The following is a 70,322-nucleotide window of genomic DNA, read 5'->3' on the forward strand; positions in this document are numbered from 1 at the left end:
AATGCTAGCAGTCCCCTCCGAGCCCCAGGAACCCTGCATCTACCTAATTGCACTTCATAATGGATTCAGCAAACCATTAATTATCAGATTACATTTTAGGAAAGTGCAGATAAAAATGCTTTATGAAATTTAGTCTTAAAGGGGCCATTGTGCTGCGATGAAGCTGTTGCACTGCGCCGGCACCGGGGAAGGGAGCTTTGCCCGAGGGATCCGGACGGGCCTTACAAAGCCGGGTATTGTTCGCCACGGGGAAGGGCTCCGTGCGGCGCGGCGGTCATTATGTGCTCAGACAAAAATACCTTCGTTAATGCCAATCCACGGAGAATAGTATTAAGTGCACTTGCAATGAAGGACCTGGCACACAGAAATAGCCGCTTCTGTCCTCTCAGACACGGGAGATTTGGCATCCAGGTGGATCGGATGAAGGGTTGGGAGCTCCGAGCTGGTGGCTGCTCGAAGGGACGCGGTTGTCCAGCCCTGGCTCTCACCCTTCCCAAAGGACAGTCACGCAATAGTCACAGCATGAGCGTGGATGGGATTAAACCTGCAGTGCACAGGGCATCGCCAGGCTGCTGGGGAGGGAACAGAGGCAGCAGAGCACACGAGGGGCTGCCCAATATCAGCAGTGGGAGCTAACTCCATCCGTGAGCAGGGTACAGCACAGATGGGAGGGAAAAGAGACTAAAGCAGAGCCTGCACCAGCGCTGACGGGAGGACGGCGGAGCAGGCGCTTTCCAGGACAGCCATCTGCTGACAGACACGACTCCAGAGCCCGGCACCACGAGGACTGGCTCTACCTGCTCGCTCTATAGCTGCTGGCAGCCCAGCACCTCGTTCCTCTGCCTCTGCTAAACCTCAGGCCTCTTGGCAGCCTGGCGGAGCCATTTAACACAACTCCCAAGAAGGGAGCAGAGGCCCAAATGACAGCCCTGTTCAGGAAAACTTCTCTAGCTTTGGCAAGTATAAGGGGAGAGACAGGAGAGACAAAGCAGTCCTGGCACACGCTGCAGAATAGCAGATATCTGCACGAGCACTGCTGATTCAGCCATAAGAGTCTCCACCTCCACCCCCAGATCCTCAGGATAACTTTTGAATTTGCTTTCCAAGGCTATTTCATCTTCCCACCCTTGCCCCAGCTTGCACCAGCCTCCTCCCCTTCCACTCTGCTCGTGGTAGCATTGAGGCACACGACAGCACACTCCATCTTCTGGTTTTTGCTCCTGCTTTTTTATTTTTCTTGAGCTGGGAAGGGCGAGTGGTCCAGCTCACCAGAGCCAGCAGCTGCTGACTGCAGGGGAAGGAAGACTTTTCCAGGCCCACATGAACATCTACAAACCCCTCCTGTCCTTGGCCAAACTGTTTGCTGCATGTCGTGTCTTTTTGTCCGTGTTGCACATCTTGGGATTGCTTTTCCAAGGAAACCCTGAGTCTCACTGCCGAAGCAGTGGACGGATTCTGTACTAACCCAGTGCATTCCTGAGGCCACACACGAGTACCTGCCCCTCACTCTCATTTGGTTTCTTCACAGATCAGAGTGACCTTGTCATCAAACAAGTCTTCCATAGCCACCGCCACCAGCTCCGAGCCGGCTTGGCTCCCTTGGGAATCGGGCAACGTCACAAAGACTTGGGAGCCGGCAAAGGGGGCCTCGTCGAAGGAGATGATGTGCTCAGCTGCCCCTTGCTCTGACGTCTGGATCACCTGCATGGAAGACAACCTAAGGATCAGGAAGAGCCTTACAGCACTGCCTGCCCTGCAAGCACTTTGCTTTCCACGTCTTTCCTTGCCCGAGCTCCAGTATTAACGTTCAGCTTCATGCTGGAGACCGGCAATTACGACAGGCATGAACCTAGTGGGAAACTCCAAGCCACACACACACAGAACTCAGATGATGCAAAAGAGAAGACAGGAGAGCAATTTAAATATTTCTCTCCACAAAATTGCTATAATTTAGCTCCATAAGCAGTCGTAGGCAATAACGACTCTATGATTACACACTAGTGAAATGCCAGCCCTGGGAGTCTTGGCTTATCCAAAAAGCTATTCTCCACTGATGGCTGAGAAATTAAAGAGAAGTTCTGGGGCTTCAGGCCTAGCTTTTGGCCTCTGACAAAACAGTTATCATCTCATGAGAGATGTCACTGGGGTCTGAGCGCTACAGCATTTGCATGGAGCTGCTTCCCTTCCTGCAGGCCAATCTCGCTGGCACAGGCAGCACACACATCCCACAGCATTCCAGGTTCAAGGGGCCCAAAGTGGCAATGTCAGGGGACCAAAGCAGTAGTAAGAGCCACACAGTGCACCTGGGGAAGAACAGGAGGCTTGGAAATGGGAGAAAGGATGAAAACCCAAATGCCAGCACCTTCTCCGCGCAGCCGGAGGCTGCAGCTCATCTGTGTGAGCGGATGGAGCGGTCTTTACCTGCACAATCTGGGCTGTGGTGGCTTGGGCTTCTGTGACAACCACCTGGGGATGCTCAGTGCTGCAGTGACCCTCCAGGTCCCTCTGCGAGGCGAGGAGCTCCCCGCAGAGCCCGCAGGGGAAGGCGCTCTCCGGGCGCCCGCCCAGCTCCGCGGCGGCCGGCGGCCCTGCGGGAGGAAGAGGCTGAGCTCCACGGGCAGCAGAAGGGCTGGGAGGCAGCGTGGGACACACGGGGTCAGGGCTGGGAAAGAGCCAGGGCAGCCCAAGAAGGCTGAGAGCAGGTAAGGAAGGGCAGAGGCCGGCAGCGGCCAGGACGTGCACGGGGTGCAGGGCTGCAGCCTGCCCAGGGCTCAGGGCAGGTGTGTGACGATCCCCCGCGAGGCCGTCCTGTCAAACACACCACACAGTTCATGGCTGTTCAGACCCATTTCAGCTCTCGGCCCTTCCAGCTCAGGTGTTCAGCGACCAGGTTCGTGTATGTGACCGTAGCTAACGCTGACCCTTCTTGCAGATGCTTTTTCCCCTATTCCCTCACTCCCTCTCCATGTTGGCTGCCCTCTCTCATCTTCCTAACAAGGTCCTAGTCTCTCTGGGCTGATGTCTCCTCCTTGCTGCAGCCACCTTTGCTGTGCTGCTTTCAGCTTGGATGTCTCCTCATTGACAGGAGCAGTCTGTATGGGTAGCTGGGTTCTCCTAGGCCATGGGATAAAACAAGTAACAGCAAATTAACTGACCTGAGTGCCTGCACTTCAGGTGGACCTGCAGGAGAGCCAGTGTGGGGAAGACTTCCTTGCACATCTCACACTCGTGGAACTTCACACCTGCAAGTAAGACCACAACAAGGTGAACACCCAAGGCATTTGATAAGGGACAGCACTTCTGGATCACCTCTGCCCATAATCCAGCACCACCACCTCTGCTCGGACACTGGGAGCACCTTAGGAGGTGAAGCAGCAAAAAGAGGCACCACAAAGGATCAATTGCAAGACACTGAGATAAGACTTGTCAAAAGAGACTGTGTGACAAAGACACAAGGAACTAACTCTGCTCATAACAGGCCACAGAGCCTGTCCCGTCAGAGTCACCACTACGTCTCTCCCAGCACTTGCCACGTGTTTTCGTTGTTAACGAATGTGCCATTACCTGCATGCTCTTGCTTGACATGTTTTCGGTGAGCAGCAGTGCTAGAAAAGGTTTTGTCACAGGAGCTGCATTGCAGGGAGGAGAACTTGGAGGAGCGGTGATTCTGAGCTGCAAAGACATCGGGGTGATGGGTCCGGTTGTGATACCACAACCCCGACAGCTGCTGCAATGATAAGGATCAAAGCAAGGTTAGAATCCAAAGCTATTCCGGAGGCATTATGACAGCAAGAAGTCTGCATGGAAAGCAGTGGGAATGGTGGGGCTGTGCTCAGTAGATACGAGACACCAGCCAACCCCAGCCAGAGCAGCTCATCCCCCCACAGGGCAAGAGCCAACACCTCAGCTACAGAAACAGAACTCACTTCTATCAGAAACCCAGCACTTTAGATGCAGTCTGCAGAGGAAATTTATTCCTTTATCCCTGAAGAGTTCAGCACTGCTAAGTCCCTCATCCTTATCTCACTCACCACTGGTCCTCTTCCAGCCTTAATTTCTGTGCCCTTGAGGAATTTATTCCCAAACACTCCTGCTGAAGAGCGCCATTTGCAATGCGAACAGTTTTATTTCTGTAGATCCTGGCAGCTAGAAACTTCTATGAGAGACCCCTGCAGACCCAGAAGGGCCGGTAACGCAACCCTCTGCGATCAGGGTCCGTTTCTCTCGTACAGCAGGGCCCAGAACTCTCCCTCCTTGGAACAATGTCCCCCTCTGTGGAACACAAACCGCCCTGCTCACCTGGTAAGCCTTGTCACAGATGTCACAGCTGAAGGGCTTTCCTCCGACGTGGGTCACCATGTGCCGCTCCAGGAGGGACGGGGCGCTGAAGACTTTGGCGCAGCTCGGGCAGGGGTGGTATTCCCGGGAATGGGCCTCGAGGACGTGCTGGCGGTGCTCCTGCAGGGTGCCAAAGCTCATCCGACACTTCTTGGAGTCATAGGGATCCTCAATATCTGCCCCCCGAGCCGCAGTAAAAGCAAGGGATAAAGAAATGGAGAGGGAAAAGAGTGAAGAGGACATTTCACGGCGGGAGGAAATAAATGGGAAGAGAGGTGTTACTTCTCAGGCAGAAATCAGCACTTGAGTTCCAGTTTGCATGCAGCTATTCCTATTCCTGCTTGCCTACAGCTGCTGGCAGTGGATTCCCACATGAAACACTCCGGCTGCATCTTTAGGACAATCCCACCCCCAGGATCGACCCGTGGAGCAGCCTCGTTTTGAGGGGCGGGAAGGAAACGGCTCCAGGCGCAGCGGGCGCCGGTCCCACTCACCGTGGAAGGTGCGGAGGTGCACGGAGAGCCCGTTGGCCTGGCGGAAGCCCTTCCCGCACTCCCTGCAGACGTAGGGCTTGTCCCCCGTGTGCGTGCGCACGTGGCGCGACAGCTCGATGGACTGGGCGAACACGGCGTCGCAGTACTGGCACGCAAACATCTTCCCTGCAGCGAGAGCCACGCTCAGAGCCCGGCTCGGCCTGCACCGAGCCCACATTGGGAGGGAAAGAAGAAAAAAAAAGGGACAGAGCCTGCAAGCTGTAGAGGCTTTCCTGGGGCAGCTGCATCAAGCATTGGCATGGACTTAAAGGCAAAGGGAAAAGCCTTGCTAGCGCAAATACATGGAGGTAATGCTGGTCAAAACAAGTTTTCCTACTGCTTCTCACCTGTGCAATGCTCTGAAGCCTCCCTGGATTTCTTATAAACATAGCAAGGCATCCTCTGTTCCCAGCCTAAGCCTTGGCTGCAAACAGAGCAGGTGGCAGGGACGGGAAGAGAAGCAGGGATATGGAAAGCTACATGCAATTCGATCACATATTTCAGGGTATTTTGCAAAACACACTGAATTCTGGCAACGGCTTTCAAAATACAAGAAAAAGGCATTTAAAAAAAGAACAACTTAATTGTTTGCAACCTTTAAATCAAGACTCATTTTGGCAGGTTAGGGCAGAACGAGCATCAGGTGGGCAAGGGCACTTCCAGGTGTGAAAGGCATCGGGTAGGACAGGGATGATGGCTACGTGGGGCTGGGGAAGGGCAGAGCACGGGGGGAAGGCAGGAGGAGGTGCAGGCTGCACGAGCGCTTGGCCTTTCTGCTAAGGAAGCAGGAGGCAGCAGAGACTCAAGTCGGGAACAGCAGGCTGGAGGGCAAAGTGCTTAGCAGAGCCAAGGGAGGCAAAGGAGCAGGCAGGGAGAAGTTATCCCCAGAGGAAGGGAGCGGAGGAAGCAGGACAAGCACGGAGCAGCACATGGATGGCGGAGCAGGGGTGCAGAGGAGAGGGGCAGCTCCACTGAACAGAGCAAAACACTGGCTGGGGGCTAATGGGAGAACCTGGGAAGCTGAGACAGGGCAGCAGAGCAGGGACTGAGCTGGGAGAGCAGCCAAAACACACACGGGTGAAGAGGGTCTGTGAGCAGACTGGTGCCAGGGGCTCCCACCAAGGATGAGGGCTGGCAGAGCAACCAGGTGTCAGAAAGATGCCAAAAAGCAGTGGAGAAAGGGGCAGATGGAGCAGCCCGCCCCGCAGCCCCAGGGACACGCTCACCCTCCGAGTGCTTCTTCTTGGTGTGGTAGGCGAGGGCCGAGGCCTGCGAGAAGGTGAGCAGGCAGTGCTTGCACGCGAAGGGCCGGTCCCCGCTGTGCAGCCGCGCGTGGTTCTTGAGCGTGGAGTTGGCCGCGAACCTGGCGCCGCACTCGGCGCAGGAGAAGGGCTTCTCGTCGAAGTGCTCCGTCAGCTTGTGGTACTGCATCCCTGCAGCACGGAGGCGACATCAGGCCCTGCATGGGGACCCAGTCCTGGCCCCTCACTGCGAGGGGACAGATTTAGGCCAGCAGGGAAGGCCCTGGCCCCCTCGGGTAGCGCTGTGCTATGGCACTGAGCACCAGCCACAGCAGGGACGGCAGCCCCGGCTCCTGTCACTGGTACTGCTAAAGCAGCCGAGGAGCTGAGCAGCACCATTACCCTTGGAGGCGTTTAAATTTGCCAGGAGCCCCAGTCTTCCTTGATGAGCCATGTGGAAAAGCAATTACGGAGGAACTAATCAGGCAGCGGCTGCGCTCAGCGGGGCAGGAGGAATGAGCGGAGCGTCGCTTCCCACGCTCAGAGCCGCGGGAGCGCGGCGGGACCGCGAGGAACGGGGCAGGACCACGGGCAGGATGGCAAAGAGGGGGGCAGGACCACGGGCAGGGCAGGGAGCGTGGGGACCTCGGCTGGACCACAGGGACCTCGGCGGGACCGCAAGGAGTGGGGCAGGACCACGGGCAGGGCAGGGACCTCGGGGGACAGCGTGGACCTCAGTGGGACTGCAAGGAGCGGGGCAGGACCACGGGCAGGACGGGGACCTCGGCTGGACTGCGTGGACCTCAGTGGGACTGCAAGGAGCGGGGCAGGACCACGGGCAGGACGAGGACCTTGGCTGGACCACGGGGACCTCAGCGGGACCACAGGCTGCCACCCTGTCCTGGCCCCCCCCGCCTCCCATCCGCAGGCTCCCGGCACAACCTCCCGTCCTGCCCCTACCCGAGGCGTGAGCGAACTCCCGGCCGCAGATGTCGCACGTCACGGGCAGCCGCTTCTTCTTCCTGGCTGGCGCCACGGCCCCGTGGGCCTCCAGCTGGTGCTTCTCCAGCTCCTTCTTGGTGGCCCTGAGCTGGCCGCACTCCTTGCACTGCACCTGCTTCCCTCGGGCCACCCGGCAGCGCTTCGCGTGCACCTTCAGGCGGCAGTAGAAGTGGAAGCTCTTGTCACAGGCTTTGCACACAAAACTCTTCTTGGAAGAAGCCTTCTCCTGGGGATCCTTTGCTTCCTTGGCCACGGCACCTCCCATCTTGTCCTCCTCTTTGTCCAGGGCTTCCACCTGGGATTCACTGTTCACCTTCCACTTCCTGATCCCAGGTTTCTCCTCGCTTCCCTCAGTCAGGATTCCTGTGCAAAAAGAACCTCTTTTTTCAGTGCCCACCAGGAATGGGGGTCACCAGCATCCCCGGGCTCCCATCTCCCTAATGCTCCCACAGGGAGCCCTCCCGCTGCGCTGCCGGCCCCGCGAGGACGGACACGCTCCGGGCACGCTGTCCCATCAGGATGGTGGCACATGGCTCCCTCCGTGCAGGAATGGCCACAGGAACACCCGCTACAGGGCATGGAGAAAGCAAGCCTGGAGTTTTCCCAACAAAAGCACTCACACGCATCAAGAGATGGATTATACAGCCCAAGCCAGGACTGGATTTTCCAAAGACCTCACCTAGGTGATGAGAACTTGTCCTCACTGGAAGGAACAGCTGATGCTTTCCCGTGTCTGCCTCCTGCTCAGACACACGAACCTACGACCACGCTCAAAATGTTTGAAGATCTGGACCCCAGGTGCCTGCTGTTGAGAGGGGATCTCCATCCATTCATTACAAGAAACCTCCTTTCAAACGGCAGCTCTTTCAAAGCAAACACACAATCTTGCTACAGCCCTTCCGCGTCTTCTGGGCAGGGCCCTGAGGTATTTTCAGTTGCTCATTCCCTTCCCTTCCTGCAGAGTCTCAAGCTTTCCCGAGTCCCTGTAACTCCATCGTCTCCAAACACACAAGCTGGAAAATTCACCTAGGAGCTCGAGAGCCCCACTGGGAACACATGGATGGACAAAAACCAAAATCCAAACTGATATTTTCAACTGCTTTGCTCTGCTGCAAACCATGCGATTGTGTGGCCATGGAAAGCGGGGCAGACTTCTCCTTTTGCCAAGGCACAGGAAAATTGAGCCGGCGCTTGCAAAACTGCATCTCTCCCTGCTTGGCTCTGGGAAGGGCTCAGGAAAGCAGCCTCCCTCCCGCAGAGTGAAAGTGCCCTGAATTTCCAAACAACTAGGAACCAGCTGATGCGTTTTTAACAGACTACTGACTCTGAAGCATTACGAGATCCAGAGGTGGCCCAACATGTCAAGAGAGAAAAAATAATGAAACTGCTTTTCCCATTCACCATCTGTCAAACAGCAGTTTGCATCTTTCACCCCTGCACCTAAACCCGACAGGGCAAGTCCTTGTGATCTAGGAGAGCCACCTCCTAGAAACACTGAGCTTTGACAGAGACTCGTCTTGCTCGGCAGGAAGAGCGTGGAGGAGGATAGGACCACGGAGGAAACTGGGAAAGGAAATGCCAGGACCCCCCGGCATGGCAACGTGGGAGCTGCCAAACCTCAGCATTGCACACGTTGCTCGCTGCCAAAATCGAAGTGCTCTGACTGCAGGAGCAACACGAGGGAGACCCAATCGACTTGATTTTGTATCGTCCACCAAGATCCAACACTTCAGTTCAGCGCCGCTGGGCACGGACGGGGCGGAGGCAGAGAGCTTCCCCAGGAAGGGCTCTGCTGATCCCGGTCACCTGCAACAGGTGCTGGAGAATTTTCTTTTTTTGCCATTACAGTGATGTAAAACACTGGAAATACAAATACTGTGACCCTCCCCATTGCACATGGATCCTTCAGAAACATAAGAGCCTGTCTGTTTAAAGGGGAGCCTCACATACCTTAAATTAGAGGCTCTCAGTTATCACTGGTATTTCATGGCAAGAGCCACCCAACTGCTGATCCACGAAGCAGCCCTGCAACGTTCAGGGCTGGTAAGTGGCGAGTTCAGAGCTGACGCTCACCTGGAAATCAAGGTACAGATCCGCAGGATGGCAAAGATGGTCCATCACTGGCAACCTTCCTTTGGGCACGTCATACAAAAATATATTTTGAGCAGGTAAAACGCAGCTTTTGCGGGGCTCATGGTTTTGATGTTTTCCTCCTTGGTTTTGTCCACCTCCTTTTTGGCTGGAAACCCTGCCAAGACCCTTAGCAACAGCAGCCTCTCTGATAGCAGTGCCAGAGCAGTTCAGACAGGTCCCCAGCCCCTCGCTGGTGCCCAGGAATGAAGGGGTGCCTTGAGGAGCAATTTTGCTGCCTTCCTTCTGCGGGAGCCCCCGTGGCACCAGCCACTTCTGTGTCACAATCCCTGGCACATCCCGTGCTCGGACGGGGCCAAGGGGAGAGACGCCGGCAGCTGCGGGTCCCTCAAGGGGCAGGAAAGGAAGGGCAGAAAGCAAGAAACCACCTTCTGTCTGAAGAGCCTCCGTGGGTCATGGGCAGCCAAGGGAGACATTTGGGGGACTGGCAGCTCTTCTCCAGGCAGAAGCAGGGATCTGGATCCAAACTGGGTGTGAATATTGGCTTTGTAGAGTAGCACATCTCTCAGGGGGACTGCTAGGGACATATAAAACCCATGAGGGAGTTAAAGGAAGATGAGCAGAGCACGTGCTATTCCCTCAAAGCTCTACAGATAGAACAAGTCCGATTCTCAGTTTCTTCTGCACACGCAGTGTTCTGAGCAACCTGACCCCTTCTCCCTCTCTCCTTGCCACCTTCTCAGGACACAGGGAATATTTCCTTGGCTTGTCTACTCACGGACATGAAACAACAGCAAGCAGCAAGCCAGAAGGCTCATGTTCATTCATAAAAACTGACCGTGGTCCAGGCCTAAATTTTCTGAAGAAAACGCAAACTTTCTTCCCCTACAGAAGACAGATGTTAATAAGCTGCTTACTCAGACTACCTAAAAATCTGCTACTATTTCCACGCTCTGCCACGAGATCACAGAACCCCAGAATGGTTGAGGCTGGAAGGGATCTCTAGGGATCACCCAGTGCAGCCCCTGCCCCAGCAGGGACACCCAGGGCACAGAGCAGCATCTAGGTGGGCTGGAGATCTCCAGAGAAGGAGCCTCCACAGCCTCTCTGGGCAGCCTGTGCCAGGGCTCTGGCACCCTCACAGCAAAGCAGCTCTTCCTCCGATGCAGATGGAACTGCCTGGGTTTTAATTTATACCCATTACTCCTTGTCCTGTCACTGGCCACCACCTAGAAGAGTTTGGCCCCATCCTCTTTACATCCTCCCCTCAGATGTTTGTTCATATTGACCAGATCCCCCTCAATCTTCCCTTCTCCAGGTGGAACAGGCCCCGCATGCTTAGCCTTTCCCTATACAGGATAAGCAGCTCTGGCACCATGAGCAAGTAGGGATGGACTGAGCTGAACCCAGATCTCTTCTTGGGTGAGAAAAGCAAGACCACGGTGGGCTCGAAAGAACCTGCAACGGATGCATTGGGAAGCAGGATGCCTTGAGAATGCACATGTGCAAACGTATGCAGACATCCTCTTTGAAAAGGATGCCAACCCTCCATCAGTTTCCCAGCTCTCTTATCTTTTTCGTTGAAGTACCACATTCTGCTAAGCATCCTTCCTCCAAATGAGAAAGCAGAGCTACAATTTAGCTCAGCTGGAGAGCATCCCCCAGCTCAGGGCAGTGCCTTGCACATGGGGAGACACACAGCTGTGCTCTTGTTTCTAGAGTTCACCAAACTGCTGTCTGCATTTCCCTCGCTCATACCTTTGCCAAGAGGGTATCGCATGTAACGTTCCCCCCACTGCTGTGGGACCCTCCCAGGGGAGCGTTTGCCCTGTAAAGTATAGATAAAGCAGGGCCAAATCAGGGCACAGTGGGAGAAGTAACTCCAAGACAGTGTGGGACTTCAGGCAGCACCGTTGCTGCTTGGGGATGGTCACCTGTCCCCAAGAGGAGCCTGCTCAGCCTGTGACACATCCACACACACACAGACAGGGCCAACAGATTGTAACGTACAGGTATAAATCGATGCAGATCCAAAAGTACGTAAAATACAAGGAGACGAAGAAACCCCACCTGATAAGTAACTAAATTCTGAAAGAAATAAGTCAAAATGCATATAAATCATGCGACTAAGCTGCTAAAATATATCCAGAGCAAAGCTGGAAAATCAGGAAAATAGCTAAAGAATACCAGAACGTGGCCATTCTTGGTCTCCATGACCTTTGTAACACAGAAACTTTTAAGCCGAGCATTACAGCAGCAGGAAAAATCTTGGACCCAGAGACCGTCCTTGTGAATCCCCTTGTAAGCACAACCGAGACATCCAAAAAACAGGGGAGCATTTCTGTGACATTATCTCAGACCTCCAGGACACCAGGATCCTCCTCAGCTCGAATTGCCCATAAATGAATGTAAAAGCTGAGGCAGGAATCAAAACCTGTGCGTTTCTTACCCACGTGTCCCAGCTCCTGCATCACTGGCTGGAGGTCCGGGAAGGACTCGTGAACACTGCACAGCAGCTGGCAGATCTTGATGGCTGGGACAGACCTCCCCTGCACTGTGCTCAGAGCCGCTCTCAGCGAGGCCTCGGAGCTCTCCTTTTGAGCAGAAATACTCAGCAGCTAAAGAAGTAAAAAGAAAGAAGTGGCACATGATAGAGAACTTGTGCTCTGAAGGGTGAGGAAGGCTTGGGGGTGATGGTGTTTCCTCTAGTGCTGGCAACCTGCTTTGAGAAACCAGAAAAGAAACCACATTCTACATGGGTCCATGCCCTTCTATTTGTATATGTGGTAACTTATAACTGCATGAACTGAGAGTATTTCAGGATTTTTAAAAGTTGCAACAAATGCATCTCCTGAACTTTCTGTGCTGGTATTGGCTCACCTACAACCACCTCTCCACGGAAAGAGAGTTTTCTCAATGCCCTACAGCAAAAATGATCCCACTAACTTGTAAACCTGTCCTTCATGTACAACCCCCTTCAGGCTCTTCTCTCCAAGCCCAACCCTCCAGTCACTGCAAATAAATTTAGGGTGAAAAATCTGTGCACACTCACCTGCAAGAGCAGCTAGGCACAGCAGGGATGAGCAACTGTGTGCTGAGCCTCTTCCACCCTACAGTTAGGAGCCAACACGTCCCAGTGTCAAGGAGCGAATGCTACTGCACACTCCAACATCACAGGACGAGCAGCAGTGACACCCTCACTGCATTTTCCAGCAATACCTCATTCTTGTATTGGATAGACTCTCCAGGCAATTGACTCCAAGGAAAAACCCACTCCCTGCCAAGGCTCCGGGGCTCCGGATGATGCCGGTTGTCCGCGCTGAGCCCGGGCACAGCCGGAGACACCCGCTGCATCCCCCCCTCCTACCTCCCTCACTGCCTCTGCAAGTCCTGCTTCCCCCGGAGCCAAGTCCTGCCGGGCTGCTCGCTGCTCCATGGCCTCTGCGACGAGCTTGCTGTGCCGCACGATGATCTCCAGGGCTCTGCTCTCACTGCTGGCCACTAGCGAGGGGGAAAGCAAAAGGGTCTTAAAAACACGGCCCTGCCCCCCGGCACACAGCAGGACCAACAGGGTTAGCACGTGTGTGTAACAGGATTCTGCACAGTCTCCATCCCTGTTACTGCAGTGTCCCTCCATGCAAGCAACCCGCTTGCTTTGGGGAGTTTTCTACAGTTAAGGGAGGGAAAAGGATGGTTTGGGTTTCAAAATAGGAAAATGTTGATTATAGGACATTCAAAGCTGGCAGGGAAATCCACAGCCACAGGTCAAGGCTCTGGAGAGGGCAGGGTAAAAGCTGTGCACATAGACCTCTCATTTAAGCCATGCTTTTAGCCTGATGGGCTTTTGGTCCTGCTGGATTTTAGCACAAAAAAAACCAGGATGGCAGCTACAGAGGAAAAAGGGTTAAGGAGCAGCCAGGTGTCCTCCCAGCTCTCAGAAGATTTGCTCCTTGTAAAGCCTTAGGGAGCCCTGTAAAACACAGGGTCCCAAGAAGAGCTCTTAGGCAGCCACTTTTGTGGATGAAGGTGCCTGATCAACTGTTCATCTCCCAGGGGATGCAGGTTTTGACATAGACTGCAGAGAAGGAAAATAATAATAATAATAAAAATTTAAAAACAGGAGCACCAGATAGTCTGTGGGGAAAGTAATTCCAGCAAAGGGAGCGCGAAAGGATCTAAGAGATCAACAGCTGGAGGAGGAAGGAGTTTGAGCAACCCTGCTTTTGATGGGTCTTGGAGACAGGAGAGGGCTCAGAAAGGGGCCATAAACAGAGTGTGGCCCTGAGACAGGGACCGTTACCTGCTTGGAAGAAGAGGTCTGCGCCCGCTTCCTTCTGGATGTCCTGCAGGAGCACGTGCAGGGGAAGCTCGGCCTCTCGCACGGCCAGGAGGAGCTGCCAAACGGCAGCCACAGGCAGGGCCTGCTCGTCGAGCGCCGCGGCCACCAGCGAGACGAGGCCGCCGCAGCCCGCGTCGCGCCTCACGATCCGCTCCATCACCTGCAAAAAACCAGCAGGCAGCTGCTAACGAGGGGCCTCTGTCCAGCCACGCGCCAGCCGAGGCTCCTCAGCTCACCCCACACCCAACCCCTCCTAAATCCTGGCCCTGCTGGAGACCTGGCTCAAGACGTCATTTAAGGGAAGACAACGTCAAGATGCAGCCCATCGTAGTGGCCACCTCCTTGGCTCACTCCAGCATGTGAAAATCTCTCTTGCCATCCTGAAATCGGTCAAGATCACTTGCTGATTTTCAGCTTCACACATGTTATTTTATTTTGCTGCAGGATGCTAAAAAATCATTAACTCGAGTCCTGCAGGAGAGGATTGCCCCCAAACACTGCCACGATAGCTGGTAAACCAAGTCCCTAGGACATCGTGCTCACAGATGGGAGATAAAAGCTCAGTATTTTGCACACACACAGAACTGCTTACCTCTCTCTCACCAGGAGCGAGGCTCTGTGCAGCAGAGATCCCTTGCAGCAGCGTTTGGGGATCTGTGAGAAGCTCTGCAAAGTTTCCTCGATATCGCCTCAAAAGTTGGGCTCCGTAATCCTCCGGGTTCCACTGCCCTGGAAGCAAACGGAAGGAAGGATTCAGCATGCAGGATCTTCCCCAAAGGTTCCTGCTGCTCAGAGCCAAGGGGGAACCAACTGGAGCCAGCCAGTTCTCCAGGGCTACTAAAATAGCCTGGTTTCACCTCCAAGCCCAGGATAAGCACAAGGACTTCCCAGTCCTGTTGGCTCTGCATCACTGAACTGCTGCAGACGGGGCAGGTTAGGAGCCTCCTCGGAGGCGGAGGCTGCTGGCCAAGCCCGGGATGTCCCACCACGTCGTGCTGGGAACAGGGAGTCGCTCTGCTGGCAGAGCCCGGGGAGGAAGGAGCGGGGATCGCCTGGGGTTGGCTCCGTGCCAAAGCCAGGACGGTGCCATGGGCAGCTGAGGCTCCTTTGGCCAAAGGTTGTCACTTCCTCAAAATTTGTTCCAGCCAAATCAAGACAACAGAGGATACCCCATTTCACTGAAACAAAGTGTCTGCAGAAGTCTTAGTGTAAGCCCAGAGGGTATCTTGGGTTTTAGACAAGGACAGCAGCTCTTGTGTGTGAAGACGGCACCTTGAGAGGCTCTTCAGTTTCTTTTATGGCCTGGCAGCAAAGAAATCCTGTTATTGACTATGAATTGTAGCTTTGCCAGGAGATAGTGGTCAAAAAGGCAGAGTCTTGGGGAGGCTCTGCCATGCAGGAGCCCTGCAACACACTCCGAATCACCAAACGCTCCCACATGCAACAAACACCCAGAGGGTCCAAGACGATGGAGCACCGAGGGGGCCCAGTTGTGTCCCAGGAACACAAACCAGGCTCCTGATTGCAAGTGGCACCTGCACCTTCTTCTTTCCCTCACACACACACAAAATGCAACTTGGACCTCATTTCTTTCTCATGAATTTAATTCTAAGCTGGGTCTGCCCTCATGGACCTGAGAAAAAAATGAATGCAAAGCCCCACCACGACCCTTTTTAGATGTCGCAGTATCAGAACACAATGAGAAGTGGGACTAATTTAAGCAGGAGCAAAATGTTACTCAGGGTGTCGAAAAGACTTGGGAAAATACACTCTGTAGAGAAAAATATTTGATTTTGGTTATCCCCAATTAGCTGATAAATAAATCTAGAGATTGCCAAACAGATATATCTGAAAATGTATTTTTTTCCAGGGTTGGAGTTACAAAATTGGAGGAAAGATAGGAGGGTATATTTTTTGCTTTCACAGAAGAAACCAAGTGATAAAGCTGTTGTTCATCTACAACATCTGCATGCATTTCATTTGTGTGCTTAGCTCTTTGGGTCGTTTGGGTTCAGCACTAAACGGAGAGATCAATTATCCGCACAGCACTGCCTAGGAAGAAAGCAGCTAAACACACAGCTTAGTCAAGGAAAATAAAGTCCCTGGGACTCGGAATCCATCTGGTGCCAAAGAAGAAGAGTCTCCAAGGCCATGAAGGAGGCGAAGGGCAGAGGAAGATGGAGCCAGTGTTGAAAACGCCCTGGACAAACTGCGTGGGGACACCTGGGTCCAGGCCCTGGGAGAAGCCCCGCAAAGCAGTTCAGCTCTGGAGGGGATGAGCCCCATGCAGACCAGCAAGGCAGGTTACAAGGGATTATAATTTTTCCCTGTGAATGTTCCTGGTTTCCTTAGGCAAATGTCAGTGGTTACAAATGCACTCTTTTCTTGGCCATCCTCCACAGCCCCTGCACAGCCTCCCCTGCAGCACAAGCTCCAATCTCACCCTCCCTCTTCATTTCCACGATAAGAAATATTTGTGCCTCTGTTTACTCGAGCTTCAGCTGAAGGAGATTCAATCCTGTGTAATTAAGGAACGCTCCCCTCCTTGGAATGGGTATTACCACTAGGTAATTAGCCATGTTGGGAGCCTGGTGGTTCGGGAAAGCAGCGGTGCTTAACGAACGACAAAGCAAACGTTTGCTACAGAGGAAATTAGCAGCATCGTGAGCAGTTTTGCTTTCTATTAAACACTCATTTCCATTTCACTGCGTGTTAACCCAGTTTTTAATTTTTAAGCAACTTCAGAGCCAGTGAAAGCTGCCACTACCCAAGTTGGACCGATGTGCCTAAGCCCAGCCAAACTTGCCACAGTGCACATTAAAGCCACGGAGCCACCTGGGTAACATCCCAGCACTTCACATTAATGGCAAGTGCAAGACAAGGGGCTGGTGGAACAGAAAGGAGTTCCTCATCTTACTAGCAATTCCCCTAGAAGGCCAAAATATTGATGAAGGGGCCTCAAATCAGCTTCATAGGGTACAGCCGAGCCTTGGAGAGCCTTCACCATTCCCTTAGTCTACAAAAGCTGCTCACGAGGATGGCCTTGCCTGTACTCAGTGTCAAGGCATTTGGGAGTTTGGAACAGCTATAGGCATCTGCTTCCTAAGTCAGGAGGTCTATCTACCATGAGCTAGTGTCATTAATGATTGAGTAACGTTTAGAAAGATACTTTGACTTGTAAAGAGTTTATTAAACAAAACGCATCCCACTCCAAACTCAGCAGTTTGTGCCTTTGTAAGGGACTCAGAGCTGACCAGCTACCTCATTGCAAAGCAGGAACCTTCTTACTGGCACAGCCTCCTATCCCATCGCTTCGAGAATTTCTCCTAAAATGGCTATCCCATTCCCCTGGATGAAAGCAAGGCTGCAAGAGCACTGAAACCTGGACAAGCACCCCAACTTCCTGCTAATTCTGAGCTGAATCTCCTAAATCTCCACTGTTTAGCATATGGATACCTTTGCCATCAGAAACAGTTGCTGTTGCCAAGTTGTCCAGCAGACGGTGGAGACCAGGGAACGATCCCTTCACAGCCTCAAGGAGTCTGATGAAGCTTTCAGCTTTCAGCGTTTTCTCTTCGCCCATCTTCTTGAGGAGCTTCTCCATGGCCTCCTCGTGAGAGCTGCCTTCACAGCAGTCCAGAACCACCTGCAACACAGAGAAACAGCAAAGGAATTGCGAGAGGTTCCTACAAACTCCTGGAGCAGAATAACCCCAAGGAAACACTATTATATTGCTCAGTAGTGCAGTAAACCCAGGAAAGCTCCTTTATTAATTTCACTGGGTGCTAGTTACTGGAACACCAAAACTTCTCCCAGACACATTTGACATTGGCCACTCTGGGAATTACCATGGAGGGTTCTTCCATCAAGTCAATTTTCCATTTAATATTTTTAGCAAACTCTTTCCAATCAGTAGTTGCTCTTCCTTTCCTCTCCCCCATTCTTCTGCTTATCATTGAAAGAAAACCAGAAAGAAAAACAAGTATCTTGTTATTTAGATAAGCACCCTATTGAGAGAGTATTTCTATGACTTGGCCATACAAGACATTTCTGAAGTGAGACGCAGTCACTGCAGGTTGGAAAAGCTCCAATGTGTCAGTTTAAAACCTCCCCAGCACAGTCAGTAAAGAGATCCAGCCTTGATGGGGACAGAGGCTGACACTGAAGTGTGTTTAAAAAATAATAAATAAATAAATAGGAGGCTTCACAAGGGAAAATGAGTTCAAAAGTACAGGTTGACCTGCTCCATGCAAAAACTGCATTCCCAAGCATTTAAAATGTAGGGCTGGCAGAAACTCTGTAGGTCGCCAGCGAAGTTCCCTGCTGCCACAGGCACGACACTATACAATCCCATTAATAAAATTAAGATCTGTCCTAAAACTAGTTACATTTTGCTCCCTCTCCTCTGATTCGCAAGCTCTTCCACTGCCTCATTCCCCTGTTGATACTTCTATTTTCCAGCTTAAATTTATTCACGGCCAGCACACAGCCATTTGTTCATATGCCAACATTATCTTTCAGCTTAAAAAGCTCTTCTCAGCCCCCTGAGGTGTTTATCCCACATCTTCTCTACGATTCCTTTATAAGACAGGGATCATATTCCCTCTGTCTTCATTTTACTTGTCTAAATAAGACAGCTTCTCTTGTAAAAGAGCTTCCCCATTCCCCTGATCTTCCTCTTGCAAATCTGTCTCTATTTCAGTACAAATTCCTCTCTTCTGAGCACGGCTGGACTGCACGCAGTGTTGCAGATGAAGTCTTACTCTCAGTTCCTGTCACTGTATCTACATCTATGCCCTTCACTTCATACTATCCCATCATTCAGCCCTCACTATTTAGCTGTCCAGTTATAGAATTCTTCTCCCATTAGCGGATCCTCCTCCATGCGGACAATAGCTCCCAGTTTTGCTCCTCAGCAAGTTTTCCCATCCGTGTTTTGATATCTCCGTGGCAATAACATTAATGATAACGTCAAGGGAGTGCAAAGAACCGCAAATCCCTCTCCCAACCTGCTCCAGCTTGACAGCCCTGCCTTCCACACAACTCGTCGTTATCTCCCCATTAGCTCCACGCTTTTTTAATGCCACCACTTCCTCCAGTTTAACAATTCCCCCCTATGAAATTCAAAAGCTTCGCTCAAGTCCAGATTGAGGCAGTAAATCCCGTTTTTATCTCATCAAACAGAGATAACCAGGTCAGGCAGAAACACTTGACTTGAGCACCCTTGTTACATTCCGTTTCTTGTTTACATGCAGCGCTTGGAACACAGGCACCTTCCTGCTGGACCCAGTGCACAGGTTGGGAGGTGCCTGCACCCCTGCTTCCCTCACCTGCCCGTGCACTGGAGACACTGGAAAAAATACAGCAATAAACCTCAGTGTTGGTCTCCTAAACACAGTCGGCGCTGGCAGTTTGCTGGGTGCAGACTGGGCCACTGCCCTCTCTGCACTTTTGAGCTGTGGTTTCACCTCAGCTGCAGGATTTGCCCCGGGCTCTGCACAACAGCCCTCAGAAGGCCCTGGTGGAGCTTGCAGGTCCCCTTCTCTCATTATCCTTTTTCTTTACCTGCTCAAACAAGGCTTTATTATTTGTCCTAATACATTTTGTGGCGCCCGGGAGCTTGACCTGCGGCAAGTCTCACTTCATCCCCAAGCTCTGTAATGTTTCTTTGTCCATCAGCAGCTTCATCCTTTGCTTGCAGGTTCCAATAGGTTCCTAATGCTCTTCCTTGAGCTATTCATTCGCTGCAGTTGGCAACCTTTTCTTACAAACTCTTCCCTCCTGTTGAGGATGCAAACTTCAGATAGCTCCCCTACCCTCAACATAAAAGAGAAAAATCCAACAGCTCCTCCTAAGCTCTTCAGAGCAGCTGATCTCATTAATTAGTTTCCTCTCATTTCTAAAACTCTGCCCTTTTACAGGCAAAACTGTGTTAAGGAACTTGTTTGTATCTCCCCCCATTTAATTCACACTGAATTGACTCTTGATCGCTCCCATCTGAAGTCACCTTTCAAGATAACACAGAAGGGCAACAAGAACCGTGTTCTCTTGGAGGATGTGGAGTCTACAACCTATTAACGTTCCCAGACGAGTTTCCAGGCTCCGCTTTGACGTGCACAGAAATGATAGCCATGGGGACACAGCGCTGCCGTTTCTGACAACACCCAGGAGACACCAGGAGGTTTCGAAGCTCCCGTTGTGCATGCAGGGCTTCTCCACCCACCACGCTCAGGCTCCTCGTGCGGTGGCAGATAGTGCTGCTGGCGCCGGCGTTTCCTACCCTGGAGGAGGTTTGATGTGAGTGTTGGACCATCCAGGTGCTGGAGCCAAACACGGGCAGGACAGCCCAGAAGGAGACACAGGGCTAAAAGCAAAGAGGGGAGGATCATAGAATCATAGAATCACAGAATGGTTGAGGTTGGAAGGGACCTCTAGAGATCATCTAGTCCAACCCCCTGCACACGCAGGGTCACCTAGAGCACGTGGCACAGGACTGCGTCCAAGCGGGTTTGAAGATCTCCAGAGAAGGAGACTCCACAACCTCTCTGGGCAGCCTGTTCCAGTGCTCCATCACCCTCACTGTGAAGGAATTTTTCCTTAAGTTCCTGTGGAACTTTCAATGCTTCAGTTTCTGGCCGTTTCCTCTAGTTCTGTTGGTGGCCAACAGGAGTTGGGGCACGCAGGCTGGCCAGAGCACGGAGGAGACGGGACAGGCAGAAGACTGAGGTGGAAACCACCCTGTAAAAGCAGGGATGGAAAGGTGGACTGGGAGGGCGGCGCGGGAAGGGCTGGAGTCCCGCAGGGGCACTGCCCTGCTGGAACCCATGTCCACCGAGGAGCCCCAGCGCTCCAACGCCCCGAGGTGTCAGCGCGGTCGGCCCAAAACCCCCTCGGGAAGAGGCTCCGAGCAGACACCAGCGGCTGCTCCCGGGTCCCATCAGCCCAAGCCGTGGGCTGGGAGCTCCAAACCTTGCCCAAGACTAAGCCATGGAGCACGACGGCCAAACAGCTCTTCAGCTTATGCAAAATTGTGGCGCTTTTGTCCCTGAAAGTAAGAACTTGCCTCCAAGCCATTCCCCAATTTCCCTGCCCCATCTCCCTATATTAAAAAACACCAGTAAAGCCTCAAAGTTAAGCACCCAAAACATAAGAATTCCAGGTAACAGAATCCTCACCAAAGCCACAGATTTACAAGGGGGTTTTCACAACACACCACATCCTGGTTTTCACCCACAAAGAGATTTACTCCATGCACAGGAAAGATCCTGCTTGCCTAGGAAGAAGGCTGTTACATGCAGGACTCGCGCTTCCCTGGCTGAATAAATACGTAGCTAATGAGGCTGTGAACACCAGAAGAGGAAGGAAAGCCTCCTGCTTGTGAGACCTTGCAGAAGGAGATGCTATCTTTGCTGGCCCAGCGCTCTCGTGCTACGCTGGATGAAGGGGGTGAGACGAAACCTTCAGAGGGGGCTGCTAATTCCACGTACCATTTTCCCGGCGCTCCACCGGAGCCAGCGAGATCTCAAGCCCAACAGTTCAAACAACTTAGCCCCTTTGAAATAATTAAGCACTTTCCCACTTACTGGGGGATAAATAAGCCAAACTTTTTTTTTCTTTATACTTATTTAAAAAAGACACCTCAAGGTCAATCTATTCTCGGCAATTTTAGCCTCAATTTCCCATTCGCCTCCCCGTGCCCAGCTCTGCACCCAGCCTCATCCGAGCGCTCCCAGATCCATCCGCTAAGACAAGAGCACGAAGGGAATGCCCAGGGAGCAGCAGGATTTCGTATTCAGAGCAGGGCTGGGAGGCTCTGCAGCAAGCGCAGCTCGGCAGCGGACGCCGACTGACGAGGATAAAAAGAAATCCTGAATAACTACCCCTTTACCAAGCAAGGCAGGAGTCCCAGGAACACAGCAGTGTCTGATCATGTAATTAAAGGCTGCATCCGATGCCCAAGAGGCAGAATTATGATGGCAGAAGGGTTTTGTTTGTTTTCTTTGTTTTCTTTTTTCCTCTTCAAAAGATGGGGAGGCAGAAAAAGCCTGTATTTTAAATATCCAATTTCCCAAAGACAAAAAAAAAAAGGCAGTTCAGGGAAAGCATTCAGCTTTTAAAAGCAAAGGCCGGGCAGTGACATGAACAGGCATAGAGGAAAAATTTTAATCTTTCCACTGCTGATGCAATTTTCATGGCTAAGAACTCGGCTCCAAGCACCCCCTTAATGGATCTCTGCTGACAGCCGCAATATCCCAGTAGATGCCGAATCCTTTGCTGAATTCACACTTCTCTTTCCTCTCACACTCCCACTCCAGGCTCTGTCATTCTTTCATAGCAGGGAAAAAATAGTAATATCAAACACCAGTCACAGCTTCAGCCCATAAAGACAAGGTGGATAATTCTGGCCGTGGCACCTTCCCTGGTCCTCCACGAGCTGCGTCCGGGCTCGGGGCCGCTCCACGCGGGAAGCTCCGTCGTGGCAGGAGGGCCAGAAGGAGGGCAGAGGTTTTCAGCCCTCCTATTGTGGCCTCCAGCCAGACTCGCTCACACAGAAAGCAGACATGATTCGTGCCACTGAGCACAACAGTGCTTCCACTCGCTATAATCTTGTGCTGGGAGGGGGAAAAGGGGGCAAAAAGCAGTGATTTGACCAGCTAGGACAGAAGGGCTGCAAGCTGTGTGCCCAAAGCAGCACGTCGGGGCACCTTGCAAGGCTCAGGAGCATGGGCAGCCCCCCAGCACACAAAAGCAAGCTGTGGATACACAACATTTTGTCCTCTCTGCCTTCTGAAAGAGAAAAAAGTCAGCACACATAGCAAGTGCTTACAGGAAAGCATTAGCTCCCCCCACTAAGTGCTGCATTCGACACATCAAAAAGGAAATCAGCCCGTGGATGTGGTGCATTTACAGGCAACCGTGTGCCCAGAATTAAGGAAAAGAAATCCTGGGAGAGTTAGCTGGAAGGTAAGACGATGCCTGCTATCCAGCTGGCAGGCAGCACAGAAGTTTGGTGGCTCTGTGCAAAGCGAGCTCTCCTGTAGAGCTCTGTGCCTTCTCTGTATTGCACAAACACCATTTCCAGATCCTACACGGAGCGCCGGGCGCTGCCCCAGGAGCACCTGGACACGCTCGTGCTGAACTCGAGGCCACCTCTGCGCTTCAGCTCTCAGCGTTCCCGGCGCCCCGTGCGGAGGAGGCCCCTCACACACACAGGGCTTTCCTCATTCCACGTTCATTACCTGCTTCTCCGCCGCGGTCAGGAATCCCTGCTCTGCCGTTTCCAGGAACTCGACGATGGGGCTCAGCCGTGTTACGCTCTGGATCAGCTCTCCCCTGCAATCCAGGAGAAGATCAGCCAGGGTCTTTCCCTCTCCCGGGCTCTCTGGGTTGGGGGGAGTGGAGGGAGGAAAGGGTTCAGAAACACAAGAAGAAACAAGGCAGTTTGAAGGAACTGACAGGCTCCTGAAGTGAGTGAGACTTTGTGAGAGATCTAAGTGAATAGCAAAGCTCATCCCAAGCACAAGCAGCAGAGGAAAAGCCACTTTACTATTCCCTTTAAACTCTATGAAAGGAAAACGTTTCATTTATCTGAGAGAGCACAAAGCCATACAGCAAGCTGGAGGTTAACGCCAGGTTTGCGAGGCCACCGCTTTGTGTCACACTCGAGCCAGAAAGGAGCTCCCAGCCCTGCGGCCACCGACACGACACGACGCCCCGGGGAAGCCCGCGCTTCCCACGAGCCCGTGGAAGCGGCAGGGAAACGATCCCGGATTTCGGCAAGCGGGCAACAACTCCGCATCCCAGGAAAAAGGATGGGAACAAAAGGCTGAAGCGCTGCAGCTTGCCGAAGGGGACGGGAGCAGCTTTTGGAAGATCCGCCCTGCCTCCACGTTTACACAGCCACTTTGCCAAAGGCAACGTCCCCTTCTCTACCTGTTTGCTGTGGGCCTTCTCCAGCATCCAGCTCAGTCTCCAAGAGCGCTGCTTTTAGCCGGGGATTCGTGTCTTGAAACAGCTTCAGGAAAGACACGAGGGTTTGAGCATCCAGGCCCTGCTCGTCCTTCACTTTGCCCAGGAGTTTCTTGAACACCGACTCTTCTTCCCTCTCTTCCAAACAGGCCAGGAGTGCCTGCAGAAGAGGAGGAAAACGCAGGGAAAGCTTAAGGACAGAATCAGCTGTACAGATTTACACAAAAAGGAGATCTCAGGGTTTCCTTCAAGGGTGGTAAGTATGGAAACCGAGCTTGCTGGCACACAAGACAGGACCTTTTTTTAAGAGCCAGATGCTAATGATTTTAAGAGACCTCAGCATGTTTTAAACACTGCTATTTTGGAAAGCCAAGGCTAAGGGAAAGGAATATTACATTATACTGCCAAAAAAAAAAAAAAATGGAGACCACACGTTTAGGAATTAGAGTATTTCCATCTAGGAAACTCTGTTAGCAGAGAATTGGGACTCCCAGCTAAAGCTTTGGAGCTGACATACACAAACCCTCTTGGCACACCTGGTAACCGAGCCCAGAGCACCAAAAATCCACTGCTGCAACCCAAACCAACAGCCAGGAGCAAACACGCCTGCCCAGCTCGGGGAAGAAAGGGAAAGAAAGAAGCTGGAGCTCTTGCTCCCATTTCCCTGGAGCCCTTTAAAGCTGTAAATATTGCCCCTCAAGACAGGCGCTCCCGAGCTCTCAAGGAGAGGAGCCGGCCTTTCCGAGCAGCATCCGCTATTAGGGACTCCAGGGAGGCTATGAAAGTACCTTTGAAGTAGAGCGCTCAGCCCGGCTCTGGAGAGAAGGGCCATTTTCTGCTGTCATTGTCATTTTTATTTCCAGGATAAAAAGGCTCGGGGTAACTGCTTGAGGCCACACCAGGGGGATGCTGGACTGCTCTTCCTAAGCTGCTGGAAACGCTCCTGTTTTGGGGCTGCGTGACAGCGCCGTGACCTATTGCAGGGAGTATCCACAGGGGGAGAGCGGCAGGATCCCGGCTTCCCGCTGCTCACGGCGGTTTTCCTGCGGAACAGAGCGCCACGGACATGAAGGGCTCCCTTCTAAAGCACTGAAAGGGATGCAGCAGACGTGCCCGAGAACTCTTTTTCTCTTTTGTTTTTTTTAATGCAAACATCAGTTTGTCATGAGACTCGATAACCAGGCCATGTTTGTTCAAGGCTTGCATGCCCAGGCCCTTTCCAGACGGGATTAATCCTGGAAAAATGCAAAATGCTTCGACTCATCTTCCCCAAAGTGTTCAGCGCCTTGACAAATGGAGGGTTTCCCCCCTTCACCACCCCTTTGGATGAGGCAACTTGCACTTGGAATTAAGGAATTTCAATTGGAATCAAGGATTTCAATTAAGGAATTTCACTTGGAATTAAGGCTGGGAATCCTCCTCAATGCATAAGGCTTGAGGAGCGAAGCACCACATGCACAAGCACTACGGCCTGATCCATCAGGCTTGCAAGTGTCCCAACCTGTGAAAAAATCCTTCACGGAATAAAACCACCCAGTTTTTGGCACCAGCAGCTCCCGTTTGCTCCGCTCATACCAACACGTCAGCTAAGCTGAGCGTTGACCCAACCTACTACCCATCAGCAGAAGCTTTTGGGACAGGGAAACCGAGGCACTAAAAACTGCACAGAACTTGTGCTGGGTTCAACAGCCATTGGAAAACTGAGCCCTGAGGGATCAGCTCCGGTGTCCACAGTGTTTCCCACGGGCTCCCAGACACACTCGCCATCACATCCAGCCAACCCAGGAGAAAGCCCTCGCAGCAGCAGCTCAGCCTTCCCTCGCTCCACCATGGCCTTGAGGCAAGTTCTCAATGGGAACTTCTACAAACACCAGCGAGTTTGGAAAAACTCTCCTGAAGTGATTCCTGGAGCAGCCCGCGTCACTGCTAACGCACTTCCGTCAACGTAGGCCAAGCCCCGGGATCAAACAGCACACGCGTTTTTCATGAAAGGTCACCCTGCAACCACAATAATGTCCCTGTGCTCTTCAAAGGGGACATGGGTTGTCCCACCGTGTTGCCCCAATCCACCAAATTCCCAGGGATTGGAATTGCACATTTATCTACGAGCTTCTCTGCAGACAAGGGGGGAGAGAGGGTTCAGCTGGGTCTCCACAGTTGCTGGCCCAAAGAGCCATCGTGTCCGTCCCCACGCGGGGATGGGCACCGAGTTACCGGGGGTCTTTTCCTGTCCCGCTGACAGACCTGCCCTGCGGGGGCATCCCGGGCCTGAGCACTCTGGGCTCAGCAGCAGATTTCCACAAACAGCCACTTTTCTAACTCCTATCGAGGGACCCCACCTTACACAGCAGCTTTAGAACTAATCGAACATCTAAAGGAGCGTGGGAGAGATCTTCAAAGCACAGGCTGGAAAGCCACACGATAGAGGGTCAAAGCAGAAGCTCCTCTGTCCTCAAACCTCCCGCTCGCTCTCACAAGCCAAGGCACGTTCAGGCAGCAAATAAAAATATACCCTTGAACAAGGCAAACTGTGCTGGCCCCTCTGCACGTGCTCTCAGAGCAGAGCTGCACGTGCTGCTGTGCAAAGACTCCCGTCTCGGGAGGCCTGTGGCTTGTAAAGGGGAGGATCCAGTGGGAAAGTGTCCGGGACGTCGTGATCAGTTTGTTATGGATGGAAGTTGTGCACACAATAATCACAGAGGTGAAAAATATATATATATATATGTATATATATACGCACTTCCATCTGCCATTCAGACACCTGAAGCCCTTTTGCCTTTTCAAACCTGCATTTGTACGTGACCCACGGAGCCTCCAGCAGCAGGAGGGCAACACGGCAGCTCCTGCTCTGCGCAGCAAGGGCGAAACCTCAGGCCGGGTTTCAAGGGGGCTCAAACAAGGATCCTCAAACAGGGGAGGAAAAACCCCCGGCTCTGCCACGGATCGAGCCCGCCCGGCAGCGCTCCTCATCGGGATGCGGGAGGCACAGGCGCCTCATTGCTTATGCTGCATCCCGAAATTCCTGCGGCTGCAAACAAAGGATGACAATAATTGGACAGGCCCATACATGCTGGAAATGATCCACGAGCACCGTGACATCTATTTTAGAAGGGAGATTCAACACTCCCCCACTTCATCTGAACCCAGGAGTGGAGGGAACAAATGAGCTGTGCAATAATTTGAATTGAGTTTCTCTTAAGAGAGCACAAGAAGATAAGACTTGACACCAGCAAAGCTCTTCGATGCTTCCCCAAATTACTGCAATTTCAGGCTCGTTCTCGTTTCCAAGCAGGTTTCATCCAGGCCAAAACCAAATTAGATAGGAATAGTTTGTGTGAGATGCACAGAAAGATGCTAAGCGAAAAAACAGCCTCCCCTCCTCCAAAAAAATCACATCTCCCTAAATAGAAAACCAACTCATGGAGGGTATGTCTGCATTTTTCAGCTCAGGAAACAGAAAGCAGAAGCAAACTTACAGAAAAAATACACTTTTCTCGGAAAAGCCAGCCCTGCACCACGAATTTCCTCGGGGGGAAATGCTGCAACCTAAGAAATCTCAGCCAGAGGTCCTGGGAAATAGGGAAGCCCGAGGGGAGAAAACAGGGACACAGCTCGAGCCCTTCCCAGCAAGGAACAAGGTGCCCATTCCCAGACGGGAAAAGAAGTGGGAACACAGGGGGTTCTGCCCAAACTCCCGTGGAAATCCGAGGGGGCCAAAAGCCAGGACAGCCTCTGCCTAACAGGCAGCCTTGGAAAATCCCCACGAACCCCCCCGAGCTGTCCCCAGTCCTGCACCTTGCCCAGGTTTGGTGTCCAAAATGCAAGGGCGCTCGCCAGGAGAGCAGGTCTACCCAAAAATGCCTCGTGGGCAGGAAAGGGACGAGCCCCAGGGATGCCCAGAGAAGCCTCTGCTCGGCCACAGGGCAAGCGCTGCCAGCCACACTGGCCACTCGGGAGCAAGGCTGGCCCCCTCATCGCGCCATCTCCACGTGGCCACCTCCAAAATCGACTTTCACTCACCCTGAGGCAGCTGAGAGTCTTCGAGCAAATGACTGGTAAAATAACATAATAGGAGGGGGGAAAAAAGGGAGGAGGAAGTTGTTGACTCCTTCCACTGACACCGTTTCAGCCTTAATTACGGATCTCGAGCTGGGGGCTGTTGAGCTGAACTTGCACTTTCAGCACGACTTGAAAACCTGCCACTGTGTTTCCCCAAAGAGAATGCAGGGCCTCGGTGGGAAAAAGCTACTCCCTCTGCTGGAAACAGAGCCTGGATTTGGTGTCGGTGCCTCGGGATCCTGCTTATCCCAGCAGGGAGCTCAGAAAGCGATAGATCTGGCTGAGCTGAGAGTTTTTGTCTAAGCCCTTACTTACAATAGGCAGCAGTTCCCCCTCCTCTCCCCATTACCTTTGGGGCTGACACTTTTCATGCTTGTCGCAGCCGAGAAGTGATTTTTCTGGAAGGCTTAAAGAAAATCCATTTCTCATTTATTCAGCACTTATTTATAGCGACAGAAAAAAAAAACTGTCCAGGTGCCATTCTGCGGTCAGATCCCCAAACTATCTTTGAGCTCTAAAACCTCCCATTTGGCTCCTGCTAATGCAGCTCATTTGGGAGTCAGAAGAGCAGAGCGTGGCCCAGGGACCTCATCTGCAGGACCAGGGCCTTGGTGGCGCTGAAGAAATCAAAAATGTAGCAGTTACCAGAAAATTAAAAGAAAATGGAGGAAAATTACAGAAAATTGAGGCATGCCAGAGGAAGGCAGTGCAGGACCAGGACAGCTCGCAGGGCTGTGTGTGCAGCATGGCACGGTGTCACCGCAGATCCCTCCTGTCACCGTGGCTGGATACATGACACGGGTGCAGCGCCCTCCCTTGGGCTCCAGTCCAGGCGCAGGAACAAATGCCAAAGTGCAGAATAAATAAAGCCTTAAAACGGAGCTATTTTTCAGTTAAAAAGAGGAGAGAGCAAATGAAAATCTAATCCTTTTGTAGAGTACAGGGGGAGTCTGAGGGAAAAAAAAAAAAAAAAAAAACCCACCACACTCGAAGGGGTCTGCCAGCCCAGGGATTTTCTCCTGCAAACACCAAAAGGACCCACTACTTCTGCCTCCGAGAACCCCAAGGGTTTTAAGTTCAGCATCATCAAAAAAGTCTTGCGAAGGCCACCACAGTGACGGGAACAAAGAACTTTTCTCTCGCACAAACATTCAAAAGTTCATCAGAAATTTGCATTTCCCAACTTCAGGGAATTCTCCTCCTGCCTGTCACTGTAATATGTGTTTTCTAATAAAGATGTTGGCTTGGGTTTTCAAAACCAGAAAGCTGTTGCAGACAAAACACCCCACATTGCCCAGTCAAACTGTGGGCACAACAGAGCCCAGCTGACAAATCCATGTGGCTCTCCATCCAGGAAGCTTTTGGGATACGGAGAGCACTTCAGCATCCCAAGAAACAGGATTTCTAGGGTTTGAAAGGTCAGCAAACTGTGGGGCTGCTGAAGGGTTAGTAACAAAATGGTGGCACTTATGTTTTTGTACCTGCAGAAAAGGTAAATTGGACAATTCATGCAGCTAGACAATCCAGCCTTAGAGTAGCTCCACCAAAAACAAAGCCTGGGTGAGTTAGAAATATATATATTTTTATATACTAGCAATGGGCTGCCAATGTGAGCAAACTGGCAGAATCCTTTTCAGGCTCCACAGTCATTAGGCAAATTCACTAACGCCAGCAGTGCTGCTGTGGAAGCAGCTCGCTGCTTTTTCGGTGGCTTCGAGCTGGCACAACGGCTGGCATCTGGCTGCCATCGTTCCAAGCCCAGAATATCCTGCAGCACTAACTGAGCCCCCGTCTCAAATACCCTTCAACACAGGCTCAAAGGGCCCGTGGCCACGAGAAGCGCCGGGGGACGCAGCGCGTCTGCAACCCCGTCCTGTGTCCCCAGGAGACACCACATGGGACAGAGCAGATGCACCAGGGCAGGGCTATTTTGGGACCTCGTGTGTCAGTCGTTTATAAACTGCTGCAGTGCCTAAAGTTCTTGCCATAAACGGGAGCAGAGGAGGCAAGGCGGAAGCTCCCCCGCCACGCAGCGACGCTGCCTGCAGGGCCCACGTTCCCTTCGCCCGTGCACGAGCAGCTTGCTCGCACAGATGTTTCTCCCAGGGGAGTTCAGGGGAGCACACGTTGCCCTTCAAACAACGCAGCACCAGACGTCTGCTTCCCCCCAGAAAGACTTTCTAAACAGGGCCAAACTATTCCAGCTCTCAGCAGAGCGGACCAAAAGCCAAAGGTTTATCATTTATATCATTTATGCAGTAAACGCACCTACCTCCCTTTGAGAGGCTGCAATTTCTTGGCACTCTTCTAGCCTCTTCAGCACAGTCTGGGCATCAGAAAGGGCCTCAGAGAAAACACTTTCGTGCCGAAGAAAGAAATCCAGTTCACAGCTTTTGCTCTCTGGTGCTGCGGGAGAGAAACGAGATGAGTTATTTGCTAATTGAAGGGATTCACAGAAAGCATGAGGCGATTGAAAAGCACCAGTTTGTAACCAGCGTATTGGCTATAATAGCAAAACTGTGACTCATAAATCCCTTCTAAAGATACCAGGCAGCCTGGAGGGAAAACCAACAGTTTCTTTAACACTAGTTATATATGGAACATTTATTTTAAGCCCAATACAGCCTCTGTTTTCCTGCCATGCTGAACAGGAGTTTAAAGGATAAGGCAGCTCTAGTAGGCATCTCTGATCCCTTTTGCTGTACAGACAGTCCTACCTGCTTCACATTCTGCACCGAACGCAGAGTCCACAGCCACACGTGGGCAAAGTGTGGTACAATGGTGAAACCACCAAGGCCAAAGGAGGCCACTGCACAGCACGAGGGGAAGGAAGCCCCTTTCAGAAAAGGGGTAGATTCCAGTGCTGCTCACAAGCCAGGCCAGACAAAAACAACCTCCAGACCATTAATCTCTCACCTAAATCCTCAATCCTTCCTCCTTTCTCAGCAGAGAGCTCAGCAACCCCCTCTGCCACACAGCTGTCCTGCTCCACATGGGAACGGGGATCTGAACGAGCACTTGGCTCTTCCCCGAGGGATTTGGGGTCGCTTGGCGTTACATTCTGATGAACCAAAGTGTGATTTACAGCAAGCTCCTGGCCAGGAATATCTGCTTCCATTTCTACTTCTGCAGGACCAGGAGAAGAGGAAGTTTTCTGAGGGAGAAGCGTGTCCAGTTTTACTTCAGAAGGAGGTTTCTCGAACTGGGGTGCATTATTAGCTTCAACATCGTTTGCAGACAAGCCCGCGGCCTGGCTGGAGACACCTCTCACCACCTGATCCCGAGTCGAGCAACCGAGGAGATCTCTGAGGAGGTTTTTGCAGCTAACAGCCACATCAAACATCTGCAGAGTGTCTGCCACCGAGATGACTTTGGTGAAGTTGTGTTTGCCCAGCGGGAGTTTACCAGTGTAGAGCATCTCCAGCAAGAGCGCAAACTCCTCCGGGGTCACCACAGAAGCATCTATGGAGATGGTGTCCGTGCTGTCCAGCAAGAACTTGAAAAGCAGACTGGAAGCAGCCAGAACAACCTTGTGTGCTCTAAAATGCATGGGCCCGATGAAGATGGTGCAGTCGCAAAACTGCTGCTCTTTGCAGAGGGCGTGCAGCTGCTGCAGCAGCTGCTTGCTGTAATTGGGAAGCTCCATGGTGCCTCGTGGCCTCGTCTTGCTCTGGGGTGCACAGCGCTCTCAGGAACCACTGGAGAAAAAGACGTAAAGGTGCCGTTAGCACTTTGATCAGTGAGCAGCAGCAGGATGGAAATAAACAGCAAGCTTACTGGTTTACATACTCTAATAATTTGCACGATCCAATAACGACTATGCTGCAATTAAGCGGTTACTGCAAGAACGAGCCCCACTCCAAAGTCACGTTCTCTAAATTCTCTGAAGAGAATCTAAAGTGCTGGATTTGACCTACTAAACAGTTTGGGACCAGCTAAGCTTCTCCTCACAGCACAGCTAAGAGCAGCAGGGACACCAGAGCCAGGAAAGACTCCGGGGTCTCCAGCATTTCCTTTCTGAGTGCAAGAGAGAGCAAACAACATCCAGGAGTGACATCTCACACTCCTAATCCCATCTCTTAGATCCTCTCTTGCTTTTTTCTTCCTGTTGCAGCATGGAAAACACTAATAGGGCATCTGCCAACAGAATTTTTATCAGCAGGACACCTAGTTTTTTTTTTTTTTTTTTTATCTAATCTAGGCAAGATAAAGATGTTACTGCCTTGCCTGTGCGCTAGGACTCCTAACACTGGTGCTGCAACGAACAGGCACAGGGGCCAATGGAAAATCTCCAGGATGGACACGACGCTCGTGACCTTCGACTGCTCCACATCTCCACACTTCCCTTCCTCCCCTCCCGTAGGGAGCAGTGGGGACGCTGCCTGTCAGGAGGGCACGGGCTCGTGCGTCGCTTGGAAGCGCTGCCTTGCGGACAAGCAGGACTGCAGCAAGGAGCAAGCTCCGCTCCCGGCGGATTCCTGCAGGCGGGAGCCGGGAGAGCGGGCGCTTCGGTGCTGCACGGCGTGAGCTCCTGCACCGAGGGACACGTCTCGGCAGGGCAGCTCCTCCCTGCTGCTCCGGTGTCACATCCACCTCCTCTCACCTGCGCGCAGGACCGGCCACCGGCTCCCACACTGCTGGGAATCAGGAATAATCAGGCTGACGTCCACAGAGCCGCTGCTGGACGTGGGAGAAGAAAGCGGTGCCTTTCACCAGATTGAGGGAACAGTCGCCTCAGGCCACCCACTCCTCCCCGGCATGGAGGAGCTTCCAGGATCTGCAGGGAAATCGTGTCTGTTAGTTAAGTAATAACAGCCATGGATCTTCTCATGCAAGGAGAAGCAGGAACCAGCCGTGCCCAGGAAGAGAAGGCTGCTCGTTTTGCCACATGTCGCCTCATCCGTAGGGCCAAAAGCAGCAGCGGCTTCTGCCCATTGCGGCCAGCAGCAGCGAGGATGCAGTTGCCCATCACGGCCCCCCCGGTCCAGGCAGCGCCTCTCCTCCTGCAGCACCGCCCGGCCTACATGTGCTGAGCAATTAGAGCACAGCTATTTGTGCAAATATATTTTACTTCCTTAATTACAGGGTCTCAAACACCACAAGCTGCCAAGAGAAGAGGCTTTTTTTTTTTTTTTTTTTTTTGGTATTTCTTTGCTTAGGAATTTCAAACCTTATGGTAAAATGTGATTTGGGTGGGCTGCTGCTGGGGCCTCGGACAGTTGCCACCCTCTGTAATGCCTTTCCAGCTACTTCTTCCTTTTTCCCCCCCACCACAAAACAAAGAGATAAGAACACCCCAACACCACCTACGTAACTCAAAAGAAGTCCCCAATTAAACTATTTCTACTCATTAATCATGTAATTACTTTGATCTATGTTCAACCAGCTCAAAGTCTTCCACGTCACTATGTTCACCAGAAGTTGACTGAGATTTAGCACTGAGCACTTTAGCAACTAGACAGTGCAGGGATGCAGCCCCTCACAGCGACGGGGCTGGCACAGCTCTCACCCTTGGAACGGGTGCGCACAGGAGCATTTAAAGCCACTACAGCCGTAGCAAGAGGAGCTCATGTGTCACTCACTGCCACAGTGAGTGACAGCAGCCCCAAACGCAGCGCGCAGGCAGGGGCAAAGCCTCTGCGGAGCCACCGCGGCCTCCGGCGCAGGAGCACACGGAGAGACAACTTCGTTCCAGCTTCCTAGAAACTAGAGCAAACAGATAAGCAAAGAGGGAGAATGCAAATCTGCCGTCTTAAGGAAATCTCACTTTTGTTGCAGGGGATTGCAAGGGTCTCCTGGGGTCTCCAGACTGTTTTTGCACTCCCCTCTTGGCCTTCTGCTCCAGACGGTCTTTGGCACGAGCTCAGCTCTCACCTTGGCTGCACGAGCAGTTCACCCTGTGGCTCTGCACTTACTCAAAGGCTCTTTCCAAAGCCTCTCCTCTAAATCAATAGACACAGAGGAGCAGAAAGTAGAGCCTCCATCTCCTGTCCTCCCCATTCCCGCAGTCCCTTGGGTCTTACAACCCTCTCAGCACAGGGGGGACCTTCTGCTTTTAGCTCTGAACCAATACAGGAGTTAAGGACAACGACAGCCTTAACTCGGCATCTAAACCCCTTTTTGCAGGTGTTTACCAGTTTCCTGTTTTCTCGTTACTGAGATGCTGACCTTATGGAGAGGGTTACTGGAAAGTTGGAAAATTATGTCCTGCAATTCAATTTTCTTTCCTCTCCCCTCCCACCAAAAGTAATTCAGTCTTTGAAGAGTTGAAAGAGGCTGAGGGGTCATTACCTTTCTCTGGGGTGCTCCAAAGGGCCAGAGCAAGCAGCACTCTTGGAGGATAATGTAAAATTCAGTCTGAGGAGCCAGGGCACACCAATTTGCTTTTCAATCTATTTTATTTCACTTCAAAGCATCAGTGCAGACAGATAACAGAGGAAAACAAGCAACACTTTTGACTATATTCAGCACTCCTCAGGCTTTAAAGGCAGCAGAATATACCTCACAGAAAACAAGCAGCACTTCAGCTATCAGTCTGCACTGATGCTCTGAGTGGAAATATAATAGATTGGAGAGAAGAAAAATAATAAAGGAAGAAAGAAAGAATTGGCATGTTCCAAGTCTTAACAGCAAGTTTTCCATTACCATTCAAAGCAAGGATTGTTGCCCACCCCTTTTGGTACATGGCAATTCCCATCAGGGAATGAAATGATACAGGAAGACCAACATCAGCCCGAAGTTTGCTCCAGCCTCTGTTCATCCATGTCTCCCTGTGCCCAAGAATGAGAAAACCGCTAATTAGGTTTTGCAGCTTTCCATAACATCCTCAGAAAATAAAAGCTCGACCTCTCAGCTCCTGCCTTTCAAGTAGGTTTACATCAAACGAGTTTGCACACTCCGGTTTCTGAGTGGCTATTTACAAATAACAACAAAAACAACCACGCTGCTTTGACAAGCTTCTGTGATCCAGCTTGCCGTGAGTAAAGCGCGGAAGATACTCCAGCCTAAAACCAAGGACAGACAACATGTGATGCACGTGCAAAACAGGCCTGATCTTCAGATCAAAAAGCTTCTTGAAGCTCAAAACGAAAAGCTTTAAAATGACCCCGCTCAAACACAGTCAGCCCAAAACGGAGACCAAGTATTCCCTGAGATTTGTTAGCACGGTTCAAATAACGATACTCTTCCAAAACAAATCCCTCTTCACTCATCTGTCACAATGAGGTTGCTCCTCCTGCTCTTCCAAGTTGCTTGCACAGCAAAAGAAGATGTGGTGGGAGGAAAGAGGAGAGGATAAGGGATTCTCAAATGCTGAACTAAAAGCAGCGAGAACAAAACTCAGAGTGAAGTGCAGGGGCTCTCTCAGCAGCACTTGGGGGGACTCAAGCTCCGAGCCGGATCTCTCCGGAGAGGATGCCAAGAGGCATCTGAAATTCCACCCTCTGCACCTCCTGTCCGCGGGCATCGGGCAGCTGTCTCCAGAGCCCCGGGACTCCTGGGGGCAGGAGGATCTACAGCCCTTCTCGGAAAGAAGCGAGCGGACACTCGAGAGCAGCCAGAGGAGGATGGAGCAACGGAAAAGCCCAACTGCGCTTGCCCAGGAAGCCCTCTCGCTTCCTGCAGCTCCTGGAAAACGCTTTGTAACCACTGAGTTATGGTCTAGGCTAAAGCAGATGCATTTTCTATCCTTTTTCAAGTGGTATGTCACGGAATCCCAGATGGCTGAGGTTGGAAGGGACCTCTAGAGATAACCCAGTTCAACCCCCCTGCCCCAGCAGGGACACCCAGAGCGCACGGCACAGGGTGGCATCCAGACAGGTTGGAAAATCTCCAGAGAAGGAGCCTCCACAACCTCCTCACAGGATTGTGAGCTCCAACACCTCATGTCACTGCATCCACGTGTTGGCAGTTAACTCAAAATGCGCTGAAATAAGAGATAAAACAAGCAGGAATGAGTGAAGCACAGAGGGTGGGGAGAGGACCCCAGTTCCAGTCAGCGACTCCACAGTTGTTTCTGCAGCATCCTCAGACAGTGGAACCCCAACTCCTCCTCAAACACAGGACGCCCAGCACACCTTAACCAAACAGCTGCAGAATCACACTGCTTTATACTACCTACAGCCCAATAAATTAGGCTTGGCAGCCTTCCCTGGAAAAGAAATCCCACCAGAGACTTATTGACAGCCTAGCTGAGGTATTCCTTAGGGGTACACAGGAGGAAGAGACGGGTTTGAAAGACCAGGGCTCACCACAACACATTTTCCAAATGTATTTACCCCGATGCGAGAACAGGCTGTTGCTGAAAGGGCCAGCCCTGCTCCTCCCCGTCCCTTACACTTGCTCCTCCGCAGAGCCTCTGTCCAACTGGTGATCACAAGAGGCCCTGGATCAGACTCACTGCTCCCCAATACACCCAAAAAGCTCCCCCGAGGGCTTGTTTTTCCACCAGACCACGTCCACGAGCGGGCTGAAGGGGTGGCTGCACAGCTCCACCGCAGAGAGGAGGCAAAAGGCAGAAAGAAACGAGGCAACCCCTCCTCATCCCTGCCCTTAGAAGCCTTTCAGGTTGCTGTACAGCTTCTGCTTGTGAAGGTAACACGGTGCTCACACAGCTCTAAAGGCCACTAGCAGCAGAAAACACGAATCAGCTTTGAAAGGTCACAGACACCTGTGTCTGAAGCTGTGACTCTCACAGCTGAAGCTCTCACAGAGCCCTCCTTGCTTCTGAGAATATGTTCTGAAGCACATTTACCATATATCTACTGCATGGGCCATACAGGCCGCCTCCTCTTGGCAGGGTAAGGGTCCAAAGGGGGTTGTTTCGGGAGAGGGGTGTCCCACCAAACACGTCACCAGGACCCTCCTCGCCAATCCATCCAACGCAGCAACCCTGGCAGCACCCGCCCTCCCTTCGCAGCCTGAGCCCCTCGGTGCAGCAAGGGGAGAGCAGCGAGAAGCCATGGGGCAGCCTGGCGGGAAGGGACGGAGGAAGAGGGGTAGGGAGGGAGGCCTCAGCCCCGGCGGAGCGGGTCCCCCCGCCATTCCCGGGCCCGCACGGAGGCCTCGGCGGGGCCCGCGCCGCCGCCGCAGAGGCCCTGTTGCCATGGTTACCTTTATTGGGCGCGGCGCGGCGGACACGGCGCCCGGCGGCGGCGGGAACAATAAAGCTTCAACAAGAGCCGCCCGCCCCGCTGCGCGCCGCCATCTTGGAGCCGCGGCGGGCGCGCTCCCGCGGCACGTGATGCAGGAGAAGGGCGGGGGGGTGCGCATGCGCAATCCGCACTCTCCTTCCCGCCCTTCGGGCACACGTGACCCGCGCGCGGGGCCGCCGGTGGGGAGGCGGGCGCCATGTTGGGCCCCGCGGCGCCATCGCAGTAGCCCGTCAGCGCCAGCCTGGCCTCGGTGCTGACACCCCCTCGCGTCCCTGCCGGCCCTTCCGCAGGCCTCGCAGCCCCCGCCTCAGTTCCCTCAGCTCCTCGTAGCTCTACCTCAGTTCTACCAGCCCCTCGCAGCACCCGCCTCAGTTCCATTAGCCCCTCGCAGCACCCTGAGGGGTGATGGCAGAGTTTGCTGAGGATCATCCAGTTTTGAAAGTGGGGAAAATGTGGCCCGGGTTGTGGCCTGTTGCCCCGTGGCAGTGGGACTGGTTCCCCCTGTGCTAGGCGCAACTTCGTGGGGGCGATGGCTGCTCCTTCTCGGTGGCCGTCCTGCCATGGCCGCACTCCCGTGGCCGCCTTGCAGGCCAGCCCGCAGGTCGCATATCCTGAGCGATATCCAGGCGATTGTGGAGGAGGACACCGGCAGCCAGAGGTGCCCGGTGGTTCTCCCAGGAGCCCTCGGCCTCACTCCTTGGGCAGAGGGGATGGGAGCGCATTTCATGTCAGTGTTGGCACATGCAGGGCACTGTTTCTCCTCAAGAGCCAGGCCGCGCCGTCGTGCGTGTTTATGTTCCCTTTCTGTCAGTAATCCGACCCGCTCCGCAGCCCAGAGAGGGCCTCTGGCTACGTTTCGTTTCAGCGGGCTCTGAGAGTTTCCAGATGGCCTCAGCGAGCAGGAAGGGAAAGGGGAGGGCCGCGATACCTGTCAGCCTTGTGCCGTGGGGCCAGGCGGCCCCGAGGCGACGACGGGGGAGAGGCTGGCAGCCCTTCAAGCACACGCTTGCTGAGCCTGCGGGCTGGCACGGCCGCGGGCAGGTGTCTGCCGTCCTCGCATGGGGCCCGGGGGCTGCTTGCGTGGAGGACTCCTTGCTGAAGCTGCTGCACGCAGGGGCCCTTGCACTGAGTGCTATTTTCTACTTGCTTAATCAAACGGTTGCGTCGTGGTCAACTCGCACGTCTAAACAGGACTGGTTTGATCCCCCTGTGCGGAAGAATTCCCCTCGCGCTGGTACGAGGTGACTCATGTTGGGACTGAAGTAAGTCACATAAAGGAGCTTCTGGAGGCAGCCCTGCCTGCACCCGGGCTCCACGCGGGGAGATGCCACTTGCCCGAGGCTTGGAATGCTCCGGACAGCGCAGGGAGCAGCAAGTTGAGGCGCTGCCACTTGTTTCCAGGGCTATTTGCTGCCATCTATTGATGGATCTAGGAGGAGGCTTAATGAGCTCACTCATTTGTTACCAGCAGGTGCTAATTTACAGTTAAGTGCTGAAATTTGGGGGTGGCAGGGTAATATTCTTGGCTATGCAATGTTGCAGCCACGCTGTGTGCAGCCTGGTGAGGAGCAGCACAAAGGCTGGCGCAGTCTGGGGTTGTGGGTCCCGTCTGCTATCAAAGCATCTCCGCAGCACGTGAAATTGTGGAGCCGGCTGGTGTTTGGCCAGATCTGCCTGCAAACAAGGGGGTGTTCATGAGCCACCCACACGTCGTGCTCGCACCCGCTCTGCTGCGCGGCGTCCACACGCCACACGGGCGCCGCATTCGGCCGGGAGCCGCATCCGCCAGCGACGCGGCCGGCTCGCTGGGCCATCAGAGTACAAATGGCATCGCAGCAGCAGGTTTCGAGGGCGGATTTAGTGAGTGCAGGGAGGGCAGGCTCGGCCAGCTCCTCGTGGTGGCGTGGAGAGGTTCCTGGGGGAGCTGCTCAGACTGTGTGTGCTTTCGCCCGGGCCTTGCCAGCCTCTCATGCAACAAGTTGTCTTTGTTACAGCTGTCAATTCCAGCTCCACACGTTTGCTCACAGCAGCTCTTATTTATGTACTGAAGAGATCCCTGTGAAAATACCACCAGGCCTAAATCTCGTTATTTTTACCCACAGGCCAGTACTGATCAAAGGGGGCTAATGCTGAGGCTCTGAGAAGTCACTGCTGGCCTTTGCTCTGTGGCTTCGGCCAGCGACTGACCTAAAGATGATGAGGAGGCTGCATAGGATAAAAAGTCTGCTGTCCATCTGCTGCAGTGAAGGCTGGCGCTTTCCAGGGATCATCACTGAGGCAAAGGGCAGAGATTTCTGCCCAGGGCCCTAGGACGGCCATCCTCGTCACTGCCAGAGCCCTGCGTGCTGCCAGGGTCATCTCATACTCACTGGAGGTAGCGATGGCGCAGAGGGGAGGAGGGGCTGTGCCTTGTGGTATGTGCGTTTTCTGGAGCAGCAGGACGTTTCCTGCGAAGCCCATCAATGCCCAGACCAAGGCGGTGCAGCAGAAGGTGGCAGAGTCCTGGCTCTCTGCTACAACCAGCTCTGGAGCTGAAATCGCTGCTGTGCCCGGCAGTGTCTGCGATTCCCAGCGGAGCGAGAGGAGGAGGGCAGCCCTCTTGGAGCAGCTGTGGCCTTGGAGGGGGTGGATCATGGTGGATGGAGATGACAGGGAAGTAGCATGAAAAGAAGCGGTGGAAGAGAACAGCAAATATCCATTGAGAGAAGCTGGACAGGCTTCCTCCAAGGGCTGAGGGTGAGCACCTTTGAGAGGACAGAGCTACAGGGTCAAAACCAGAGAAGTTCCCCATCTGCTTCTTTCTCTACCTTTGTTACTTAACCCAATAGTTTGGGGGCCACCTGCTGTCAATGAAACCCACAATGGGATCCAGGCAGAGAATAAGAACAGAACTGCAAACTTGTCTGAATTTCAGAGTCCACAGCCAAAAGGCAAAGGAAGTCCCCTTGTGCGTCAGTGCCAGCAGCGTGCCCGCGCTGGCGAGGCCTCTGCAGCGTGTCCTGCAGAGCTGGGCCCAGGGTCCCCAGCTGCCTGTGCTTACTGCATCAGTCACATCCACAACGTGATGCCCCTTGGCATGTGCATCCGCTTCGGCCTCTCTCAGGGCTGTTGGAGCGTCTCAGCTGGGCTGAGCTAACGCATGGTGCAGACCAAGCAGGAGAAGGAAAGCCTGGCACAGCTGAGGACATCCGTTATCGCGCGGATGGAGGATGTGAGGGCAAGCTCAAGTCCGTGCAAACACATCTGTCCCCGATGGCTGTTTAGGCTTTGCGCAAGCTCCCCTCCTCAGCAGCACAACCTGGACAGCAGCATGCCCGCCCTGGCTTGTGGCTGCTCCCCGTGAGCGCTTGAGGGCACTGTTGGAGCTTGGAAAGAGGCTCATCCCCGGGTGGAAGGTTTGCTTCATGTCATAGCAGGCAGGACACATCATCCTGCAAGGATCCTGCCTCCCACTGGAAGCTTTGCTGTTCACAGGGATTTAAAACTTTGACATGAATGCTCAGGCAAAGCCTGTCATAGAATATGCCAACTGATTGACACTTCTTCCATCTTCCCTTTGCTGCAAATGTTTCTCCCTTCCATCTTTTTAGCCCCAAAGCTTATCTCCCGAGGGCCAGATTCCAAGGAAGAGATGGGTTGCACATCAAATCAAAGGGGAAGCAGACTTTAAAAGACACTAAGTTTGCTCCCGTGGAAATACACTTCTTCTGGACACACACTGTAAGTTTCCTAAACGTTACTCACGCCAGGAGTTGCAGCCTGGTCCGAGTGGGAACTCCGAATCTCCCCCGCGCTGCTCTGGGCCGCGCGGGAGCCGGCGGGGCCGCCTGTGCTCCGGGGTCGGCGCTGTGCCGGGAAGCGCTGCCAGAGTAATTATTTACATGTGCTGGCATAAAGTAATTCCTAATGGAGCGGAACACCGTGCACAACCCTCCAAGCCATCCCAGAGGAGGTGCTGGGAGTTACCATGCAAAGTGCGCTCTCCTGGTACCAAAATCCAGATTTCCTTCCACCCTGTTTGGCCCCCTTCTCCCAGGGGAGCAGTTGTCTCATGGCAGAGGAGTCTCTGTCACCTCTTTTCCCCTGTCCTCTTGCCTTTGCCAGCATGTCCGAGGTCGTGCTCGAAGGCTGTAATTTGCCCTGTTATTCCAGCTAAATCACACGCTAAACTGAGTGTGATGATGTCTTGGGAGAGAAGTGGACATTCACATTTAGGAGCTGGGGCTGTAAATGCTTTGGGTTATTTCACAGCCGTGTTTCTCCAGCCAAGCTGACTTTTCCTTTAAGAAGTGGGCAACTGGCACAGCAGTGTGTGCCCACGCTCACTTCCTCCTCCTCTCGTAGTTCCTATTTCCCCAGCCGCTTGGGCTCTTGGTTTCCTTGCTATTTATTGCGATGGTTCCAAAGGGACCATCTCTTTGGCATTTGCTGTGACTGCCCCCTTCTTTGTGGCTTGCGGGGAGAGATGCCTCATGTCCACACTCCCAGAAGGGGCTGAACTGCTTCCACGGAGCTTCCGAGTGTGCTGGCTGGCTGGCTAAGCAGAACGCATTGGGAATATCATCAAACTCTCCAAAATGCATCTCCAGCGTCCTGCCAGGTGTGAATCAAGTGTCTTACTCCTCCCGTGTCTTGGCGTTAGGTAAAAACCAGTATCTGTGTTTTTCTGATGACAGCACCCGTTAACACCTCTGCCAGCTGGTCTAGTGCTTCAGACACCATTCCTGGGCTGAAGAGTCTGTTCTTCCAGAAACTGTATCCCCATTCAGATAATAAAGGGCTTTCCTTTCGTTTTCCTGCCTTTACTCCCGGTGGCCAACTCTGCACACAGCCGGTTTCTCCTTCCATGCCTGTGCGAGGGTTTTGTCTGCACTCCAGCATCCCCGGTGGTCCGGGTCCCTCCGTGTTGTCCATTTGCTCTGTTTCTAGGTGCCGATTTGTTTTCCTATTAATCTCCCTCCCTTCCTTGCCGCGAAGTCTCCCTAGACTGACGGCTGCCAAGATGTTTCCCGTATCGCAGGCTGTGCAGTGACGCGAGGGAAGGGGACTCCGTGCCTGTAACCCGGTTCTTTATCAGAGCTATTTGCAGAGGTGGCAGGTGCTGGCGTGGCTCCAGCCCTGCGCTCCATGCTGCCTTAGCTCTGCTCCCTCCCAGCTGCCCTCTGCCACACGTGTCCCTCCGCACTTCCCTTCCCAGGTGCCGCTTGGACCATGTTCCTCCTAGGATAGAGTCTCCAGGGACATGGGCAGCCTGGCGCGAGGCTGGAAGCAGAAGGCTGGGTCCTTCTGCTGGATCCTTCCAGAGCAGCCTGCGGGCCCGACGGCTGCCTCCCCTGACTTGGCTTTCACACAGTCTGTTGGTATTTTTACCAAATACCCCTCAGTTTCAGCCTAGTTGCTGACTTGATCTTTTTCACCTTTGGCTTTCAGCCTTCAAGTCGCAGGAGATGCGACCTGAGCAGCTTAGCCTGTGTCAGCATTTGCTCCCAGTGGGTCCCATCGCAGGTTTCAGTAGTTTCTGGGGAGGAACGATTGAAATGATCTTTATCATCCAGAAAAACATGGCTCGTCCCTCGCTGTGGTGAGAGGGCACAGGACATTGCCATTTTAGCCAGCCTTCCTGATCAGGGCTGGGCAACACGTTTGCCGGTGGCTGGATAAATTGCAACACAGCAGATGCAGTTCACGTTGGCCCAGAATGGTTATTTCTCTTCAGTTTTCCTTATTGACTTCATTCTTCTCCATGAAAGCTGAAGTGCTGGACTCAGAACTCTGGCCTTGAGCTTTCTGAGCACTGGAGGATGAAGGCAGCTCTGCTCTCCGCCGGGGGTGCCCAGTTCTCTGGGTCTGCTGTGGTATCATCCATATCGCAGAGGAATCTCCTGGCCCGGATCACGCTGGGAACAAGCCCCCAGTTTACCACCACACACATTATATTTGGCAACTGCCACCAGAACGGGTCGGCACCGATACGGAATTTCCTCCAAGATTTGTTACGTTTTTTATGTGGGAGGAAAACGCGGCCCCTGTAGGAGCTGTCCCTGTCCCCAGCCTCCCTGCCCGGCCCCGTCCTGCTCCTCTGGGATGCAGCGAACCTGACGGGCACTGTTAATCCCTGGGGACCCGGCAGGGCTGCCAGCCCCGTTCCCCTCTAAATCACCGGGTCACAGAAGTCCCGGCATTTATAAATATTGATACTGTCGTGGGGAAGCTCACCATTTCGGAGAGGGAGTTTTTTTTTTTTTTTTTTTTTTTTTCCTAAATAGCATTAAATGGAGATGTAGGAGTTATTTTTGGCTCTGTCAACAGTGCGGAGCTGTGTGGCTGCCCTGTGCACGGGGCCAGGCACAGCCACCCCGTCCTGCTCCCTGCCGCTGCTCCGCGCTCCCCTCATGCTCCAGCCGGGCTCGGTGCCCCCGTGGGGATTTATTCAGGCCAGGACAGCCGTAGAAATGCTCTTTCTGTCACGGAGCTCTTTGAAACGCGGGTGTTTCTGCCTCACTCCTCCCTGAACCTTGTGTTTCTGTCCCCTCCTCACATGCTGGGGACAGATTATGCACTGCCACCCACCCACCCCCTCAGAACTGGCCCGTGGCAGCAGTGACATCTGCCAGCTCTGTTGCATGCCCATGTCCTGACGCGCGATACTCAACAGCAGTTGCCCTTTGGGAGGAAAAGAGTCCCATCTGTACCCACACCTCCTCCGCACCCTGCGGGCGTCTGCACCAGCTGGAAGAGGCAGAGGAGATTAAGAAATAAGGTGGGAAGAGGTTTCCAGAGCCTTGCAACCTTCCGGGAACTTGGTGGGTGGTTTAGGTGACTGAGATAGCATTTAGAATCCGTCCTCCAAAAGGAGAAGGTGTTTCGATAGTGATGAGGGGTTTCAAATTTAACCACAAAACGCAAACCGCCCATCCCTGGAGGTGAGGAGTCCCGCTTGGAGCAGGAGGAACGTGCTACCCGTGTCTTACCACAGTGCTGAACCCTAAGGGCCACATAAACCCTCAGGAACAGTCCTGTGCTCCGTAGTATCAATTGCTTCAATAATTGTGTGGCTGAGGCTCTCAGGAGGCACCTGCGTGCGGATAAGGTGGAGGCAACCATGACGGATGAGCAACCTGCACTCACTAACTGGACCAACAGGAGAGCTCTGCACCAGGAGTCACCTTCTTCGCAGGAGCTTAGAGATCTTCCGCTGTCTGCACGAACCTGGAAGCTGTGGCCACCACCAGCCCGTTGCCCTCCTCCCTCCGCCTCCCTTCCACCCCAGCCAACCCCTGGAGATGGCACCATCTCCATTGGGACGTCCAGATGGGACAGGATCTTTCTGGCCCAGGCAGTCACCGTGGCAATGGCAGGGCTGGAGATGGTGCAGAAGAAGCGTCCGGGGACAGAAACCTTGGAGTCTCTCCCTGCCGGGCTGCTGTGAGCCAGCACTGAGAGCTGAGGAAAGGGTGCATCATCTCTGGGCAGAGATGACACACATGTCATCGCTGCACGGGCCAGGAGGCCACCAGCCTGGCTGCCAGCTGCCCGCGGCTGTGTGTCATGATGGCCCAACGTGACACCAGGGTGTAGATGAGCGGGCCGTAAGGTGCATCGTGGCGCCAAACTGGGTGTCTGAACCGGGAAAACAGCAGCCAGGCCTCATCACCCTGCCGCTGAGAGGCAGCAGATCTTGGGAGGAACCGGCTTTGGGCTGGGCCCATGGGGAAGATTAGGGCTTAGGCCAAGCCCAGCTGGAGCTGCGGGAAACAGGGATCTGAGAGAACTGGAATGGGCCGACAGGAGCAGGGATGAGTGAGGTCCTATGGGGAGGACAGGGCTTGAGGGCAGCGACCAGATGGATGAAGAGCATTTGGCCCTGATCCCAGGAGAGCCCCAGCCTGGCCAAGCCTCAGGGATAGTGCAGAGCTCCTACATTTTTGTGGAGTCTGGTGGGGATTTTCACAAAGAAACTGTACAATAAAACGTGAGCAGACAGGCGCCAGGGTGGGTGCAGGAAGCTCTAATGAGAACAAGCTTTCCAAAGCGTCCACCACCTAATTCAAACCAGCTAGATAAGAGTCAGCCTGCCCTCCCTTCCCAACGCAGTGCTCTTGCTGCTGGCAGGAAGGCTGGGAAATGCCTGGCAGGGATCGTCCCAGCCTCCCAGGCAATCCTGCAACGTAGGCTGGGCACAGAGCTGGAGCAGGACTGGGCTGGAGGACACCTTGTTCCCAAGCCCACTAGTGACAGTCCTGCCGTCCCCAGCCTGGTGGGGACCTCCTTTGATCGCGAGAGCAGCTGTACGTTGCAGCCTGTACAGGGACCGGTCAGAGAGACACCTTGCCCCAGAGGGTTGTGCATGTCCCTGGAGGTGGCTGTAGTTTGTCCAGCCTGGATGGGGCTGTTGGAGATCACGGAGGGGTGCGGGGTTGGCGGGAGATGCAGCGGGATGTGCCCTGGAGCGGCGAGGCGACTCGCGCCAGCCCTAGCAGTCGACACGCGTTTGGCCGGTCACTCCTTGTGCCGAGCTCTGCGTTTCACCATCATCTCTGCTGCCCGAGCAAGCTGCTGAGCAGGGGGGTGAATCGCTCCCTGTGCCGTCCCGTGCCTCACCCAGCGCCCCAGGGCAGGCTGGTGGCCAGCACTAGCCACATGGCCCGGACACGAGGGCACAAGGGCAGGTCCTTGGGTGGCTCCTGGGCTGAAGTCATGCGGCTGCACATGGGTACAGTCCCGAACAACGTCCCTCTGGGGCTTCCTACCACCAGCCTTCTTGGCCTCCTCTTCCCTGCCCCAGAGAGTAGGTAGTAAGTGCAGGTAACAGCTCTATACACGAGCTCTGTTCTGCTCCTGCTGCAGCCAAACCACAGACCCATTTGTCACTTGTCAGCTGTTTTGCTGACTCTTGCTAAGGCCGCTGCTCCGCTGCTGTGGAGCTGTGAGCCTCCCTGCTGCTGACGGAGGATCCCCACGGGTGCTAGGGGGTGGGTTTGAAGGGTTAGCAAAGCGCAGCCACTTGGGGCAGTGGAAATTTAGCCTTTGCGTGAGTCAGGAGCGTGAGTCAGCAGCTCCCGACGCGCGGCCGGCAGCACCCAGCCCTCGGGAGCCGCGCGCGCAGCGGGAGGTCGCACCGCGCTCTCCTTCCAAGCCGTGCAAGGAGCAAGCGGCGGAGCCACGGGCAGGCCGGCTGTGCCCGTGTGGGGCTCACAGCAGCGCTGGGCAGGAGGACATCTCCTGCAGCGCCTCCTTCTCCACGGCAGAGGGAGGAGAGGCCTTTCCCTGCTCTTCCACGTGAGTCGTGGCCGTGGCCAGCCAGACGCCTCCTTCCCCTGCGTCCGTGGTTCACCAGGCAAGAAGTCAGGCTGAGCTGCTGCCCCCTTCCCTGGCAGCCCTGTGCCACGGGCCCTGCTCTGCAGCACGGCTCCTCTCACAGACTCACAGAGCTGCTGAGGCTGGAAGGGACCTCTAGGGATCACCCAGTGCAGCCCCTGCTCCAGCAGGGACACCCAGAGCAGGGGCACAGGGTGGCATCCAGGTGGGTTGGAAGATCTCCAGAGAAGGAGCCTCCACAGCCTCTCTGGGCAGCCTGTGCCAGGGCTCTGGCACCCTCACAGCAAAGAAGTTCTTCCTCACATGGAGGTGGAGCTGCCTGGGGTTCAGCTTGCGCCCATTACCCCTTGTCCTGCCTTGTCCCACCCGGCCCCTTGCTGGAGAGCAGCTGCTGCGGGTGCCAAGCTCAGCAGCCAAGTGGACCCTCCGCCTGGTCCTTCCAAAGACAGTCACAAACAGAGGCTGAGAAGATGCAGGAGGTCTACACGAAGTGGGAGGATGCTCAGCATGATGAGGGTCAACTTACCCCTTCGGCTGTGCATGAGATTTACTCTTTTGCAGAAGGTGAAACAAACGAAACGTGGTGGAGAGTTTAATATTCCTTCACTAGTGGCTATTTCAGGAGCCCAGCCAATTTACGAACACATCAGCTATGTTCACTGCCCCAAAGTCCTTCTAATGGCAGCAGCATGACCCGAGGTGTTATTTTCACAACCACACAAACCACACGCCGGAGCCGGAGCTGGAGCTGGAGCTGGAGCTGGAGCTCTGCCCTTCACCCGGGACCCTGGAGAAAACAGCTCCCTGTGCCGCGAGCCTCGGGAAGATGCTCTGAAGCACATCTGTTCTTCTGCACCGTGAAGATTTGGGGTCTCCAGACAGCTCTGGAAGCAGAATCAGACACATGGACCGTTCTCCCAGCACCCGGTGGGACCACGTGCTGTCCAGAGCTAAATAAATGCGTGTTTATGGGAAGCCACCTGGGACACCAGCCTGCAGATTTTTCACCTCAGCCTGAGCTTGTCTTCACAATTCTGCTGCTTCTCAGCTTGGGGTTAAAAGCACAGAGGCCTTTTCTGCAGAGCTGAGATGGTTCTTAGGATTTTCTTTAGCTGTAAGTCCCTTGTGTCTTCAACTAACAGTACGGGTCTCTGGAATAACAGTAATACCCTGTGAAGAAACCTTCCTCAGCCACTGAAATTCTCGAGGGACTGTAGACAATATGAGGAACAGACAACATGAGAAGAAAGGGAGGGAGTCAATGCATTTCCTGGCAGCTGAGTGATCACTCACACAATTACAACCCTTAAAGAAGACCTTCTGGAACCAGAGGATGAGAACAAACCTGGAGGCTTGAACCTTTTCATAGGGCTTCAGTGGGAATTCTTTCCTCCAATAAAATAAGTTTTCTTAAAAAAAAAACAAGAACAAAAACAAACAAATAAAAACACACACACATAAAAAACAAAAAACAACAACAACAAAAAGGATCAGAAGGGATTTCATCCTCTCCGTCCTCCTGTATTGCATGTGCTCCAAGTTTCCTCTTCTCAGAAGGGTCACGGTGGGTTTGAGAAGGTCCCAAGAAGGGCATTTAAATGAGCAAGGGGCTAAAAAGCTCTTTTGTTTTGGGAAGGAGGAGGGTTATGACTGAAGTTTACAAAATACCAAAGACAGTGCACGAGGTGGATGTGAATCCAGATCCCGAGGACAAGAACGGGGCACTCAATGAAAGTATTTCACTTCAAAACAGCAAAAAGGAAGAACTTCCTCACACAGTCAGTAAAATACAAGAAATCTGCTCCCGCAGGAGGCTTTGGAGGCAAACACTATCAGCAGGGCCAAAAAGGAATTAGATCAGTTCATGGACAGCAGGTCTGTAGAGGAATATCGGAGGGAATGAGCAGGGATGTGCCCTCCTCTAGTCCAGGGTCAGTGGATGCTGAGGTATGAGGTGTAGGGACCACACAAAGTTTCATCCTAAACAGTATGTCCTGTTGTCGCTGTCAGACACAGGGTAGGTGCACTGTGGTTGGGGCCCCATAAAGCATCTCTTACGTTGCAAAATCCTCTCCCATTCTCATTTTGTCCCTTGACGTTCTGCAGGATTCACTCAGGTACTTGGGAATCTCAGCACAGGGGCTGGGAGACTGCTCAGCCCATGAATATAAGAACACCCCTTTGCCCCAAAGCCAGAGAAGGCTCCTATAGACAAGGTGAGAAGCACGTGGGGAAGCATGAGCCATGTCCACGTCAAGTCCCTGCTTTGGGCATCCAAATCAGCTCCCTGTGAAGCAGAACTGGCAGCTGGATCCTCAGCTATAAGACACCAGCAAGGCTCTGCTGTGCCAGAGCCAGCGTTCCCGCTGGATGCGTCTCCCGGGGGTGATTCAACGCCGATGATAACGTAGCAGAGTACTAGTTCCTCCTGCAGGAACTTGTGCTGCCTCCGGGGTTCGAGGTCCTCATTTGACTTTAGCTCTTTCCCCCCTGGCTCTTTGCAAAGACAACACAGCTGTTTCGTCCAAGATCTATCTCCTAAATTTTGGGGATCACTGCACAAATGGACCCCGCCTAAGCAAGAGGAATGGAGTGAGGTTCAGGCATATCCTAGGATGCCATGAAAACCAGCCCTCTTCCTCACCAGCTAGTATGGAGTTTACTGCAAGTGCCCCGTTACAGGAGAAAGGATCTAATTAAAGACGTATAGGAAGCAGTTAGATCTGAGGATGGGTAAAATGGGTTAGGAAGGAAAAAAAAAAAAAAAAAAAAGGCCCTATCTCTCTGTCCTTACCATATTCTCTGTTTCTTAGAGAAGCCACTTAGAAGGTCTCAGTCCTTTCTATGATCCAGAAAAGCAATGCGTAAGGATACAGCTGTATTAGAATCACACCTGGATCAGGATCCAGGGCTCCTAGCCATGGAACGTGCCCTGATAAACTCATTCTCCCTTGTCTGTAGCAACGAACTGAAAACAACAATTTATGCAAGGATTTCAGAATGCTAAATCATTTGGCCAAGGCATCCACTTAGGCTTCAAACAGGAGATGCATTTTGAAGTACAATTGGTAGAGGATGAATGCTGTGGTTGTTCAAGGATGGAAAGGGTGGATGGATGGAAAGGAACCGACGAATTTCACTCTCTTCTGAATTGTTCCCAAGCTGATCTCAGTTCCTGCCAGTGACTTTCTTATTCGGGAGTCTTGGTCGAAGAACTTGGACAAATATTTTTTAACCTCAAACTATTTTCAGAGTTCTTTGCTTATTTTTTTGTCCGTTCATAACGACCGTGTCTGACCGGACTGCTCAGCCACATGCGATGGCTTCTGCTCGTGGGTTGGATGGACCTGAAGGTTTATAAACAGAAGGAGAAGTGGATGCTGAACAGCACCCCAGGGATGGCACAGATGTGCTGCCCGCCGGTGCACGCCAGCATCCACAGCGCTGTTTGCACCAGCCTTCCTGTTGGGCAGCCGACCAGCGGGGCGGCTGGCTCGGCCACCACGTGGGGAGCCTGCGGGTCGAGTCACGCCGGCGTTGGATGCGATGCAACCCTCCTGCCCCAAGGCTTGCTGAGCCGTTTGGCATCCGAACAAGGGAGCTTAAGGTGCAAAGAGGTACAGTGTGCTCTGTGGCATCTGAGGGTGCCAGAGCACTGGAACAGGCTGCCCAGAGAGGTTGTGGAGTCTCCTTCTCTGGAGATCTTCAAAACCCGCTTGGACGCAGTCCTGTGCCACGTGCTCTAGGTGACCCTGCGTGTGCAGGGGGTTGGACTGGATGATCCCTAGAGGTCCCTTCCAACCTTGGGCATTCTATGATTCTATGATCTCCTGCCCCACGTGCGTGCACTGCGGGGGTTGAAGCGATCTTCTTGCACCCATTGGCATGAGCTGCTGCAGAACCTGCTGCACGTGGGCGCTGCCGCGTTCGCCGCGCTCAGGCTTCTCACCCCAGGCAACAACTCGTGAGGTCACGAGATGCAACACGAAATCCTGCCCCGTTGGGCTGGGCTGAGCAGTGTCACAGTCTCTACGTGAAGAAGAAGCTGAGTGTGGGCAGGAGCAACATGACTTTGGGACTGTCAGCAGGAGCCGAGCGTGGCTTCACCCCCTTGCCAGCATGTGCTGAAGACAGAATAACTGTTTTCTTGCCACACTGGTCACATCAGGCTATCATCTCAGCTGAAAATTTACGTTTCTAGCTTTTATTCCAATCAGATATGGACATTCTGAAGCTAAGAGCCTCTCGGTGTCTTTGGGAAGCTCGTCAAAAGAGATGGCATCAGCACATCCTCCTCATTATGGGCAACCTGGGATCCTGCCACAGGAGCTTAGGAGATCTCCTGAAATTGCAGTTTAAGGAAGGAAAAACACCACCGGGCAGAATGTCATTTCCCTGCATATGAGAAGTGGTAATCATGGCCTAGAAGGATGACCACAGAAATATTTGCCCTACAGCTCCCATCAGGAAAATTAGGAAATGATGCAGTTTAGCTGTTTTTGTGCCTCATTTCACCCCGTGAGTTTTCCAGAGCCCCATGTTTTGTGCTCCGGTCCATATATTCACAGAAGGGCAGCCAGCCTAGATTTCAAAGCTGTATGACCAGGTCTCCAGGCTCCTTGCCCCAGTGGTCAGTCCTCCCCACTGTTAAAAATAGTTACTTTATCTCTGGTCCAACAATCACCAGCTTCACTTTCCAGCGCCTGGGTCTTTTTCTGTCTTTGTCTGCCCTCTTGAAGAGCCTTTTGCACTCAAATTATCCCCCCGCATCAGTTCTCACAGACCATGATTAAATCATCTCTTAAAAACTAGATAAACTAAACAGATCATGTTCCATTAATCTCTCACTGAGAATGATTTCTAGCCCTGGGATAATTTTCTAGTTCTTTCCTGAGTCCTTTCCAAGTTTTCAGTGTCACTCTGAAGCATGAGCCCTAGACCTGGAGGTGCCATGTTGCTGGTGATGTCGCTAAAATCACATGTAGGAGTAATGCCACCTCCTTGCCATTGCCTGCTCTTGTGCATCAAGATAACGTTCGGCAACAGCTTTTCAGTGGGAGTTTCAGCTGAGGCACTCACTCCTTTCCGAAGTCTTTGTTTTCGCTGGTCTTTCATCCTGCAAGAGGCCTCAACATCTGATACTAAGAAATCACTAAATGTCGACTCGAATGTCCCCGTCCTGCTGTATTTCAGGGCCTGCGCACTCCTCATCCCTCCAGCTTGACTTCTTCCTGTGCCACCAACTGTCCAAGTGTGTTTTTCTTCAGATAACAGATAAGATTTTATCCTGGCCCAGGCAACCACTCGGTGCTGTCGTTAATCCCATAAACAAGCTTTTCCCATGAAGAAATTCTTGGGCTTGCAATATACTGGTTGCCTCAAAGTGGGGCAGAAGAGCTTTGCCATGGCTTTGCACAGGACGGAATGGGATGCTCCATACCAAAAATTCAGCTCTCCCACAGGCTGGGAGAAATCATGGAAGAAATAACCTGAGCCCTCCCATGAACTGCATTCCGGTTGATTTCTGTAGCATTACGCCAGGTATTTCTGAAACAGGAATATTTTAAAAAAAGTGGGAGAGAAATGAGGCCCGAGAGGAAAACGAGCGGCTCATCCCATGCGGTGTTCGCTGAGCGCTCGGCGTCCTGCGCGCGCTGGGGCGGCTCCGCTGCCGGCAGCGGGATGAGGAGAACGGAACAGCCCCCGGCTGCTTCTGGAGGAAGAACCTCATTCGGAGGGTCTCCTATGGGAAGGAGGTGAATCCATGGAGATTCTTCTGGAGGAGGTGAATCCATGGACCTCTCCTGGGCCTATCTCAGCAAGGATGAGTGTTCCCAGGGGAGTCACCTGCAGTCCCTCTGCTCGTTCTGTGCTACTTCGGAAGCATCTCCAAGGGTTAAAGCTGGGGAGGAGGCTTTCCCAGCTTCTCTGCCTGCCTCCTGTATCTATTCCACCTGCTCCTTCTTTACTAAGCCCCGGTTTCTGAGCCAGGGCCTGGCCTTCAGGGCCCGAGGAAGCCGTGCTGTCCTGCAGCACATGCTCAGGCCCTGCGGGAGGAAGACCTGGCACAAGGACTGGGAAATATTGTCACTTCTTCTGAGGTCACTCTGCAGCCCATCTTTCACCCAGGGACCTTAAATGAAGAAACTGGAAAATAACACTGGAACAAGCTCACATGTTATTCTCCAGCCTGTCATTACCCTGAGTCAGACAGAGAGGAGCAGAGAGCCTCTACCCAGGCTAGATTGTAATCGGAGGGATGGAAAAGACCATTAGGTCATCTGGGCCATCTGCCCCCACCAACACACGCCTGTTCTCTGCATCATGTTATCTAGTGCTTAGCTTGGAGTGAGTCAAATGATGCAGCTTCCACTTTCCCACGGGAGACTTTTCCGTAGTCCTAATAAAAGTAATAGCTGAGATGGAAACATTTTCTGATATTCTGCCTAAATATGCTGTTGCTCACATACATCCCATTACTCGTGCTGATCCACCCATGGGGCACTCTGAAAGCATGTCTCTCCGTCCTGCTCATACCCATCACGTTCCTGTTGACAGTTAATGTCATATTTTCCCTAAGTTGCCATCTACCCAAGCTGCACTTTGCAGTATTGTGGCAGGGACTCCAAGGCTGCAAGTTTCTTTCTTAGTTCTTGAAGTCTCAGGAATCTTCCTAACAAGTCAAGTTTCCTGGAAATCCTGGAAATTGCACAGGAGAATCAAGCATGTAAAGTCAAGCATGGGTCTTTGAGACACAGGCCCTCAAGTAATGAGTATCCTTCTGTTCTTCTGAAGTTTTTCACAGTGATTCTTTATCTTTTGTTCTGATCTAGTTTTGCTTCTTTAAAACTTGATTTCTTTTGGGATCACCATCCCTTTTCTTCACTTAATTCGAGTCTGCCTGAAGCCGCGGCAGGGCACGTGGTGCTGCTTGGGGAGCGATTCAGGTGCTGGGTGACCTAGAGGTCTGCAGCTTGGAAAGGTGCTTCAGCTTTCACTATTGACACGACAGAAAGAGAGAAAAAATACATGTATTAAATGATTTCCTTAGAGGCGATAGATGTAGCCATGACTCGGAAACTTTCTAAAGACCTCAGGAGATAATGCCTGGCTTCTTTCCCTCTCCGTGAATAAGAGGCTTATTAAAATAAATGATGTGCAGGGCTGGGCAGCCCCCTGGTGAAGCAGCTCTCCAACGCGCGATGCTCCAAGGGCGGGAATGCCCGTGGTCCCCGGCGAGCCCGTTCCTGCACGTGCTGGTGGGGACGTGCTCAGCGCCGAGCGCCCTCCTGCTCGGCCTGAGCCCCCGGGGCTCCTCGGGGCTCCCCAGGGCACAGAGCGAGGAGGACCGGGCAGCACGTGGGTGCTAAGCTCATCCTCGGAGCCCTGAGAGTCAGAGCTGCCCTTGCAGGAGAAGCCAGCCCTGTTTGGAAGAAGAAAGCGGAGTCCAGTGATGTCGGAAATGAGAGCACCCAAACCCATCAGTTTCTGCCAGGGTTCGGTGGCAACGAGGTGTTTGGTGAGACTGAGTGACCTACAGAGGAAGATCCTGCTCCCAAAATGAGTTGGGGCTCATGGAACATGCCAGATTGAAGGCAATCCCGCAACCAAGGCCTGGCTGAGCCAACGTGCTCCTCACGGCAGCTCCTAGTCCCTGAGCTCTGCCCCGTGACAGGACTCCAGGCCACCAGCTCCACGGACGCTGTGGTCCTGGAGCAGGAGCATGTTGCAAGGAGCAGAAGGAGCTACGATCCAAAATGGAGCCTCTGTGTAGGTCAGATAAACAGAGCCAGCCCTGCGACAGGAAATTAATTTAAATTTAGAAGAAATAATTTCTTTCCCTTGGTTGAATAAGATGGGAGATCCTCCTTCTGTTCTTCATTAAGCAACAAAGGGTGAAACCAACAGCAAATTGTGTGCAAACCACCCAACTGCGGCCCTGAACTCCTGAAACATCTTTATTCACTTAATCTAGGATTCAGGAAATTCTCGTCCAAGCCAGTTTTATTGGGTGGTTTGAATTGAGCTCTCAGCCTCCCAATCAGTAACAGATGAACAATTTTGCATAACATTTTTCTCGTGGATTTTTGGCTCTGCTCCGTCCTTCCTAGCAGCTGAGCTGGTGCGGAGGCCTCTTGTTCATCCCTTCTGAGAAGCCAGCCTTGCTCCGCTTCTGGGAACGGCCACGGACCGCAGCGAGGGGCACGGGAGGCTGCGCGAGGCCTCCCCACCTCCCCCCGTGGCTCTTCTCCGCATCTCTGACCGCCTCCACCTTGACTCCTTCCCCCAGCTGCTCCCAGGGTTTGTAGCAGTCGTTGAGCCCATAAAATATCAACGGGAAGCGGATCGCAGGTACTGAGGGGTAGATGGAGGACACCGGTGACCTGCAGCGCGGGCTGGCTGAGATGCGCCCGTGTCTGCCCATGAAACACAAGGGAGGGACCATCCCACCCTCTCGCAGGTGGGATGGAGAGAAACGCAGTGAGGAGCAGGGCCCGGCACCGCGCTGGAAGAACGGGGGCTTGACGGGCTAACTTCATAGAATCATAGAATCACAGAATGCCCAAGGTTGGAAGGGGCCTCTAGGGATCATCTAGTCCAAACCCTGCACACGCAGGGTCACCTAGAGCACGTGGCACAGGACTGTGTCCAAGCGGGTTTGAAGATCTCCAGAGAAGGAGACTCCACAACCTCTCTGGGCAGCCTGTTCCAGTGCTCTGGCACCGGACGGGGTGGAGGCATGCGAGGAGCCCGAGCTTAAAGAGGTGGCCTCCAGCCTCGTGTCTGTCTCAGCTCATCACCCAGCAGAGCCCAGGAGTACAGGGATCCGCAGGGAAAAGGAGACCATGGAGCTCGTGCTTGGAGGGAAGTGTGTGTGTGTGCTCACCCTAGAGACCAGCTGGTGCCTACTGGGCATCCCTAGAAAACAGAGGTAAAGCAGGGCAAGAAGTTCCCCTTGCCGGAGGAGGGCACATTGCTCCACGCGCTGCCGCGTCCCCCGCGCGGCTCCGCAGCACCCCAGGCCCTCGCGCTCGCTCCCGTGGCTGCACCGAGCTGCCAGGCCTCGGCTGCAGGCCAGCGAGGAGCTGGAATCGGTGCTGCCCAGCCCTGCCATGGCCCCGCGTGGGTGGGCGCCTGCCCGCGGCCCCGCTCCGGCGGCGGATTTGGCCAGGTGATGCTGCCGGCTAATGTTTCAGGGCTGCCAGCTCCCAGAATAACCCCGTCTGGGGCCGGGTGGGAAAAACACTTGCTCTGCTGATCTGTTTGCTCAGATGCTTCAGCCCGGGCTGTTATTATTATAATGCCTCCGAGATCTGGGGCTTAGAGGGGGATTTGCTGCCATGTGCCTGACAAAGAGGAGTGACCTCAGCGACACCAGAGAGCGGGGAGTGTGTAAAAGACTTTCTGCGCTCTGCGTAGGAGGGCTGCTTCCCTTCTTGGCTGCTTCAGGCTCCATCTGCTCTAACGTGCTCTATCCACACACGATTTTGCCTATCCTGCTCCCTGCTAGTCTCTCGAGGGTGGAGAAAAGACCAGGCAGGAGAGAAGTGTTCACGCGAACGGACTTAACGTTATTTGCTGAGGTCCCAGACCAACACGCCCTGGGTTTTAGGCATGTGAGTGATGGATCTGTGGCTTCTGCTCTACAGCCTTTGGGGAACAGGGCAAAGGACGACCACCAAAGGGTGCCATCTTCTAGTTACCCAGCTTTCTCCATCTCCAGGGCTGAAGGACCTACCACATTTCTCCATCTGCCTCCATCAAGACCCGCAGGGACTTGACCATACTTCTCTACCCCGCTCTCCTGTGCAATTTAGTAGTCACCACAATGTGTTGCAGGGTTGGAGCTGAGTCAAATCAACCTTTCAGAGATCACGTTAGACATTCCTTCACTCACCCTGGTGAAATATTGGCCATCTTTTCTGCTGTATGTAGCAAAGTAAGTTGGAAACCCAATGGGAAAGACAGGAAAAACAGTCATTAATAACCATACTTAATTACAACCTAATTTCTTGAAAAATGTGTTTGAAAGCAGCTGGCAACAAGTTGAACTATGTGGAAAGTTTGAAGAATACCAGACCAGACATTAATTAGTCAACAGCCTCCAGGAAAGGTCAGGCTCTGGAAATATTTAAAGGTCCCATATTTAAATGAATTTTAATTGTAATGCTGAATGAAAACTTCATTGCAAATCCTCATAAAATGGAGTCCTTCCTCACAGACTACACAGGGCATGTCTGAGGGAGATGTGCCTTCCATACAGCATGAAACAAGTTCTGGGTTGTTTCCCAAGCCTCTTCTCCTAGTTACCTCCTCTTGGTTGCAGACACCACAAATGCAATTTCATTTCAGTGCAGGACAAAGTCCTGAGAAGGACATCAGTGAGCATGCTGATAGTGGGAGGAACCTACCACTGAAGGACGACGCTCATCTGAGAGAGTTTTGATAGAAATCCGTTATCGGGAGACATTTTCACTGCTTCCGAGTTTGAAAAGTTTCCTTGTGTCTTCCTCACATGTTGCTTCTCCAACCCTGTCTTCTTCAATCCCTGGGCTTCTTCAGGGGGCCCTTTGGCAGTCACAGGGGGAGCTTCATGGCTGGTGACAGTGTGGCGATATTTATGCTCTGGAGAGGCACATCTGCCCGTCAGTGGAGGGTGTTCTTGCAAGAAGAAGAGGCCTGGTACGTGCCACAAACTGTCTAGGATGCAGACAGCATCCCCTTTCTCTACAAAGGTGCCACCATTAGGATCGTGCAGCATTGCTGGAAAAGCGTGAATTCAGGGTCTGCTTTAGAAGGGCATCCCTTGTCCTACTGCATGGAAACCGCAGTCTCAGACTTTACACCTCTGCCCGTTGCTTACCTGCACCAGCTGTCACTCCTCTTTATATTAAATTATACCCATCTCCATTGGGAGATGGGGCTGAGGTGCATTGGGATCTCTCTGTCAGGTGTGTTTTGGCACGGGGTGTGCAGATTTTGATGGAGTGCGAGCTGGTATCTGAGCTGGGCAGTTTCCTGCAGTTCACCTGCCCACCCAGCTCTGAGGCTACTGCAAGTCCCAACCCCCTCTTGTTCCTCAGCCGCTTTCCAGAGCAGCTGGCAGGAAACGGTGGCTTCCAGGTTTGCAGGAAGCTCGTGAATAGTTTGGTTTCAGAAATAGCAAACTGTTTAGAGTGCAGGTGTTTCCAAAACAAAACATCTCAGTAGCTTTCCTCCTCTGAAAGATTTTGAAGATTGTGTCTCAGTCCAAGTACAAGCAAGGCATTTTCCTAAAATGTAAAGCTGTTTTGAGAAAGAGCCCTTCGGCTCTATGGTGGCTAATTGCTACCAAAGCTGGAAAGATAGAAAATCTTTGGGTTTGTAGACCAATAAGCGATGTCTGACCATGAAAACCTCACTCCATTATTCATTTCCTTTCCTGGTACTTCTTGTACAATGCAAATGGGAGATGGAGACAGGTGCATCGTAGGAGGTGCAGTCTAGTGTGAAGCTCCATCCCATCCATCACTGTCAAGAGGACAGGAGGTAGCAGAGCAAAATTCCCGTGTCTCTCCCACAAGTGGCATTTGTTTTTCAGGAGAAGTTCTGGGGAGTTCTTGCCTAACCACAGCCTTGAACTGCTCTGCTGGAACTGGAACTTCGCAGGTTCTCCAGCTTGGTCCTGTCTGGGACAACCTTGTTGAAGCTGGGCAAAGCAATGGTTGTTGTAGCATGCACAGAAGGCACCTCTGGGGAGATGTTGGAGTCCAGCAGCTGCTTTAAAATCCCTTTTCTGCCTTCAGAGCTGACAAGGGGGTGTAAGCAGACCTAGGAACACGTGGGCCCAATAAAACATCATTGCAAAGCGCGCAGCCCCTGAGTTAGCAGCTATTCTCGTGTGCACGCAGGGGTTGAGGCCTGGTGGCCCATGCCCTGCTGCCAGCTGCTGTGTTTCTGAATCAACAGCAGACTATTTCATGAGGAGCCTGGCTGGGGAGTTGGGTTTGGGTGAATTATCCCCAGCAGCCAGGCTGTCTGGCTAAGCTGAGTCGTCTTCCTGCCCCAGGGTCCTGCTGGCCGCAGGACAGATGCCAGAGATGCCCCACAGGAGCTGCCCCAAGGGCTTTTCTTGATGAGGCAGGCAGCTTTGAGTTCGAAAACAAGAAATGATGGGAAACCCCATAAGCAACTAATGAAGATCTCTGCAAGGCCCCAGCCAGCCCAGTCTGCAAAAAGGCATCACTGGCTCCAGACAGTAACAAGCAGAAAACTGTCTGAGCTACATCTTCATTAGTGGGAAACAAATCCCATCACTGGAAGAGGAGATAATCCCTGGGCTGTATCAAGGATCCCAACCTGGAAAAAGCTAGGGCAATCCCAGCACTTCTTTGTCCTATGGACTGCTGCCCAGAAAGGCTAGCGTGCCGTATCCCCACCTCCTTCAGCAAGGAGCTTTGCAGATCACGTGTGGGGCAGCCAGACCTCTCCTTTGCCATGACCCTGGAGCCCTCGTTCCCAGTGCTATCGGAGCGGGCAGTCTAGCAGAGCCAGGTGAGGAGTAAGTCAAGAGCTTGGAAGATTTTCCTGTGCGTGGTGAATCATGGCTCGTGTTTGTCAGTAGATGGGAGTGTTTGGAGAGGTGCCGAGTCATCATGAAAACATTTACAAATCCCAGACGTTTTGTGGATTTCACCACAAATTATCTTCTGTCCAACACGGTCAACCCACACGTTCATCGACATTTTTGAGCTGCGGTTTATTAAGCTGCTATTTCCAGCAGTGACGTGAAGATGTCACCTTTGCAATGGCCAGCAAGAAGGGACACGCTGTTAGAGTCCTAGCAGCTGGACAGGAGAAAGGCAGAGGCTCTTACTGATTGCCCTGCCAGCTTTATAAGTGCAAAACAAAATTACTGACACCATTCTGCTGCCCACCACACTAATCTTTCATCCTGTCAGTATTGCTTCAGAGAATGAGAAGAAATAATACAGTAATAAACCACCTCCAACAGCAGATGCCAGACTGAACAGCATGCTTCTTGTGTCCTCCTTGGCCAAACACATGCCAGCCACGCTCCACACAAGACTATTAGCCCAGGGGCAGTGTGATGGAAAAGGAAAAGTGCTCTTAAGCCCTCCTTCCTTGACCCAACATGCCATCTTCCGTGATCAAAGCAGAGAATAAAGGCAGGGGCTTCCTTCAAAAGACATTGCTCTGGGCAGCTGTGGAGATGTGAAATGGAAACAAACTCTGTGTGACAATGTAGGGGTATCAGAGCTTCTGAGAAAGGACAAAAAGGCATAAAAGACTAGCAGGCATTGATGGCACCGTGTTAGCAGGTAATTCAGATTAAAGCACACCCATGAGTTGCTTTTCAAGGTACTCCAAGTGTGAAAGCAAAGAGCATCCTAAAGCAACGAGCAGCATGTGACGAAGAAGAGACTATGCCCAGAAAATTAGCCTGAAGGGACAGTGTGCAGATCAGAAGTGTTGCCTAGTCCCTAACAGAAGCCATCCAGGAAGAGGAGAAAGAAGATCAGCTCCTAAATGGGACCAAAAGGCAAATCCAAAGCCAGCACCAACCTAAGATGATGTGAGTACTCACTAGCTGGCATCCTTTAACCTCTGTGTCATGGCAAGATGTTCTGAACACACCACCTGGATGTGCATCTTGGAGCCCAGGACATGCTGGGCTCATGTCTTGGTGCTTGAGAGTGTGCAGGTGTGAGGCTGTGAGTATGTGCACACTTTCTTGCTTGAATTAAAGTAGTTAAATTAATCTCCTGCTATACCATCCGGGTGGCTTGGCACAGCAATCCAGCAGAGCTTGTGTGTCGGTGTGTTAGGTCATATCAGCCCTATGCAATTTCTGGCTGGATCCTGAAAAATCACAGGCTTGCAAGGCCAGATGTCTCCATCGCCAAATGTTCCAGAGGGAAAAGGATACCAGGCAAATGTGGATTGCTTCTGTGGGAGATGTCAGTGTCTGGATTTTTCTGGATACATGGGGAGGTCTACAGAGGCACCCACGCACCTGAGGAGTTCTGGGAAAACATTTGCATGTAGAGTAGGAAGTTTCCAGCTTGTTATTGCAAAAAGAGGGTGGGAACATATCGTTTTGCACTGGCATATTGGGCTGATTCCTCAGAGAAGCTACAAATGCCAGTTAATATAAAGTTTTGGGGTCGAACTCTGTACACGTTCCTCTCCCCACCCTTTACAAGCCTCTCGATGCAGGCAGCCCCTCTTCCATAGGGTGGGAAGGAAATCTGGCATGCGGGAGATTTCCTCCAAGGCCCCTCCCTTTACAGGGACTCCCTGGGGCTGCACGGAGCTCACTTTTCCTGCTTGGTAAATATAGGAAACACAGACCCTCGGAGGTCTTGGAAAGCCAAAGGAGAACCAGGGAGGTTCCCCTTTTGTTATTCACCAGGCAACAAAGGCAAAAAGTTGGATCCCCGAGGAGAAATGGTCCTGGGAGGGTTCTCCAGGGAGGCTACTCGCATGCAGAGTGACCTTGGGGTGCTGTGAGCAGATGGTGGGTTCAGCTGCAGGGTTTGGTGTGTTCTCCTTGTCCCTGGGAAAGCCCCTAAGGCACAAGCGAGGCCTCTGCCATTGCTGTGTGTAGACTCAGAGCAGCAAATCCACCCAGGAAAGCTGGGTCTGAAAGGACCATGTCCTGCCACAGCAAGAATGGCAGATACCTACCACAAACAGTGAGGCTGAGACCTGTCCACCTTTACCATTTTGCTTTGGTCTCTCCATTTTGCTCATTATAATCAGTTCAGATTTTCCCTGCTATTATAGTTGATGCATATAGCAGCAGCTATAGCTGACGTTGCCTAAGAGTTTCCATTAGACATCCCTGTGGAACGGCTCAAGGCTGCCTCCAGCCTTCAGTTTGGGAGCTGACATTTTTTGGCTTTGGGCTAAGCCTATGAGTGAATTTTTTGGAAGTCTGGACAACAGCAGCTCAGCTGACTGAGAGCGAAGGGAATGGAAACCAAAAATACAATCCCATTGTTAACAGAAATCTTGTGATGTTTTAATTTCTAACAGCTCCTCCACCTCACCAGCTTTGGTGGAGAGTGAAACGTGGCAGGGAGAGCTGCCTCCTCCATGAAAACCCCGTTGCGACTGGAAAAGGTGGTTTCCTAGATCCTGAAGACAGGTAAGACCCTTATGTGGACATGCACAGGTTGGTGTTGGCCTTCCCCCCGTCTCGACAGCGCTCCATCCACAGCAAGGCCAAGTTTTACACATGTGGAGCAGAAGCGCTGCCGGGACCTGGGAAGTCAGGATACAGAACGATGTGAGAAACCAGCCCCAAACTGCCCAAACTAGACCATGCATCATAGAGCATGGCGAGGAATGGAGAGGACAGCAAAACACTTCATCTAACCTGTCTTCCCCCAGAGCAGATTGAGTCACAGCCCCAGGTCTGCTCTAACAGTGGTGCCCAGAGGGAAGAAAACCTGATTCTTCCCACCAAGAATGAGCAACAGGTCATGATTCACACTCTGGGGACAGGTGGTTTGATGAACCAGCAGCAGACCTTTTCCCAGGTGCTAAATGACCCTTTATTAGGACCAGCTATCTCCTTTTTATTTAAGGTCCTGTTGATTCTGGTTAATATGACCATGAAAATTACTCAAGTTAAAGCTGAAAAAAGATATAAATTGCTTAATTCAACATCCCAGTTATCTCAGGCCTTTGATTTTCATCCTGCTTTTGTCCATGTCAAGGCTAATAATTTGTCTGAAGCATCTCCTCCAAAGAACAGCATTGCTCAGTTCAGAATCACCGGGAAGAAAGAGATGTGCACGGATACTGCCTCATGGTTCTCTGGAGCGCCGCTGTATCTGAAAGAGCTTAATCGTAGTAAAGCTAAATAAGGAGCGTTGGCCGAGGGATAAAAATCTCCTGATCCAGGCCTTAAATTGGCTCTTTGTGCTTGCACTCGTGGAGGGTTTTCTTCAACCTTCCTTGAATGCAGCTGCTGTCGCTGAGAGCCCCGGGGGCTCCAAGGCATCGTCTCTGCCTCTCGCCCTTATCCCAGCACCTGGATGAGCCTCAGCCTCCACCTTCCTGCTTTCACGAGCCAACTCAAAGCAACCTAAAGCTCTGCTATTTCTTTCCTCCAGTTCTCAGTGTCCTTTCAAATATCCCTTCCCTCTGTCCCAGCTTCACAGGCTCTAGGGATTTGGCTCTGGCAAATAAGCACAGGCGAGCAGGAGCTGACTGTTACATGACCTTTCTTGTAATTTGCTGGAAATCTCGTCCGTAGGATAAACAGACCAATGTTAACCTTTATATAGTAAATAAAACTCCAGTGAATGTGGCCACTTAACATGTTTGAAAGCTGCATTTTTACTTCTAATATTAACACATTTTTTTAAGGAAATCTGTCTTTGGCAAAAGCCAAAAAAATATTTGTTTCCTGTTTCAGTAAATAGTTGGTGTGGTAGAGTAGCTCCATCTGATACCGACTGCCTGCTCCACACAGCTGATCCCGCTTTATCCCTGTTTACTGCAGGGTTTCTATTAAATACCTTTGGTCGCTCCTGCTTGCTGTGCATTTCCAGAGAGCCCATATCCTGTTTATAGCATCTCTGTGCTGGCTGCTGCATGGGGGAGCTCCAAGCAGGAAAGAGAAAAAGGGCTGAGGGATGGATACAGAAGTGTGGAAGCAAAGCAAGGATATTGAGATTCCCAGCTGACATCTCCAAGCTGATCCCACTGGGAGCAGTAGCAGCATAGGTGAAGTATTTCCCTCCATGGTCCCATCTGCTTCCCCTCCCCGAGGAGAGGTATCTGTGGCTTGCACAGGGCTGCCTGGACGTGGCCTTAGAGATCCTCTCAGTGCTTATTTTCCTTCCTGGAGCATTAGTGAGCACCTCATTTCATCCAGCTGACTACCAGCAGCATCTGCATCGGAGAGAGGCATGGCCATGAGACATGCAGGCAATTTTGGGACGTGCTCTCACGTGCTTGTACACCCTTGTGCAAAATATGCACCCGTTTGGGAGTGGTATCTTCAGGACTTCAGCCTTTCCTCACCTTGGAAGGTGACTTCTTGCTTCCCCTCCAGATTGCTCGGTTATCACTTTGGAAATGCAGGCAATAACCTCGAGCGGGTCTGGTTTCTTCAAGCCACACGTGCTTTCTGCGAGAGAGTTCATGAGAGCAATAAAAGGCAGAATGATGATTAGGGGAGACAGGAAAGGGTTTGCACATCTTGCTGAGAGCAATCTTGGGTTTTGGTTTCTTGGCCAATCTGTCTGAAGTGTGACGCTCCCCGTCACATCTGACTTGCATTGGGAAGGAATGCAGAGGCTTTCAGCATCTCCCTGAGCTCTCCGTAATGGGTTGAGCCTATCTGGGTAGCGCCTAGTGGGACATCATCCCTGGCAAGGATGACTTGTCTTTGCAGCATGGCCAGAAGCCCTGAACCCAACTCAGCTGAAGTCAAAGTGCATCCTAACCATTAGATTAGATGCATGGTTAGTGGCACCACGCAGCCTGAATTTTAGGTGTCCGGTGCGGATTTGAAAGGCTGAATTCCCCCTATATGTGGCAGGAGAGGGAGGGCAAGCAGCCATCTCCCCACATCCAATACCAGGACCATGAGGCCGGGAGGCCGCAGGGAGAGGTTCACAGGCGAGAGCAGCCAGGAAAGAGCCTGGCTCCAGTCTAGAGGTTTTGGCTCTGGCGCAGCATGGGAGCCCCGAGTCCTGGTCCTTTCCTCCTTGATGTTTATGTACATTGCAGTTGACATTCCCTGGATGAAAAGCAGAGGGGATGCCGGGGCTCTCCGCTGGGTAATCCATCTCCTGCGGGGCCCGTGGCGCACGCTGCGGCCCACACTCCGGCGCTGGTGGGTCGGGAAGCTTTCGTGGACCACTTCCAACTTCGCCTCTCCTGGGGAACAGGAAGAGCAAAGAAGATAATGGGAAGACTAACCACTTCCCCAGCGGATACCTCCCTACACGAGCTCCCCTTCATCCATCACAAGGCCTGGTTCAGCGCTGGGATTACCAGGAAGCTCCCAGCCAAGCCTGCGTATCATCACACCCCATCTGACCCACCAGGCACCGCAGTCACGACGGGACGGTCTGCTACAGCTGGAGCTTGCAACTCCATCCACAGGAAAACCTTGGAGCCAGGGAAGTGCTCGCCACCAGCCCCAGCATGGCCAGCAAGCCCAGTCGCTTGGAGACACCAACCCAGCTGCGAGCAGGGTGTTGCTGCACCTAAAACCTGTATTTTGAGCATCACTATCCCCGGGATGGTGCAGATAAACCCAGGATAAACCCAGGCCGTGCAGCCAGCACCTGCCCGGAGTTGCCTTCCCCGAAGACAAGCAGGTTTTGTTCGGGGCCACGCGCAGGATGCGGCTTTGTGACTCCTCGCCGGTGCCCAGCGCTTCGCCGGGAGCAGCCGGGATGCGGGAGGCAACAAGCCCTCTTTGTGCCGGGAAGGTGTCAGGTAGTCGGCGGCTCAATCGGGGCTTTTCATGGGGGCCCCGAGGCTCCCGCTGCAGGAATGCTGCCTCCCAGCTGCACTTGGCAGGGAGCTGGGCCGCGGATGGAGCCCGATTGCAGGAGAAATAAATCTCCAAGGCCTCCAGGAGGAGATGGACACGCCGGACAGGATGCTGCACCGAGGTCTTGTTGTCCCCGCTAGGATTGGGAAGGTGGCAGAGCTGCAAAATATCAGGAAAACTTCAACGCAAGCAATTGCCTGCCAGGGCAGCAGAGGAGAAGTGAACCTGGTGATGCGCACTTTAGAGAAGCATTTTCTCCCCATGACCCATTCTGGGGCATTTTTGCAACAGATGCTCCTACAAGAGACGTTTTTTTCCCCCAGGAAACATCTAATTGCACTTTCAAGCTTAGTCTGGGTCGAAGAGATTGCAAGATTGGAGTATTTTGGGGGGAATATCTACTCATTCAAACCTCATTTTTCCTCTTCTTTTTTAAATTTTTTTTTTCATTTTGGAATGAAACCTTCATATAAGGAATCCTGAATCCACTTACCAAAACTGCTTGCAATTTGGAATGAAACCACTGTGACCCTAAAACCCCATCTTCAAAACTGATTAAAAAAATGGCATTTCTCCCACAAATAACTGCAAGCAGGGTAAGACGGTTTGTGTTGCAGTTCAGGCAGCAGTGACTTGCCCAAGCCAGATATGTTATGATAGTTACGACTACTGTGTGAGTTCGTATTTTTTATTTTTTGCTTAGATATTGTGTCATTTCTGCCTTTACTCCAAAGCCACATGATCATCTTCATTCAAGAAGCTCCCAGTTGCGAGCCAGTAACTCCCAGTGATCCCAGCACAATTAGCCAGAGAGTCACTGGGGGCTGGAGGCTGCTTGGTGCCAGAAAGTAAGAACTGACTTTAAAATAAATAAATAAATAAAGAGAATTAATTTACAAGGCCCTAAAGGCAAATCCGTTTCAGGCCTTGGCGTTGATACGGACCCATCAAGGAGGCTTTGAAGGTTGCATATTCTGAAAAGAAAAGCAGAAAGGCCCATGTGGGAGAGGAAAATCAACAGCATGAGATTAAATGACAAGGTTTCATCTCCTATTTGGGTTGAGAGGGATACTTTAGAAAAAGGAAATCCAGCCTTAGCAAAGGCAATAGCACTGAGCCTGAAACGTGCCAGGGTTTACGTAACAAGGGAATTAGGATGGGATTTAATCAGAGCAAATGGCAAAAAAAAAGTTATGAAATAAAGAAGATATAAAAACAAACAATAAAAATAAAAAGTCATAAAAATATAAAATCTAATGGTTTTGAGTAGCTGAAAACCTGGGAGAGAAGCAGGGAGTGATGGCGAGAAGCAGCAATGAGAAGCTAAATGGTTTCTTCACGTCATTCAGGATCACCGAGGACATTGGGGAGAAAAAGCCACCCTGGGTCTGCTCTTTTCAGGTAATAAAAATGAGCAACATTGGTGTCAGGAGAAGACGGGGGATAAATGGACACGTTGAAGAGCAGCAAGTCCCTGGGACCAGATGAGGCATCCAAGGCTTGTGTAGGAACATAAGAATGAAATGACTGAACTGCTAACAAAAATATGCACATAGAGAGCTCTGCTCAGCATTCGGCAGCAATCAAAAATAAAAATAAAAAAAGCCAGGGAAATGATAGGACACAGCAGGGAAGGGAATGGAGGAGAGTCTGGAATATATTATAAAGCCATTGCACAAGGCAGCGGGGTGTCCTCATCTGGAACCGCATGTTCCCCTGCGGTCCTCACTCCCCTCCGGGTTTTGGGGGAGTGGAGGGCCTGGGAGGACAGGGATGGCAGCAGAAGAGTCCACCAAGGAGACTGTGAAGACAGGACCTCCTCATTGCGAGGAGGTGAGAAGGTGTTGGGGAGATGCCCAGAAGACCTGGTGAAGAAGGTGGCTTCCGTTTTTGTCCAAAAAATGGGGAGGCTGGGAGTGAGTCACAGCGGATGAGAAGGAGACATTTTTCTGTGGGACGCGCTGCAGGAGTCTTCAGCAGAAATTAGTACAAGATGTCCCAGTTGACAGCGTCTCACATGGACACCTGGTTTGTCCAAAGGGTTTCCAAGCGCAAGGGAATGTCCTGAACTCTCCAGCTCCCTTGGGCTGCTGGCAAGGAGGTAAAAGCCTTCACCGCACGTGTCTGGAGCACATAATCAAGAGATGGCACCAAGGACCAGGAGATGTGGGAAGAGGGGCCAGCCTGGCAGGGTCACATGGAAAGGTCCCCTCCCCGGACACAGAGATGGGTGGGAAAGCAGCAGAGTGGTGGAGAGAAATTCCCTTTGGTCTGGCTTTGTTCATAACCAATTTTCCTCCTGTCGTAGCTGGTTGAAGACCATCTTGGCCAGCCTGGAGCTGCTTGGGGAATTGTCCAGCATCATTGTCCACCCTTTCTCCTGGCTGTTTCGTACCCACACAGAGAGCCCCAGCAGCCCATGCACAAGAGTTTAGCTGAAGAGCAAACAGGAAAGCTGCCTGTTTGATGCAGGGCTTATCCATCATTCCAGCTTCTTGTAGGGTTCAGTAGGTCCTGACGTCCAGACCTGAAGAGGCACCTGGGACTGGGATGTGCTAATGTTCCCAAGACCTTTGGCAAGAGGAATCCATCCCCCTGCAGGCTGTCAAGGACAAAGGGGAGCATGGTTTCTACCTCCCTTTCATGGACATCTTGCTTGACAGGCCAGGAGATGTCCCACCTTGCCCTCTGCCTCGCTGGCAATGCCTGGGCTCCGGGTGCAGCCAGCACGCGGAGTTGGGGCTCAGCAGAGCAGCGGGTCTCCACGAGATGATGATTCATGGCCAATCGCTTCAGCCAGAGCTGGATTGAATCAGTTCCTCTCTCTCCTGTGGCTCTGCCAGGTCTCATGGCCCAGGGAGGGGAGGAGAGCGGAGAAATAATGAGATTTCCCATCCAGAATCGTGGGGGATTTATAGCTGTTGTGATAACCTCGGCCGTCAGTGAGGCTCGCACAAGGAACCATGCTGATTTCCAAGTTCCTAATTTACTAAACAACAAAATGAAAAGTCAGCATAAATCACCTCTGCTTTCACAAGTGGCAGCTGTGGGGTCCATGGGAGCCTGTCCCCTCCGTAAGTGGTCTCTGCCTTGGATGCAGATTTTTCATCTCAGGAGATAAGGGCATCACAGGGTCCTGCAGCAGAGTGTGACCATGCTAAGGCGTGCAGGGATTATATATTATTATATATCAGAGGCTGTATTGCCATATGGATTTTATCTTAAGGAGCCCGCATGGCTGCAGGGTCACAGTGTTTGGAAGTGCCATGGACACTGTGCTGGTCGGTCTCCCACTGCACCACCTTGGCAATCACGAAAGCTGTTCAACTTAGGAGAAACTCAGCGCTTGACAAGAACTCAACTGAATGACACAAGAGCCCCATTTCTAGAGTTACAAATGCCTAGGATCACCCTCCCGGCAAAACTGAGCAGTGGGGCACATCGCACAAGAGCTACATGCAAAGTGGCAAAGGGTAATAAAAACCTGATCGGCGCAGATTTGTTGACGACATTTGCTAATTCGCTTGCTTTTCCATTTGTGCCATCAAATTAGCAAAGCAAGCTACGTATCCCTAAACTTTTGTAACAGCGGCCTGCTTGTATATCATATTAACTTAAAAGTCAAGAGAAGGATCCAAACGAAAACCACCAGGAAGATTAGGAGCAAATGAAAACAGTACAAAGGGGAACAGGCAGGTGGGACCAGGCTCCAGCTGGTTTCATATTTCTATTTGGAGAAATAATTTGCTATCCAGATGAGATAAAATGGAGGGATTGTGACACACTGCAGGCACCAGATAGTACAGGGAAGATGCAAGGAAGTGTGTTTAGAGCTATGGGCAGAAAGCAACAAAATAAGTTCAGCCTGAAAAAAAATACACAGCGAAGTTCTATGTAAAGAAATACAACCAAGTATTTGTTAGAAGCAGGACCAAGCACTGCACAGCCAAGGATAAAACGATATCTAAGGCTGAAGAGTAAGTTACAGGTGCTTGGATTAAGTCCACTGACCACTTGGAAATATACCTACCCAGCCGTGATGAAGTTCCTGGGGGGAATCACTGGATCAAGTGAGACAGAGCCATGGGCTGCCCAAGGCCTGGGCCATGAGCAACGCTCTCTATAGGACACCACACACGGGACTCGCAGGACTGGCCCACGGACAAACCCCGACCTCCTTCCCAGTTGCTAAAGGCTGGCCAAAGCAACGGAGATGTTTTGTTTTCTCTCAAACAACATCTCGTTTGAACCCTTCTCAGTGCCCAACTGTCAAGGTTTCCTATGGCACGGAGTTGTTCTGTCCCAGCACTAGCTGAACGTCAGCAGATCCCTTGGTTGCTCTGCAGTCGAACAGCCTGTAATCCCAAGGCCTGGTGAGAGATGCAGGTAGGCATGTCTCATCCGTCCTCTCCAAACAGCATGTTCATATGTGGCCTTCTTTGCCCTCATTCATCTCCTCTGGAAGGGAAAAGCCTTTCAAATCCTCCTCACAGGAGGGCTTTCCAAGCCCTCCTCATTCTTGATGTTTTTTACCAAATCCCAGCAAGCTCTGTGAGTCTTGACAGGGAAGGAGAGACAGGGAGACTAGATCAGACAGGGAAGAATGGCATGGCATGGCTTGGCACGGCACACCATGGCATGGAGGGCGGAAGATGTGTCACACTGGTGATGGGAACTGCTCCTCCCGTCCTCATCTGTGGGACCTGAGCATGTCCCTGTCCTGCCAAAGCCAATGGGAGCAAATGGGCCAAGTGGTTGTTCTCACCTCCCACTACGGGAAGCACCTAACAGGCTTTTGCTCCTTGCGTCCTCTCTGCTATCGCTATATATTTCTGAAACCCTCCAAACAACTAAATATATGTCCCCTCTGTGTCTCTTCTGCTGAGAAATCTTGGAGGCTTATTGGGACTGCCTGCTTGCAAGGGCAGAACTGGAGGGAAAAAAAGAGTCACACAAAACACACAAAAGCCCTCAGGATCTCCAAGGGCCCACACGGGGTCCCCAGCTCCACTGAGAAGCCCTTGTTTGGCAATAAAAATATTCTAAGCCATTTAATAAAACTTGACAAATGGCATGAAAGCGTTTCACAGCTCTGCTCATTTTCCCATCCGTGACGACCCGGGAAGCAGACAGAGCCGAGTTTGTAAAGGACCGGGGGGGAGCAGCGCTTATTAGATTACAAAGAACATGACTTGTTGTGAGAAAACCCAAAAAGTCATGTTTTTTGTCATGAAAGTCTCGGCTGTGACAAATGCAACGCGTTAATCATGATGGATTTTTACTGGAAATCCGTAATGCAGAGTACGGTCATTAAAGAGTTGGCCTTGTGCCCCGCTCTAACCCTTCTGCTTTGACTGTGGTTGAGCAGCTATGAAGTTACACGCTGAGACTATCCTTGCATCTACCAGAAGGCCAACTTGTGCGACCATCTCGGGGTAAAAAAAGGACCATTTCGCCTCCTGGCAGAGCCTCACTGCCCACAACAGTCCCTCTTGTTCCACCGAGAGCTGAATCTCTTCCCTGACCAGATCCACGATTCGCGGCTCTCCCTGCTTGACCCATCTCTTGTTTCTGCAGATAAATCACCCTCTTGTCCTCCCTGGGAAGCACGGCCCATGATCACAAACGAGCCTTTCTCCACAGGCCTCAGTGATGCCAACTTGCAGCTTTTTCATTTCTCCATTTTCCCCTGCTCTGGACTCTTTGGAAGGCTCATTTCTAACAGGTCCATTTCCTTTTTGGCCCAGAGGT

At 52.4% G+C, this 70,322-nt stretch overlaps 1 protein-coding gene across 1 annotated transcript; it reads right to left on the reverse strand.

Annotated features, from left to right (window-relative positions):
• Positions 1–1,205: 1,205 nt before the first annotated feature.
• On the reverse strand, positions 1,206–31,256 carry ZBTB40 (zinc finger and BTB domain containing 40). The gene is made up of 17 exons (XM_088529597.1): positions 30,489–31,256; positions 29,845–29,978; positions 23,478–23,673; positions 22,784–22,926; positions 17,001–17,190; positions 14,137–14,273; positions 13,506–13,704; positions 12,573–12,706; positions 11,655–11,823; positions 7,073–7,477; positions 6,098–6,304; positions 4,833–4,997; positions 4,300–4,514; positions 3,565–3,727; positions 3,134–3,242; positions 2,422–2,629; positions 1,206–1,701 (listed from the first exon to the last, which is right to left on the reverse strand). Exons 1-17 carry the CDS (start codon positions 31,216–31,218, stop codon positions 1,510–1,512), a joined length of 3,696 nt encoding a protein of 1,231 aa, XP_088385723.1. The 5' UTR covers positions 31,219–31,256; the 3' UTR covers positions 1,206–1,509.
• Between the last annotated feature and the right edge of the window lie 39,066 nt (positions 31,257–70,322).

The sequence above is a fragment of the Tinamus guttatus genome, unplaced genomic scaffold, assembly GCF_059628265.1.
Source record: "Tinamus guttatus ecotype Peru unplaced genomic scaffold, ASM5962826v1 Tinamus_guttatus_pri_ptg000332l, whole genome shotgun sequence".
Classification (NCBI taxonomy): domain Eukaryota; kingdom Metazoa; phylum Chordata; class Aves; order Tinamiformes; family Tinamidae; genus Tinamus; species Tinamus guttatus.

What these genes read in the sequence shown, in the direction of transcription:
- ZBTB40 (XM_088529597.1), bottom strand. Translation starts at nt 31,218, where the DNA reads ATGGAGCTTCCCAATTACAGCAAGCAGCTGCTGCAGCAGCTGCACGCC. An exon ending in CAAGAAGAAGCACTCGGAGG is followed by an intron (nt 4,998 to 6,097) that starts GTGAGCGTGTCC and finishes CTCTCGCTGCAG; the next exon opens with GGAAGATGTTTGCGTGCCAG. An exon ending in TGTCAAGCAAGAGCATGCAG is followed by an intron (nt 3,243 to 3,564) that starts GTAATGGCACAT and finishes TCTTACTTGCAG; the next exon opens with GTGTGAAGTTCCACGAGTGT.